Source organism: Petaurus breviceps, unplaced genomic scaffold (genome assembly GCF_028583685.1).
Source record: "Petaurus breviceps papuanus isolate PSGF00001 unplaced genomic scaffold, PetGlider_PUasm1.0 523, whole genome shotgun sequence".
NCBI lineage: Eukaryota > Metazoa > Chordata > Mammalia > Diprotodontia > Petauridae > Petaurus > Petaurus breviceps.
The window spans coordinates 4,057,847-4,129,935 of record NW_027186356.1 but is presented as its reverse complement, the minus strand read 5'-3'; the positions used below and the strand labels follow the sequence as shown (position 1 = coordinate 4,129,935).

Below are 72,089 nucleotides of genomic sequence, written 5' to 3'. Positions count from 1 at the left end.
ATACAGCTATAAAATTGTGGTGGCTACAAATGACATTGAACTGCTTCCCATCTTTATCTAGGCCAGGTGTAGTTTTGAGTGTCCTTCCATTCTGATAGCCCTGAGAAATTCATGTTTTCTAAAGCCAGTTCTTTAGTCAATGGAAAAGTGAGCTAAACAACGATGCAAAGTGGCAGAGATAGTCAGTAAACAAATATTCACTTGGGGCCTACTGCCTCTAAGGGTCTATATGTAGCCGCTGTCAGGGAAAAAGAAAAGCATAACTCAGTTGCTACTGTCGAGGAGTCAGCAGTCTACTAGACAATAGTAATAACAAACCACCAGCGAGAGGTGCAGAGGAAGGAGAGATGTCTTGGAACTGTAGTAGGCAGGAAAAGGCTTTCCTGGAGGAAGAGGAGGAGAAGGTGAAATTTCATTAGGCCTTCCTCAAATGATGGAATTTGAATAGAAGTAGGGAGAACCAGGGTTGGAGAGTGAATGGCATGGATGAAGGCACAGATGTAGAAAATAAATGCAACTGATTATCTACCATTTAAGACATTCTGTTTGATGTCGAAGATAAAAAATATTATAGTTCATGTTATGCACTTAATGAAGAGACCATTTTGGCAGAGCACGAAGTACCTTATAGAAAGTGTTAGGAGTTATGACCAAAGAGTTAGTTTGGACTCAAATTGTGGTGGAGCTTGAATGCCAGACCAGAGTTTGGACCTGTTCCTCTAAGGAGATTGGAGGTTGGAAAGAAATAGATTGGGGTTTTTGTTTGTTTGTTTGTTTTTTGAGGGTGAAGGTAGGGCAATTGGGGTTAAGTGACTTGCCCAAGGTCACACGGCTAGGGGGGGTGTGTGTTAAAGTATCTGAGGCCAAATTTGAACTCAGGTCCTCCTGACTCCAGGGCCAGTGCTCTATTCACTGTGCCAGCTAGCCGCCCCAGAAATAGATTGTAGAATGTAAATATACATGCCTAAACTATCACAAATTGTTTTGCATTCCCATAAGAATGTAAAAGACACTCCGAGGAAGAGCATAGTTAGTATTTACTTAACGGACCAGAAAGTCTTCAAATGGAATTTAGGTGATTTGTAACTTCCTGCTTATGCCGTATGGATAGTAACTCTTATTTCCTACTCTAGGCATTTTTCACTCTTGCAAGAGACATCAAAGCAAAAATGGACAAAAAATTGGTGAGTAATGATTTGTTCCAAATCATGGAAAGTATATTTGCAGTAAAATAATGACAGACCTCCCATTTATCCCCTGGGGACAAGTTCCCTCTTCAATGAAGTGTTAGTTATGACAGATGTTTCCTCACTACCTGTAAAGTTAACTGGGGCTTGCCAAGTCCATGTGGAAAGTTGAGCTGGGACTGTTTTTAATAGGGAAACCTGATTGTAATAACAGTATTGAATTCATATGCAGCTGTTGTAAGAAGTCAGGAGAAAAGGTTCCTATTTGACTTTTCAGTCTTATGTCATTGTCTTACTAAGTAAGTTTTCAGTAATGCAAAAAAACCAGCAAGGTTGTGGCCTTCTTACCCAGCACATAAAATATAGAATGACAGAGCTGGGGCACAAGATATCTGGGCCATAAAGTACTTCAAAGATCATCTGGCCCAAACCTTTTATTTCACAGATGAACAAAGTGAGGCAGAGAGAAAGGAAAAGGCTTATCCAAAGTCACCCAGGGGACCAGTAGCAGATTCAAGGCATTTAGTCTTGCTGGTTATCCTTTTTCCCCTGACTCTCCCTAGTTCGTTATTCTCTGCTACACCGCTCTGGCTTCCCCCAGCCTAGCTTGGACTCCTTTTTGGTGTGCACCCTAGAGGTTTCAAAGAGAGGAGGAAGGTTGAACTAGTCCAAGACGGGAGGTGGAAGCGAATCTTTTATGGGGACATGTGGGAAGCGTTGTTTGAGCATGGAGGGGTATGTTCTCATCTGTACTGACTCAAGTATCTTTTCCTCCAGCTCACCCTTTTTCACTGTGGAAAAAATCCTTTCTATTTTTCAGGAGGGTAATAGTCCACAAGGCAACAACCAGGGCGTCAAAATCACCCCCGACCAACAAAGGAAAAGCAGCTTTTTCCGATGTGTTCTTCTGTGAGGAACACTGCCTTAACCTGAGCCTGTGCTCAGCTGAACTGGACTGTGCCCATTCCGAGTGAGTTTTCCTATATCTGTGGACTTCCCACCTTCCAACACGCCCGCCCCATGGCTCCGTGGCCGCTGCGGGACCCCGGCTGCCGGAATGAAATTGAGAAATTGTTTATTTTAGTAACGGTCTGATTTTTCCAACTTTGGAGATGGAATAAGTTAAGAATTTACTATTTTTCCTGTAATGTTTGCCATATCGGCTCCAGCGTTGTATGACCAGTGAAGAAAAACAGTTGAAAACTGACCAACAATAGCACCTTTCTAACAGGATTCAGTCTCTGGGGGTGGTTTGGTGTTTTGGTGTGTTTTGTCTCTTTATTTTTTTTTTAATATCTGGAACACGTCTAAACTCCAGCGAGAAAACCAGTCTGGTCTGAAGAGTCCTCATAAGGGCACTTAAATGCCAATAGTGATTAAAGGTGTTTGTATACATGATCCCCATGCACCCACTGTACAGAGTCATGGACTCAGGCATTTATCTTACAAGCATTTCTGTCTCAGGACCCGCTACAAAAGTCACTCATTTAAGCAGCAGAGAGCTGACTATTGAAAGTGGGGAATATATTAGCCTCAACCTGGGCCTTTCCAAATTACCCTTTACTATTCGGTCACAAGGCTACATTCATAGTTCTGGACAATCTACCAAATCAAATCCATTTTTTAAATGTTTTGTAAAAATAAACCAAAGTGAAGCATGAGTTTATTGAATTCTTTGGAGAGTGTTTCAAGGGGGAAATACTGGTTTTTCTCCTCTTCGGTGCCTGGGTTTCGGTCTCTTGTCCATAATCCATTGAAGTTTCTTGTTATCTGCAGGCCCCTCAGTGGCATCTGTGATCTCTGACCTTTCACTGTCTAAAGTAATGCCTTTCCAGCTGTGGTTTAAGTAGCTCCTGATGGGTGATCTTCATATGTCTTAGGAAACAAGGATCACCCCAGGGACCTCTACCCACTTCCTTCTTTGCCTATGATTTGGGGGAAGGGGTTGCCTCTCTAACTTTTAAAAACCACAACGGCCGGTGTTCCTCCCCCACCTCCAGTCGGGGACAGCAGATGGCCAAAACATACTCTTCCTCATGTATACAAACACAAACAGCCCCATGCTAGGCAATAGGTCACCCTTATCTCCAAATGGGATGTTCTTTTTAGCAGAGATTTATTTTTTAAATTCTTAGTGCCATGAAGTGATTCAGTCTTCGATTTCCAAGAACAGGTACAGACGATTGGGGAGTCTGTGCTATTCCAAATGGCCGTGGTAGGAAGAGAAGAGTCCTCTCCACAGGCCCTATTCCTACCCCCATGTGTGGCAGTGACACACAACACATTCCAATGTGAAATACTAACAGTAAAACAGTTTGGGGTTGGGGTTTTTGTTTTGTTTTTTAATTATCATCATTAGGTTCTCTTTGACAGCTAGTGGCTTTCAGCTTAGAGCCTGTACAATTGAAAGTAGTTTACTAGATTGGAGGTAATGTCAACAACTAAGTTGTTTAGAAGCTGCTGTCTCAATCAAGTCATTGGCATAGTTCCATAGTTTCCGAATTAAAACAAACATATCAACAGTATCCTGCTATTCACTGGAATCTCTAACATGCTCTGTTTACATTGATAAATGCACTTAAGGTAAAGAAATTAAAGCTCATTTTAAAGTTAATGGACTTTATTTCCCGTTGTCTCCTTTTAAGAACAATTATAACAGATTTTTAACATAACTTTTGTTCATTTCATTTGAGCCCAATAACACCCCTAGAAAGCAGGTAGGATGGTTTTGTTTTTTTGGAGGGGGAAGGTAAGGCAATTTGGGGTTAAGTGACTTGCCCAAGGTCACATAGCTGGTGTGTCATGTGTCTGAGGCTAGATTTGTACTCAGGTCCCCCGACTCCAGGGCTGGTGCTCTACTGCGCCACCTAGCTGCTCCAGATGGTATCTTTTTAGGTGAGTAAACAGGTCTAGAGATGTCCAGTGACTCACCCACCACCCAGGTCTTCTGACTCCCAGTCACATAGCCACTCCATCACACTAAATTCTTTTTCTGAATAGGTATCAATGTTTCAGTGAATGTTTGTTGATTAATTCATTGATTGTGATTCTAGTCCCTTGATTGTTGAAGGTCAAAGTTTGGGCTGGTGGTTTGATTTAAATGTATGTCAGTTATCTTCCTCTTGAGTCTCTCCATTTACCAGAGAAGCCCATCACCCTGTACTCAGGTGGTTTATATGTACTTGGTCCTTGGAGGCCAGAGGTACAACTAGGCAGTGGTGGCAGCTACAGGTGGGGTGCCAGGCAGTGGCATGTGATCCCTGATCCTGGCAAATCAAGCAGTCAGGGAAAAGTCCAGAGTTTCTAATCCTTTCAAGGTTCCCCATTGGAAGTTTGTGGGTCATTTATAATATGGATAGGGTTCGGGGGAAAAAAAAAAAAAACAAGGCTTGCCTATGGAGGGGACAACTGCCATAGGGCATGTACCTTAGTGAGGACAGCCCCTCCTAGCATATATTCTTAATGTGAGCAAGACCAGCCACAGCTTCAATCACCCATCTCATGTCCAGTATATCGCAATGACCCTTTGAACATAAAAGGTTAAAGCTGGAAGGGACTGATAGCTAAGAACAAAATTAAATAGAGAATTTATTTCATCCTATAAGCATTATTTTACAGATGAAATGGACTCCAAATGGCTCTCTAGCCCAGTGCCAAAGCTGGGCCTCAAACAGTGCTTTCTACCTCCCCTGCTAGATCTTATCTCCACTCCTCTCCTGACCAGATAGAATAAGGTTGAAGGTGTCCCCTGTTTTCTTTATAAGCTCTTGGTGGAACATAGGCTGAACTGTCCAGGGACTGGGCAGGGTCAAAAGGTAAGCAGGAAGTGGAGGGGGGGGGGTGCTGGTGAATGATTTACATCCTCCTCCTCTGCAGGGCTACACCCTTGGTCATTGGCTCTGAAGGGATAGATGGCCTTGTTCAGCAAGTTGAAAGTCATTAAAGGATTTGGGCTTTGGAGACCCCCTGTTAAAAATGGACCTAAATGCTTTGACATAAGTGAAATTGTTTTTAATCTCCTTAAAATCTGTCAGTACCTCTTCTTGGCCTATAGATTAAGGTTCAGATTCCTTTGCCTGTATGGTCTGATCCCCAACTATGCTTATGTAGCATACTCCAGCCAAACAGATCCTGTGCTCCTCATATATCATATTTCTTACCTTCACTTCTTTACGCAAGCTATTCCTTTAACATTAAATGGTTTTCTCTTCCTCTCCATACTTTGAGGTTCAGCTCTCAAGTTCAAACTTCTCCAGAAAGCTTCACCATGCCAATGCACAGTAATCTTTTCCCTTTAGAAGCACCTAGGTCTCACAATGCATAGAGCACTGGACCTGGAGTCAAATCCAGCCTCAGATACTAGCTTTGACTAAGTCACTTAACCTCTGCCTCAGTTTTTTCAGCTGTAAAATGGAGACATAATACCAGCACCCTTCCTCCCAAGGATATTGTGAGGATCAAATGAAAATATTGCCTGGAACATAGTAGGTACTATATAAGTACTTGTTTTCTTCCTTCTGAAATCTATTTCTACTTGCTGGGGGAATATACATGATTTTGGTTTTTTATTTAGTTTCCCACTTTTAAGTGACTCTTTTATCCAAATAAGACTTAGAACTCCACCTTCTGTTCCCTCCACAGTGCTCCCAGCATAGTGTTGGGCACAGAGAAAAAATATCAGTAAATACTTAGAATCATGAATTTAGAGATCAGATCCTGCCTCACACTCACTATACATACAACAGTACTAAGATCCAGAAAGCTTAAGAGACTTATTTGCCCGAGGTCACAGAGATCATACCTGGCAGAGCCAAATTTCAGACCTAGATCCTCTAATGCCAAATCTGTTGCTCTCCATGGTTCAGTGCTGTCACCGTTGTTGAAAAGTTTGATATGAGGTTATATTTCTAGGGTAGTGCATTCCAAGTATAACCTCTGAGGTGAAAGAATCTGTGAGTGTGATTATTTAGCCTGTTAGGAAGAAAAAAGGCATTAGACTTTTAAAAATCAGCTTATGTGAGGTATTTCAGGACTGGAGATGGGTAAGTGAGGTACCAATTTTCTAAAGGACAAAGAATTTCTTTTAAATGTATGCTAATAAATTTGTTATCCTTGTTTTTAAAAATAGAGTTATTAGGCTTCTGGGAAAATAGAAGAGCAAGAGATTGAAGGGGAGGACTTAGTATTACAGTAAGAAACATGAGGAAAGGAAGCAAATAAAAGGAATAACAAATCTTGAAAATGTTTAGAAATAAAAATACTCAAATGATTAAAAAAAAGAAGTTCCAGCACAATGGGAAGCAGCAGCAAAAACACCAGAAGAAAAAAGTATTCAAACAACACCAACAGAAGCACCAGAAATGAAACCAAATTCCATAGGACATGGATAAAAGATAAGCTAAGGAACAAAGAAAATTAGCAGAAGTATTAAGAGATGAAATAAGGTCCTGAAGGCAACTAAAAAATTTTAGCCAAGAAGATAATAAAACTCAACAATCTGTAAATATCAGTGGGAAATATACAGTAATTATAACGAAAAGCCATTTAGTCAAAGTACAAAATGTTAGAAACAAAATGACAAAAAGCAGGGAAAAATGAGGACAGGAAATTACATTTCTGGAACAAGATTTTGGATTCTATGATAACAAGTCAAACCTGATTACTATGGTTCAGAAGACCAAATAGAAAAATTTACAAGAAATTGAAAAAGAAGAACAAACAGCAAATTCATAAAATGCAGGAATGAATACCAAATTCAATTTTCCCAGGTATCACTGAAGTTTTAAGACTGTTTTCTTTTTGATTAAGATGGTGATGTGAAGGATTGTAGAGATGCCACATAAGCTCCAACAAATATTTGAATACAGCCCCAGAAATACCAATGCTAAAGGAAACAAAAATAAAGTTCCTCCATCCAGCTTACAGTTGCACAAAAAGATGATCAGAAGAGGGTGAAGGATCAAACTAGGTAAAGTAAATAAGGTAAGGTAAACAAGGAGGGGGCAGGACAGGAGAGGAAGGCACTGGGGAAATATAAGCAAATCCCAGCAATCTGGCTAGAACCTAGCAGAAGTGGAGAAGAAGGGAGTGGAGCCAGCAAACTCCCTCAAATAGACATGATAGCCTTTTAGAGATGCTGTAAGCCAGCACTAGCTCCAGCGATATCTCGAAGCCAGATGCCAACCTTGTCTTATCAGGGCACAAGTAGGAGATAAAAAACACCCCCATCATGTGCCCCAGGACCCAGGCAATACAATCACACTAGAAACAATGATGAGACCAGTTTGACACCTGAGTACCATTGTTGTGGAGAGCTATGCAAGAGGCCTAAGAAAATCTCCAACATACCATTCAGAATTGTTAAAGGATCCTTGGCAGAGGACAGAACCAACTCCTGATTAAGAATTGTGCAGAGAAAGAGATTTAACTCAAACCTGGTGCCACAGTGTGGGCCACAAGGATTGAGAAAGAGGTCAGGGTTTGAGACAGGGGGGACCCTAATACCAGCCACCTCATTGAGACTGGCAGCAGCTATACCATTCAGACTATAAAGGAGACAGGGCCAAACAAGGTATACCCGGCCATTCTAAGTGTTCCAGAGAGGACTGACCCAAACACAAAATCCTAAGCCAAAAATTGAGGCTGAAAACATGAGTAAACAGAAAAAACACCAAACACAATTAGCACTATTAATTTAGAGAAGTCCAATGTAAACCCAGAAGAGAATAATCCCACAACTACAAACAGATCTTCAGAGGGTTGTCTGTCTGTCTGTTGGTTTCAAATGACTTAGCAAAGACTATAAAAAAAGGTAGAAAAAATAAAGATTAAAAAATAAAATGAGAGATTTTGGGGAAAAAACTAAAGAATAAGTAAGACTGATGAAGATGGAAGAGTAGAAGGAAGCAGTAAAATTTAGTTGTCTCCCACAACTGTTTTGACAAAGATCAAAGAACACCAGGCCAAGTAATGATTGAGGAATCCAAAGAGAAATCAATGTGAGGAATTTTTCAGCCCAGATCAGCATGTATCCAGAAATAGCACAGGTCTTAGGTACTTGGGAATCTATCCATGAAGGACCATGCACCTTCAATGAGGATGAAAATGGCATCAAAGTCAGCTACTTCACTGATGGCAAATCATTTATTTATTTATTTATTTTGTCTTTATTAATTTGTTTGCTTTTAGTTTACAACATTCAGCTCCATAATTCCTTGAGTTTCAAATTTTATTCCTCTCCCTCTCATGCCCCTCACCCCACAATGGCAGCATGCAATCAAGTATAGGATTTGCAAATACTTTTACATTGGACATTAGTCAAGTTGTAAAGAAGGATTGTAACTGATGGAATGAACAATGGGAAAGAAGAAACAACCAAACAAGAAAGAGAGAGCAGATAGTTTGCTTCAATCTGCATTCAAACTCTGTTCTTTCTAGTAATTTCTAGTTCTTTGAATGTAGACATCTCTTTCCATCATGAGTCTCTTAGAGTTGTCTTATAACTTTGCATTGCTGAGAAGAGTCCAGTCTATCAAAGTTGGTCATCACACATACATTGTGTTTGTAATTGTGTACAAATTTCTCCTGGTCCTGCTCTTCTCACTCAGCACCAGTTTGTTTAAGTCTCTCCAGGTAAATATGAAATCTGTCTGCTCATTTCTTATAGCACAATAGTATTCCATTACATTCATATACCACAACTTGTTTAGCCATTCCCCAATTGATGGGCATCCCCTTAATTTCCAATTCTTTGCCACCACAAAAAGAGCTGCTATAAATATTTTTGTACATATGGGTCTTCCTCCCACTTCTATGATCTCTTTAGGATACAATCCTAGAAGAGGTATTACTGGGTCAAAGTGTATGCAATTATTTATAGCCCTTTGGGCATAGTTCCACATTGCTGTCCAGAATGGTTGAATTAAGTTCACAGCTCCACCAACAATGCATTAGTGTTCCAATTTTTCCACATCCTCTCCAGCATTTGTCATTTTCCTGTTTCGTCATCCTAGCCAATCTGACTGGTGAGATGTGGTACCTCAGAATTGTTTTGATTTACATTTATCTAATCAATGGTGATTTAGAGCATTTTTTTTCATATGCTTATAGATATCTTTAATTTCTTCCTCTGAAGACTGCCTGTTCATATCCTTTGACCATTTATCAATTGAGGAATGAGTTCTGTTCTTGTAGATTTGACTCAATTTTCTGTGTATTTTAGAAATGAGACTTTTATCAGAGACACTGATTGTAAAAATTCTTTCCCAATTTTCCACTTCCCTCTTAATCTTGGTTACATTGGCTTTGCTTGTACAGAAACATTTCAATTTAATGTAATCAAAATTATCCATTTTGCATTTTATAATGCTCTCTAATTCTTATTTGGTCATGAAGTAATCCCCCTCTCCATAAATCTGACAGGTAAACTATTCCTTGCTTTCCCACATTGCTTACAGTATCATCCTTTATACCTAGATCATGCACCCATTTAGACTTAATTTTGGTATCCGGTGTTAGATAATGGTCTATGCCCAGTTTCTGCCATATTATATTACAGTTTTCCCAGCAGTTTTTGTCAAATAGTGAGTTCTTATCCCAAAAACTGGGGTCTTTGGGTTTATCAAACAATAGATTACTATAGTCATTAACTGCTGAGTCTCATGTACCCAATCTATTCCTTTGATCCACTCTTCTATTCCTCAGTACCAAGTAGTTTTGATGACTGCTGCTTTATAATACAGATTAAAATCTGGTATGGCTAGGCCACCTTCCCTAGCATTTCTTTTCATTAATTCCCTTGATATTCTGGACCTTTTGTTCTTCCAAATGAATTTTGTTACTATTTTTTCTAGCTCTATAAAGTAATTTTTTGGTAGATTGATTGGTATGGCACTAAGTATGTAATTTAATTTAGGTAAAATTGTCATTTTTATTATATCAGCTTGACCCAGCCACAAGCAATTGATGTTTTTCCAGTTAGTTAAATCTGACTTTATTTGTGTGAAGAGTGTTTTGTAGGTGTGTTCATACAGGTCCTGGGTTTGTTTTGGCAGGTAGATTCTCAAATATTTTATAATGTCTACAGTAATTTTAAATGGGATTTCTCTTTCTATCTCTTGCTGTTGGATTTCGTTAGAAATATATAGGAATGCTGAGGATTTATGTGGATTTATTTTATATCCTGCAACTTTGCCAAATTTATTTATTGTCTTAAGTAGTTTTTTACTTGATTCTCTAGGATTCTCTAAGTATATCATCATATCATCTGCAAACAGTGATAGCTTAGTCTCTTCTTTGCCTAATTTGATTCCATTAAATTTCTTTTTCTTCTCTAATTGCTATTGCTAACATTTCTAGTACCAGATTGAATAAGAGGGGTGATAGAGGACATCCTTGTTTCACCCCTGATCTTATTGGAAATGCTTCTAGTTTATCCCCATTACATATAATACTTGCTGATGGCTCCATTTATTCCTATACTTTCTAGTGTTTTTAATAGGAATGGATGTTGTATTTTGTCAAGCCTTTTCTGCATCTGTTGAAATAATCATATGGTTTCTGCTAGTTTTATTGTTGATATGATCAATTATACTGATGGTTTTCCTAATATTGAACCATCCTTACATTCCTGGAATAAATCCTACCTGATCAAAGTGTATTAGTCTTGTGATAAATTGTTGTAGTCTTTTTGATAATATTTTATTTAAAATTTTTGCATCTGTATTCATGAGGAAAATTGGTCTATAATTTTCTTTCTCCATTTTGTCTCTTCCTGATTTAGGTATCAGTACCATATTTGTGTCATAAAAAGAATTTAGTAGGACTCCTTCTTCACCAATTTTTCCAAATAGTTTGTAGAGTATTGGAATCAATTCTTCTTTAAATGTTTGATAGAGTTCATTAGTAAATCCATCTGGCCCTGGAGATTTTTTCCTAGGGAGTTTGTTGATGGCTTGTTCGATTTCTTTTTCTGAGATGGGGTTATTTAACTAATTTACTTCTTCTTCAGTTATTCTGGACAACTTATATTTTTGTAAACATTCATCCATTTCACTAATATTGTCAAATTTATGTGCATACAATTGGGCAAAATCATTCCTAATTATTGTTTTAATTTCCTCTTCTTTGGAGGTAGATTCACCCTTTTCATTTTTGATACTCTTAATTTGGTTTTCTTTTTTTTATCATATTGACTGAAGGGCTATCAATTTTGTTGGTTTTTTCATAAAAAACCAACTTTTAGTTTTATTTATTAATTCAATAGTTTTCTTAATTTCTATTTTCTTAATTTCTCCTTTGGTTTTCATTATTTCTAATTAATATTTAATTGGGGATTTTCAATTTGTTCTGTTTCTAGCTTTTTCAATTGCATGCCCAGTTTATTGACCTCCATTTTCTCTAATTTATTCATGTATGCATTCAGGGATATAAAACTTCCCTTAAGAACTGCCTTTGCTGCATTCCACAAGTTTTGGTATGTTGTCTCGTTATTGTCATTCTCTTGAATGAAGTTACTGATTGTTTCTTTAATTTCTTGTTTGACCTTCAACACTCATTCTTTAGGATTAAATTATTTAGTTTCCAATTAGTTTTTAGTCTATCTTTCCATGGCCTTTTATTGCATATGATTTTTATTGTATCATAATCTGAGAATGATGCATTTAATATTTCTGCCTTTCTGCACTGAATTGTGAGGTTTTTATGCCCTAGTATATGGTCAGTCTTTGTGTATGTGCCATGTACCACTGAGAAGAAGGTATATTCCTTTTTATCCCCATTCAGTTTTCTCCAAAGATCTCTCATATCTAGATATGACATATCTAGATAGCCTCTCTAAAATTCTATTCGCCTCCTTAATTTCTTTCTTGTTTATTTTGAGGTTAGATTTATCAGGTTCAGAGAGGGGGAGGTTGAGGTCCCCCACTAGTATAGTTTTGCTGTCTATTTCTTCCTCTAATTCCCTTAACTGCTCCTCTAGGAATTTTGATGCTATGCTATTTGGTGCATTTATGTTAAGTAATGAAATTCCTTCATTCTCCATGGTGCCTTTTAGCAGGATATAGTTTCTTTCCTTACCTCTTTTAATTAGATCTGTTTTTGCTTTTGCTTTATCTGAGATAAGGATTGCTACCCCTGCTTTTTTTAACTTTAGCTGAAGCATAATATATTCTACTCCAGCCTTTTACCTTTACCCTGTGCATATACCCTTGTTTCAAATGCATTTCTTGTAGACAGTATATTGTAGGACTGTGGTTTTTAATCCATTCTGCTATCCACCTCCATTTTATGGGAGAGCTCATCCCATTCACATTCACAGTTATGATTGCTATCTGTGTCTTTCCCTCCATCCTATTCCCTCCCCTGGTTGTTTTTGTTTCTTCCTTCTCCCTTCCCCTCCTTAAGAGTTTTCCTTTTACCACTGCCTCCCTCAGTATTCCCTCCCTCTTTACCTACCCTTTCCCCTTACTACTATTTCCCTCCCTTCTAACCACCCTGCCCTTTTTACCCCCCTTACCCCTCCTACTACCTCTAGAACACATGCTTAAGGGAGTATGTTATTCCCTCCTTGAACCCAAACTAATGAGAGTAAATTTCATACAGTGCTCCTCTTCCTCCCTCCTTTCCCTCTGTTATAATGAGTATTTGTGTCTTTTCACATTAGAATCCTAAACTTAACTGATTATGTTGATCCCTATTTGAACCAGAACCAATGAGAATAAGGTTCATATGTTCATTTCCTTCCCTTCTTCTCTCTACTACAGTATGTTTTTATTCCTCTTTGTGTGGCATAATTTACCTTTTTCTGCCTCATCCTTTCCTTTTCTCCCATTATAGTCCCTTTGTACCCCCTAATAAGGTTTTTTTTATCATCAGATTAGTTCATTTATACCCACGCCCTCTATCTATGTATATCCCTTTTAAATGTTGCGATAATTATATAAATTTCAATATTGACAAGTATCAGCTTCTCATATAGGGATGTAAACAGTTTGCTCTTATTGAATCCCAGGTTATGTGTGTGCATGTGTGTGTGTGCATGTGTGTGTGTGAGTGTGTGTTTTCCTTGTTTACCTTTTTATGTCTTTCTTGAATTTTGTAACTGAAGATCAAGTTTTCCATTGAGCTCTGGCTTTTCCATCAGGAAAGTCTGGGACTCCCATATTTCATTAAATGACCATCTCCTTGCTTGAAAGATTATGCTCAGTTTTGCCAGGTAGTTGATCCTTGGTTGCAGTCCTAGCTCTTTTGCGTTACGAAATATCAAATTCCATTCCCTCCGATCTTTTAATGTAGAAGCTGCTAGGTCCTGTGTAATCCTGACTGTAGTTCCATGATATTTGAATTGTTTCTTTTTGGCTGTTTGCAGTATTTTCTCCTTGACCTTGTAATTCTGGGATTTGGCTACTATATTTCTTGGAGTTATCAATTTGTGATCTCTTTCAGGAAGAGTCCAGTGAATTCTTTCTATAATGATTTTACCCTCTGATTCTAGGACCTCAGGATGGTTTATCTTTGAGAATCTCTTGGAGGTTGTTGTCCAGGCTGCTTTTTTCATCATGGCTTTCTGGTTGATCTGTAATTCTTAGGTTATCCTTCCTGGATCTGTTCTCCAGGTCAGTTGTTTTTCCAGTGAGATATTTTACACTTTCTTCTAATTTTTCAATCTTTATGTTTTGTTTGGCTGACTCTTGATGCATCATAGAGTCCTTAGCTTCAATTTGACTGATTTTAATTTTTAGTGAATTATTTTCCTCGGTTAGTTTTTGAAGCTTCTTTTCCATATGTTCAGTTTTCATTTTTAGGGATGTATTTTCATTAGATTTTGAACCTCCTATCCCATCTCACAAATTTTACTTTTTAAGGATTTGTTTTCTTCAGTGAGATTTTTTTTTCCAATTTGGTCACTGTAGATTTAAATTTATCTTCTACCTCTTTAATTTGGCTTTTAAAATCTTTCTTGAGCTCCTCCAAGAATGCTTTTGGGGCTTGAGACCAATTCACATTTCCTTCTGTGGTCTCAGGTGTGAGTATAGAGTTCATGTTGTCCTCTGTATTTAGTTGTTCTTGTTCACTATGATAAGATTGGATCGTTTTTCTTGCTTTTGATTTCTCAGTTTCCTTCTTATCCATTAAGATTGCCTATTTCCTGACTGAGCTTCTCAAGCTGGGAGCTAAGGGCCTGGTTTTTCACTTTGTGTGTTGTACCCTCTGGGTGTGTAGAATGAGGCCAAGGCCAGGACTCTCAGTGTTTCCACTGAGTTACCCTGAGGCTCACAGAGTAACCTTTTGGGGAAGGGTGGTCTGGCCACTTCAGGTTTCTACCTCTGTGCTTTTGGGCTACAGCTCAAGCAGGCTCAGCAGCTGGCAGCCGGCAGTGCTGGTTTCTGCACATTCCCCTGGTGGTGCTAAGGCACACCTGGGCTTGTGTTATCGCTTGCTAGCACTGCCACCCTGGGCTTTGGGAGATCTTGCTGGTCAGCTGAGGTGGGGATATTGGGATGCCTCCTGTTCTTCACTTCAGATTCTGTACTGCTTCAGTTACACCCTTCCTCAATGACTTCCAACCCTGAGGCTGTTTCCACTATTTCAGGATTTTACTTTGGGTGGGACATTTATTTCTGGGTTTTCTGGGTCATGGAGGGAGAATCAGAGCAGCTAGGGTTTACTCTGCCATCTTGGCTCCTGGAAGTTCAGGTAGGTGATTTTTAAACATCCAGGCTGTGGTCTGATAGCCCCAAGAGAAGCTGCTGTCACTGCTGCAGGCCCTGTGCTTTCTCTTACCCAGCTCCAGATGATCCTCCATCCTTCAGTGAGATGACTGCGAATGGCCCTTGGGGTGGGTGAGTCTGATGGCTAGGGATCCTTCTCACACTGCTGCAGTCTGCTCTCAGGTCCACACTGGTGCAGCCCCTGTGTGCTCTGTGCTCCCCCAGCCTAGACCTACATGGGCACTTTCCTGGGCAGAGAGTCTGCCACAATCCATCTCCCAATGGATTCTGTCACTCTAAAATCTATTCAGATTCACTTTTTAAAGTTTAGTGATGGAACTCATGGAGGAGCTTAGAAAATTTCCTGCCTCTGTTCCACCATCTTGGCTCCACCCCAGTAGTAAATTATTTAATGTGAAAAGGCTACAAATTAAGACTAAAGTGGAGAGAGACTTGGTGCATGATTGTTAGTGGATGATTATGTACTCAATACAATCTCTGAGGTTGAGATACAGCATAGTATGGACTGATTCTCTGCTGCCTGTGCTAATTTTGGCCTGAAAATTAACACCAAGAAAACATAGGTTCTCCACCAGTCAGCACTACACCCTCTAAATGTGGAACCATCAGTTATAGCAAGTGGAGAAATGTTGAATACTGTGAATGTTCACTTACCTTTGACAACATATTTTCCAGGGATGTCCACATAGATGATGAGGTTGACACACACACATTGCCTGAGCTAGCTCAGTATTTGGGAGGCTCTGAAGGAAAGCATGGAAGAGAAGAGGTATTAGACTACCTACCAAACTGAAGGTCTACTGAACTATTGTGCTGACCTAATTGGTGTATGCCTATGAAACCTGGACAGTCTACCAACACCATTCCAAGAAACTGAATCACTTCCATTTGAATTGTCTTAGGAAGATTCTGAAAATCATCTGGCAAGATGAGGTATTAGACACGGAGGTCCTTTCTTGAGCTAAACTACCAAGCATTCAAACTCTCCTGCAGAGTGCAACTCTGATGACTGGTCACATTGTTAGAATACCAAATGTACATTTGCCTAAAAGACTATTTTATAGAAAACTCACACAAGGCAATCACTCACATGGAGACCAGAAGAAGTGATGCAAAGGCACTGTCAAGATCTCTTTAAAGAACTTTAGAATAAATTGCATGACATGGGAGACACTGACAAAGGACCACCCAGCTTTCATCAAAGAAGGTGCTATGCTTTATGAGCAAAGCAGGAATTGCAATAGCTCAAAAGAAATGTGAGACGTACAGATTTAGAGATCTCCACTTCAAATGTTCATGTGGAATATTTGTGCCCAGCCTGTAGTAGAGCATTCCAAGCTCATATTGGTCTGATCAGCCACAGCTAGATGTACTGTACCTTGACTCCAACATAGTGATGTCATCAAGAACAGAGGACAACAACCAACCAGTAGGGAGCCCTTTCTCTTCTGAGTTTAATGAAATAACCAATGAGTTCCCTTCCAACCCTCAAATTTTAAAATTATTTGAAAATATCTAGGAATTCATCTAACACCAGAGGTGAATGAGCAGTCCTAAAAAGGGCTCAGCAAGCACTTACACCAAAAGTACTATTTCATCAGCCCATATACCCCTTTTCCATGTGATAAGCTGATAAGAAACAAAGCCTACACACGTTCAAGTCCATATGGGGATTGAATCAGCAGAGCATACTCACTAGACATGGTCATAAAGATTAGTATAAGGGCAGCTAGGTGGTGAAGTCAATGGAGCACCAGCCCTGAAGTCAGGAGGACCTGAGTTCAAATCTAGCCTCAGGCACTTGACACTGAACTAGCTGTGTGACTTTGGGCATTTGTGTGACATTTAACCCCAATTGCCTTGCCTTCCCCCCTCCAGGAAAAATAAATAAATAAATATTAGTATCTCAACGACCAATCTCAGGAATCCCTGTGATAGAAGCATACCCAAAAAGTCACTAAATGGTGTATACCCCTTGACCCAGAAATATCACTATTAAGCATACACTCCCAAAGAATTAAAGAAAAAGGGAAAGGATCCCCCTGTGCAACAACATAGCAGCACTTTTTGTTGTAGTAAAGAACTAGAAACAAAGGGTGTGCCTATCACTTGAGTGACTAAACAAAATGTGGTATATAAATGAGAAGCAACATAATGCAGTGGAAAATGTGCTAGACTTGGAGTCAGAGAACCTGAGTTCAAATTACATCCACCATTTACTAGTCATGTGACCTTTGACAAGTTATTTGGGTCTGGGTCTGAGTTTCCTTACTTTTCTCCTTTATTTTTTGAAAGAAATTCTAGTATGTCCCCAATGCATATGATGCTTAGTTTTGATTTATAAAAATAAAAAAAAAATTATGATATTGAGAAAAAAGACCCTCTATACCTATATTTTGTAAGGTGTGGGGTTTTTTTTTTTTTAGCATAAACAAATGTTTCCTTCATTGACACAATTATTTGGTTTGGGATATTTGGTTGTTTTTTTTTTTTTAATATGATTAAGTATAATGATTGTTTTCCTAATTTGAATCATTCTTGAATCCCTGGCATAAATCCAACATGTTCATGATGAAGGGCTTCTTAGATAAATTGCCATAGTTTGACAGGATCTTATTTAAAATTTTTTAATCCATATTCATTAATGATATTAGCCCATAGTTTTCCTCCTTTGTTTTCTCCTTCCCTGGTTTAGGTATTAGAATTATATTTGTCTCATAAAAGAAATCTAGTAAGACACTTTTTTTCTTGATTTTTGAGAATACTTGTATAATATTGATCGTAACTACTCTTTTAAATTTTTATAGAATTCTCTGTTGAATCCATCAGGACAAGTTGTTTTTTCTTGGTAGTTTCTCTATAGCTAGTTCAATATCCTTTTCTGAGATTCAGTAATTTAAGATCTTTCTTTGATCTTCTGTCAATTTTATATTTTTAAAGTATTCCTCTATTTGTTTTCTCAGTTTTGTTAACATAAAACTATGAAAACTGGTCTAATTATTCTCCTTTTTCACCCCACTCATTTTTTATTTTATTGATTTGACTTTCTGCCCTCTTCTTTTTAATGATATTGGCTAAAGTTTGTCAATTTTAGTATTTTCTAAGAACTAGCTTTTAGCTTTATTTATCATTTTAATACTTTTTTGGGTTTCCAGTTAAATTCTCCTCTGCTCTTTTGTGTTTATTTTAGGTTTGTTTACTTGTTGGCTTTCATTTTTAACTGCATATTCAGTTCACTAATCCTCTTTCTCCCCATTTTGTTAATGTATGTTTGTAGGGATATGATTTTTCTCCTGAGGATAGCTTTAGCTGCATCCCAGAAATTTTGGTATGTTATTTCATCATTATCATTTTCCTTCATATAATTGTCAATAGTTTATATGATTTATCCTTTAACCTACTCATTCTTTTCCCCCTCTTTTTAAAAATATTGTTATTCATTTTAACATTCTTTTCTTTTTAAATTGAGTTCCAAATTCTTTCCTACTCCCACTCCTCCACCACCCACTGATAGGTCAAGTAAAATGATATCCATTACACATGTGAAATCATGTAAAATATATTTCCATATTAGCCAAATTTTTAAAAAGCAAAAAAAATTAAGAAGTGAGAAAATTATGCTTCAATTTGCACTCAGAGTTCATCAGTTTTCTCTCTGGAGCTGGATAGCATTTTTTCATCCTGAGCACTCTGGAATTGTCTTGTGTCACTGCATTGATCAGAATAGCCAAGATTTTCGCAGTTGATCATCATTACAACATTGCTGTTACTGTACACAATGATCTCCCAATTCTTCTCACTTCACTCTGCATCAGTGCACATGAGTTTTCCCAGGTTTTTCTGAAATCTGCCTGCTCATCATTTCTTATAGAACAATAGTATTCCATTACATTCATATACTACAACTTGTTCAGCCATTCCCCAATTTATGGGCATCCCCTTAATTTCCAATTTTTTGCCTCAACAAAAAGAGCTGCTGTAAATGTTTTTGTACAAATATGTCCTTTTCCTTTTTCTTCGATCTCTTTGGGGTACAGACCTAGCAGTGATATTATTGCTGGGCATAGGGCATGCACAATTTGATAAACCTTTGTGTGTAGTACCAAATTATTCTCCAGAAGAGTTGGACCAGTTCCCCACTCCACCAACAGTACATTAATTTACCTATTTTCCCTCATCCCTTCCAGCATTTGTCATTTCTGATAGGTGTGAGATGATGCCTCAGAGTTGTTTTAATTTGCATTCCTCTAATCAATAGTGATTTAGAACAGTTTTTTTCATGACTATCGATAGCTTTGATTTCTTCTTCTGAAAACTTCCTGCTTATATTTTTTGACCACTTTTCAATTGGGGACTGGCTCCTTATTTTTTTAACTTTTTTTTTTTTGATGGGGGAAAGGCAAGGCAATTGGGGTTAAGTGACTTGCCCAACATCACACAGTTAGTTAAGTGTCAAGTGTCTAAGACCAGATTTGAATTCAGGTCCTCCTGACTCAAGGGCCAGTGCTCTATTCACTGTGCCACCTAGCTGCCCCTCCCCTTTTATTTTATTTGACTCAGTTCCCTATATATTTGAGAAATGAGGCCTTTATCAGAGAAATTTTTTGTAAAAATTTTTTATATTATTTCATTGTTTATGACATCTTTAAGCAAAATGTAGTTTCCCTGATTATCTCTTTTAATTATGAATAGTAATATTAATTACACTATGTTCTGAGAAACTATACACCCAGAATTTTGTTCTTGTTGCTCAGTCATGTCCCCATTTGGGGTTTTCTTAGCAAAGATACTGAAGTGGTTTACCATTCCTTCTCCAGATCATTTTACAGATGAAGAACTGAGACAAACCGGTCTAAGTGACTTGCCCAGGGTCACACAGCTATGAAGTGTCTGAGGCCAGTTTTGAACTTACGAAAATGAGTCTTATTGACTCCAGGCCCAGTGTTCTTTCCGCTGGGCCATCTGACTGCCTTGTACACAAAATTAAGACTGCCCATTACAGTGGTGACATTATTATTATGTTTTTTGCTTTTATAAGCTGATTTTGGCCATATATACCTAAAAAGGTGGAAACTTGGGAAAATGGACCTGTCTGGCTGAATAGACACTGCCTAGACTTCCAAGCTCTGTCCTCCTTTATATATCACTGTGGGTTGTTGTTGTTAAGTCATTTTTAATCTGTCCGACTCTCTGTGACCCCATTTGGGGTTTTCTTTGCAAAGATACTAGAGCAGTTTGCCATTTCCTTCTTCAGCTCATTTTACAGATGAGGAATCTGAGGCAAACAGGGCTAAGTGACTTGCCCAGGGTCACACAGCTAGTAAGTGTCGGAGGTCAGATTTGAAGAAGATGAGTGTTCTTGACTGTAATCCAGCACTTCATCCACTGCTCTACAAGGCAAGCAGAATCAAGGAGTAAGCCATTGTATGCAAAAAAAAATTCATGCAAGACAAATGCAATATGGAATTGAGACCCTCTACTGACAGATTAACCCAGAGGGCTCCTGGAGGATCGCGACCATTCCTGTGTCCCAAGGAGAAGCCAGTGAGAAAAGTAGAGCAACCTTGGATTTTCAGCCTCAGAGAGGTGAGAACCTGTTGAAGGGTAGGGACTAATCCTCTGACCCCTTTCACTTCCTAGCAAAACCAATTGATCCCTTTCAGTTATCTAAGTAGCCATACAAACTTCTTTCTTCCTTGTCTCTTACTTTCAATTAATAATTAATCTACTTACCATAAAAAAAAATCTGTTGGCAAGCATAAATTAGAAGCTGGGCATCAAGTTTTATTTATTTATTTATTTATTTAGAATTGTTTTTATTTAATTTTTTCCCCAATTACATACAAAAAGTAATTTTAACACTCGTTTTTCAACTTTTTCATTTCCAAATTCTCACCCTCCACCCTCATTGAGAAGGCAAGCAACTTGATATAGGTTATATTCATGTTTTATTTAATATTAATATAACAGGTGCCTGGTGGGCACGTGCTAAGGCACATGGAAGAGTCTCGGAAGCCTGCTTCCACTTCACTGACCATGTGATGAGGAAGAACCTTTCTGATTGGTTGTGGACCCAGAAATGGCGTGCTAAAATGCACTAACCAGTCACAGCGATTCTCTTGGCAACTATTAAGGCACAAATGACAACCCTAGAAGAAGTAAAACTTCTGGCCCTCCCCATCTGAGACCAACATGTGACCTGAGAATTTAGGCCCCTGTTCTTCCCTTCTTTGTATTTGCTCTTTCTCAGATAAAGAAGTTCGGAAAACAGTTACAACCTAGTGAGCTTCAAAAAACCAGTCAGAATGGACCAGAGGTCCAAGAACCCTGGTCCATGCTCAGTTTTTCTGCCAGCCCACCCAGAAGTGAAGCCATGGCTATCTCAGTAGCCAAGACCTTGAAATAAGACCTGAATAATCCAGACCAGTGACAACTGAGACAAGGATGCATCCAGTGGCTCTGCCGTATTTGGAAGTGAACCTGGTGGGACAAATGCTATGTAAAAACTAGTTTAATTTTTTTGAGTCTACTCTCCCTAGGGACTAAGGTGGTATAGATGTCGGAGGGAAATGTTTGTAATTTGGGGCTTGCTATATCTTCACAATAAATATTCTTTTTAAAAATCTTGACATTAATTGGTTAAATGCAAATGTGATGCTAATTACTTGTAGCTAACTTTGGGGGAATATCCTGAAATAGGGGCTCAGACTAATAGCATTAGAGAAAAGCTGCCCATTTTCTAGAGCAAGCCTGACTACATTTGTCCCCTTAGGGGAACCCTTAGAAGCCTTAGGGGCCAGGTAGTCAGGCTTACTCTGGAAAAGGGATTCCGGGGTCTTGCAACAATTACAAATAGAAGATAGGGGAGAGAGGAGGGTGGAATCTCTTTTCCAGAGACAGCATCCCCTGTTTAAGATACAAAGCCAGACTTGGTGGTTGGAGCTCTTAGGGAAAAATTTGGGGCACCAGTAATAAAAATTAACAAATTTGGCTCAAGAATTCATTACTGAGAGTTTTTTAAATATGATATCTGACATAAGACAGGAGTGTGGTAAGGTGTTCATTTTTTTTTTTAAGTACTCTGTATTTGAAAAGATAGCCACATCTCCTGGAAGAAAAGGGGAGTGAGGATCTAGAGAAGCTCCATTCATGCAAAGAGAGAGGGGAGCACATTCCTGGAGTATGTTTAAACTGGTAATCTGGTTCAAGGGATGATTGACAGCTCAGCCTGCCTTGCTTGTCATTGCCACCTAGTGGTCATATTTGTATAAATTATAAATACTGAAATTTTGAAGTTTTTTTTATCAGCATTTGTTGTGTTTTTATTATATTTTTCATGTGTTGTTAAAAATTATAGTGCTTAGTATTATTATATTAATAAAATAAAAGCTGAGAAAGTACTTTGCATAGATAGTTTTATGAAAAGTGAGATGGGCTCGATTTTTTTTTTCCATAAAAAGAGAGCAATTGCTATATAAAATTTGAAAACCACAGGAGTTTAACTCTATGCCATAGGATTCACGGTTCAAGATGCCCCCACCCGATAGGAACTCTGGCCTTTTTTCTGTTTCTTCTGCATTTTAATTGAAATCAATCACAAAAGTAAACTGCATGTAGCTGTTAAATCATAACATTGAAAGGAATAAAACCAAATATATCAAGGCAAACAGCTCTGGCATTTCCTTGAAAATCAAGTAATTACCCTCCTTCGTCAAAAGGCAAAACCAATTCCAAGAACTCAGTTCTTCATTTTAGCCACTTTCATGGAGAGTTTTCAGAGATGTTCAGCCCCACTTACCGCAAAACCTTTTGAGGTAAGGGTTCCACCAGAAGAGCTGACTCAGGAATTCAGGTCAGCCAACTGGTTACAGTCCCTTCAGGTGGCTCTTGCTCGACTCTGCTGGAAGTCTGGATGAGGCTTCAATTCCTACCCCATCTTTCTCTTTGCTCTCAGCTCTGCTCTGCATGCATTCTCTACTTGTCCAAAGAGCACACAACCTTGCTGTTCACAGGAAACCAAGTGAAGAACAAGGGGCAAGCTGGTTCCATGCTCCCCTATTCACCTGCACCCAAGTCCATACTCCTTAAAGGCGGGGACTATTTCATTTTGTATCTCCAGCAGTATCACGCCTGGCATTTACCAGGAGCATAATAATTTTTAATTGATTGGTAGATTCCCCTTGGGGCATCTCCACCCAGCAAGTATCATATGAATTCCCTTTCTCCTTTTCCAAAGCCAAGATTTTTCCTCCCAAATGTATGCTCACAGGTTTGAGCCTAGATGGACCCAACCCATTTTTATAGAACAAGTACAAAATGAAGGAGCAGGAAAAAAAGAGATACTCCACATTGTTTTAGTCAGTGTGTTATGAAAACAAGAGACAGCACATTGTATTGGTATCCCACAAGAGAATATTGCAGCACGTTAGATGAACCCCTTTGAGAAGACATAGAAAAACTCTGAACTTATTCGTTCATTCATTTATTCAACAAATATTTATTAAGTTCTTATCGTTTACTAGATACAAAGGAATGCCAAGACAAAAAAGAAGCAGTGCCTTCCCTCAAGAAACATATAGTCCACCGGAAAGAAACAAGCACACAGAAAATTGATTTGGCCATCATTGGTGGGAATATCCATACCGATAAGAACATAGAGTCAGGGGAGTATTGGAGTTCATGGATATATTTATCATCTGGATCTTCTTTGTTCGTTCTGCATTGTTTTACATAAGCCTTCTCCCCTTTCCCAGAAGTCTTCATTTTTCATTCAACAATATTCCATTACATTTATGCGGCACACTTTATTAAGTCACTTCCCAATCATTGGACGTGGTTTGTTTCTTACCTTCGGCTACTTTTAATAATGCCACTATGAATAATTATATAGATAGAGCCTAGTATAATAAGCTTAGTGGGAATAACTTGGAATCAAAAGTTACATTGTAACAATACAGAGAAGAGTAGGTACAAACTTAAAGCACAATAGTAGTTAAGTACATGTGTATAGAAAGCACATGAACAAGCAGCTCACCCCTCTTGTACGTCAGGGATTCCATGTCCTTTCCTCTTAGGGCTCTCTCTACTCCCAACCCCTTACTCTTCTTTGGCAGTTCTTCTTTGAGTCCATAACTATCTCTCTTCTCTGCTGCCAAGGGTCCTATTCCATTACATTGCTTTCATCCTTGAGAACTGCCTCTCTGCTTCCAGTTTCTGTCTCTGCATGGCTGTTAGCTCTTGCCTGGACGTTCCTGAAGGGACAAATTCTCAATCTGCTAAACAAGGTGTCGATGATCATTCCTATGTAGATAATTCTCTTCTGGGCAAGTAGTTCCATGATTAAGTATCATGGTTGATGGAGCCAAAGCAATTCCCTTTCAGGGACTGGACTCTTTTCTTACTTCTGGCTCCTGCCAAAACTGTTTCCAGAGCTCGGCTATGCAAAGCCCTTAGGAACATGGCCAATTTTCAGTCTGGTTATTTGAGTTGTCCCTTCCAATTCATTTAGAGAGAGGTGCTTGTATTTCATAATCACTAAGTATTAAAACTATGTTAACACATCAACACTCCATGTCTGTCTGTGACTACCATAAACTGGGCTTTTGGAGAGGAGGTGAATCAGATCTCCCCTTTCCAAAGTAGTGAGAGCAAATGACGACTCCACCAGCAATGAATTAGTGAGCATATAACTCCTCTAAGACTGAATTTTTCCAGGTTCCCTATCTTTGCCAACTAGACAGCTATGAGACAATAAACCAGAGATGTTTTCATTTGAACTTCTTTGTACTAACAGTTTTGAACATATTGTGATAATTTTGTCTCTTCTTTCAAAAATCATCTGTTCACATACTTTGACCATGTCTAATATGTCTAAGAGTTGGAGAAGTGAGACTGGAGGTTAGGAGAGTTCAAGGCTGAAAAAATGGAGCAGAGAATTATCTACATAAGAATGGTCATCAAATCCATTCGATTTGATGAGATTACTAAGCCTAGAGGGAGAAGAGAAAAGGGTCCAGGATAGAACCTTGGGGGACTCCCATGGTAAGTAGGAGCCACAAGAAGGAAGACCCAACAAAGGAGGCTGAGAAGGAGCTGTCAGACAGGGCAAGAACTAGGAGAGGTGAATGTCATGAAAACCTACAGAGGAAAATATGGAGGAGAGGAGAGCTATCAGCAATGTCACAGATTGCAAAGAAGTCAAAAAGGGTGAGGAATGAGAAAAGGTCATTAGAGATTATTGGTAACTTTGGAGATATGTTTCTATTGAATGATGAGGTTGGAAGCCAGACTGAAAAAAGTTAAGAGAGTGAGAGGAAGGGAAATGGAGGCACCAAATATAGGAAGCCTTTTCAAGGGATTTAAACATGAAGGGGGTGGGGGGAAATATATAGGATGATAGTAAGCAGGGATGGATCAAGTGAAGATTTGGGGGGGGGCAATTGGGATTAAGTGACTTGCCCAAGGTCACACGGCTAGTTTTTGTGTTAAGTGTCTGAGGCCGGATTTGAGCTCAGGTCCTCCTGACTCCAGGTTTGGTGCTCTATTCACTGTGCCACCTAGCCACCCCAAAGATTTTTTTTGAGAATGGGCGAGATATGGGTATGCTTGTAGGCAATAGAGAAACAGCGGCAAACAGGAAGTGACTGAAGATTAGTGAAATAGCAGGGCCAAGGTGGCAGAGTGAAAGGAAGCAAGCAGTCTGGTGGGCTCTCCTCCCCAAACTCCTCCAAACAGATCTAGAAAATGCACCAACCCAAAACCTGATGGGAAAATCTAGAAAAAGTCACAGGGTGTCATTTATCCAGCCCAGTTCAACACAAAGAGACAGACAGGGAAGTCTGCAGACACTGGAGATGGCATCTAGCCAGGAGTACATGGCATGTGGAGCACTCAGCACCCAGGGAAAGGCTGTGCCCTAGGGCAAGAGGAGGTCCCAGGCCCATCTCATGACACTCCCAGACTCATATGAAAGCACTGTGATGGGCACAGGTGCCAACTAGTAGCTTTGTTGTCCACTACTCAATTTCTGGTCACAGAACAAGGGCAAACCAAGAAGAGGAGCTGTGCAGGGGGGTGGTATTGCTTTGCTGGATCTGGAAGCCCCAGGTGATATATGGAGAAAGGAGGAAGTTCAGAAGCCAGCAGCAGCTGCAGCAGCCATATAGCTTATCTTTTAAACTCAGAGCAGGGTCTGACTTTCAGCATCGAGACCAGCCTGTTGAGAAATAACCGGGGCAGGAATCCCACATCAAAGGGGAGCCTTCAATTCTGCCCCTCTGTACCAACAGAACTTTCTAGATCATTGATAGGAGCTGAGTCCGGCAACCATCTATTGTCATACAGACCCAAAGGCAGGACCCAAAGGCAGATCAGGAATTTTCAGAGCTCACAGAGATGGTGGAAAGGAAGGGGAGGGAAGAGGGTGGAGCAATCAGACTTTGCCCTGGATCAGATCACTTTGGGAGCACTGAAAGACTGGAAGGTCTGTAGCTAAGTCTGTCCCTAAGATCCTGGAATAATAACACAATATTTCAAGAAAGTAGTAACAGCCCTAGCCCAGCCCTTACTTCCAGAAGGGCTACTGAGCCCAGACCTAACATCAAACCAAGTCCAGAAGCAAACTAGAAGAATGAGGGGGAGGGAACCCCACCACTATAATGAGCTATTATGGTGGCAAGAACACTTAAGGTACAAGTACAGAAGAAGAGCAGGACTCCAAACCTTTAAAAGCAAAGTCTCACAGAAACACATAGCTTGGTCACAAACTCAACTAGAATTCCTGAAAGAGACAAAGTGAAAGTTTTGGGATGGGGAAGAAGGAAGAGTTTAAAATTTTTTTTTAAATAAATGTAATGAGAGTGTTTAAGGGGGGGAAACTGGAAAAGAAAAGAAAACTACGAAAGAAAGAATTGGAAAGGGAATTAACAGCTTGGCACAAGAGACATAAAATGCTATCCAAGGAACAAACTCCCTGAAGATTCAAATGAACCAAATAAAAGCCAATGTTTCCATGAGGCAACAAGAAATATTAAAACAAAGTAAAAAAGTTTTTTAAAAAAAATAGAAGAAAATGTAAAGTATCTCATAGCAAAAAACTACTGGTGTGAAAAACAGGAGGAGAAAAAAATTTAAGAATCATTGCACTATCTGAACACCATGACGAAAAAAATAACATTAGACACTGTATTTCCAGAAATCTTAAAAAAAAAGATCTCTTAGAACCAGAGAGTAAAAATCAAAATAGAAAGAATCCACTGGCATCTTCCTGAAAGAAACTCTAAAATAAAACCCCCCAGGAAAATCCTAGCCAAAATTCAGAGTGTCCAAGTCATCAAAAAAGTTCTACAAGCAGCCAGAAAGTAAGTCAGGATCACATATAATTTAGGAGCCACTAATATAAGAGAGCAGAGAATTTGGAATATGATATTCCAGAAAGCAAAAATTATGGGCTTTCAGACAAAAATAATTTACCCAGCAAAACTGAGTATAATTTTTTGTTGTTGTTCAGTTGTGTCTGACTCTGTGATCTTATTCTGGGTTTTTCTTAGCAAAAATACTGCAGTGGTTTGCCATTTCCTTCTCCAGCTCATTTTATAGATGAGAAACTGAGGCAAACAGAGTTAATTAATTTGTCCAGGGTCACAGAGTTAGTAAATGTCTGAGGCCAGACTTGAACTCAGGAAGATGAGTGTTCTGACTTCAGGTTCAGCTCTCTATCTGCCTAGCTGCCCTGATGCTACAGGGCAAAGAAGAAACAGGATTTCCAAGTATTGCTGATGAAAAAGACCAGTGCTGCAGAGAAACTTTGAAGTTCAAAAACAGTAATTAAGATAAGCATAAGAAGATAAACATTAATTAACAATAATAATGGACTAAAAAGGATAAATTGCTTACATTTAAATAGGGGAATAGATAGTATTCTCTTTGATCCCTGTCTTCATCTGGTTTCATAAAGATAGCCCAATTAGAAGAGGCCTGGGAGTGGTTCTGTGATGTCTTAATCATAGGAGAAGAATAGAAAGAAAGAGGAAGAGGAACATACTTTGGTGAGGGTGGAAGAGGAAGAAGGAAAAGAACGTTAGAGAGAAAATTATCTCCTGTGATCAATGTACACAAATAGACATTCATACAAAGAGGAGGAGGTAGAAGGGAGTGGCTAATGGTTCTGTGCAGGATTCTGCAGTGAATTCCATTCTGCATTGGTCAAAAGAAGGAAGAAAGAAGAGAAGGAGAGGGAGAGAGGGAAAGGGAGAGAGAGAGAGAGAGATGGGGAGAGAAATGCATTCACTCTACATGTTATAAGGAAGAAAGGGGGAGGAAAAAAATAGTTGGGTGCAGAAATACTTTTCACTATATAAGGAAAAGGAAGGAAAAGAGAGAAGGGAGGAGGATAGTTTAAGGAAGAGAATAGTCCTAAACAAAACAAATTTTAAGGATTTACAAAAAAAAAAATCTATACGTCTTTTTGAGGTGGCAAAGAATGGGAATCTAAGGGAATGCCCGTAAATTGGGGAGTAGATGAACAAGTTATAGTTTATAAGCATGATAGAATATTATTGAACTAAAATCTTATCAATGTAATGACCAAGCAAGATTCCAGAGGACTAATGAAGAATCATATTACCCACCTCCTGATAGAGAGGTAAAGAATCTAGGATATTTTTTAGGACATGGCCAGGGTGGAAATTTGTTTTGATGGACTATACATGTTTGTAATAGGCTTTGTTTTCCTTGTGTTCTCAGTGGGAGAAAGGGTTAGGGATGAGGAGAGTGAGAAGGTAGAGCTTGACTGATTAAAACAGATAGAGATACATACATACATACATATATGTATATATGAAAGATAACTTGGTAACTGATCAACACAATGACCAATCGCAATTCCTGAAGACTCATTGCCCACCTCCCAACAGAGAAGCAATGGATGCCGAGTGCGAATAGAGACATTTTTCGACATGGCCAAAGAAAAATTTTATTTTGCTTGTCTATACAGGCTTTTAACAAGGGGTTTGTTTTTCCTACTTTCTCAATGGGGTTGGGGGAAAGGAAATGAAAGGGGAAAAGGCTGATCTTTGAAAATAAAATTTAATTTAAAAAAAGATTAGTGAAAGGGGTCGATCTGCAGAAGAAGATGGAATGGAATGTGTTCACCTGGGCATATAAAGGGTGTGCTTGGCAAGAAGAATCATCTCTTCATGCTGAGACAGATTGAAGGAGACAATGAAGAAAGTTATCTGAGTGATGTGGTCTGAGAAGGGGATAAGAGAGTATTATGACCTTAATTTTCTTAATGAAATATGAAGCTGGGTATGCCCTGAGAAGCAAGGGGTGACCTTCAGGAATCCAGGGCAGCAGTAGCTGAGACAGGACTCTTCCGACAGAGAGGCTGCTTGTGGAAATGAACTTGGTGAGACCAATACTAAGTTTTGAGTCTACACTACCCCAGTGACAGATGTGGTAAAGGGGAGGACATGACCGCAAGGTATTGAGAAAATTTGTCTGTACTTTGTTCTTGTTATATCTTCAAAGCAAATAGCCCGTTGTAAAAGCTTATCAATATTAAGTGTGGTTAAATGAACCTGGGGTGCTAGTGACCCTCCTCTAACAGTGGAGGAAACACACCTATGGTGCTTGAGCCAGTAGAAGAGAAAAGTAACATCCTAACCCTTCAGGGTTATTCCCTTGAGACCCTCAGGGGCATATGTAGCACCCTGCTTCTGCAGCACCCTAGACCAGAGCAAGCCTCACTACATCTATTTTCTCATGTGTCTTTTTGGAGGGGGGAAGCTTGGGCAATTGGGGTTAAGTGACTTGCCCATGGTCACACAGCTAGTGTTAAGTGTCTGAGGTCGAATTTGAACTCAGGTCCTCCTTATTCTAGGGCCAGTGCTCCATTCACTGCACCACCTAGCTGCCCCAAACCTCACTATATCTAAAACTGAGGGTAGATTCTTACCTCAAAGGAACTTAGTGTTTGTAGTTGTTAGTCATTTTTCAGTCATGTCCAATTCTGTGACCCCATTTGGAGTTTTCTTGGCAAAGATACTGGAGTGGTTGGCTATTTTCTTCTCCAGCTCATTTTACAGATGAGGAAACTGAAGCAGAAGGGGTTAAGTGACTTGCCCAGGGTCACACAGCTATTAAGTATCTGAGGCCAGATTTGAACTCAGGAAGATGAGTCTTTCTGACCCTAGATCCAGCACTCTATCCCCTGCATGTGGTTAACTGGCAAAATATTACACATTTGGGAGAACTGACTCTAGCACCCCAGGCAATTATTTAAGACTATTATTATTGTTATTAAAGATGAATAGTTATCATTTATATAGTGCTTTAGAGTTTACAAATTCTATTCCATTCTATCCTGAAATAACCTTGTGAAGTAGTTGTTATTATTATCCCTATTTCATAGATGAGGAAACAGGCAGAGGAAGAATAAATGACTCACCTAGGGTCACACAGCTAGTAAGCATCTGAACTCTCACCCCAAACCATATTTAGCCACTCAATCAGGCTTCACCACCATCTTCCTGACATGCCACCTTTTGCTTACACTTTGAGAACACTTCTCAAATCAACATTACCATTGCTTCTGGGAAGGGCATGTAGATATGTCACCACCAGTCACTACATTTGGGACTTCCTAGACCAAAACACCCTGTATGGGGCCACCATTCCCCTATTAGAAAGTGAGCTCCATGAGGTCATGAACTCTTCTGTATTTGTATCTTCAGTACTTAAGAGAATGATAGGCACACAGTAAGCACTTAATAAATGCCTTTTTAAGGGGCAGCTAGATGATGCAGTGAATAGAGCACCAGCGCTGGCACCAGGAGGACCTGAGTTCAAATCCAGTCTCAGACACTTAACACTTACTAGACATGTGACCTTGGACAAGTCACTTAACCCCAATTGCCTTACCTTCCCCCCTCCAAAAAGCAAAAAGAAAAATCTAAAAAATAAAATGAAATAAATGCCTTTTTATTCATGCATGCATTGCTACCTATTGTGATAGTAATATGAATAAATGACATTCATATAGCACTTTAAATTTTGAAAAATACTTTACATATCTTTTACTTGGGCCTCACAACTACCCTGTGAGGTAAGTGGTACAGATATTATTATCCCCATTTTGCAGATGAGGAAATGAAATAGAAATTAAGTGATTTACCTGTGCTTGTACAGCTAGCAAATATCAGAGAAAGTACTTGAACACAGGTCTCCCAGACACCATGATGCCACGCTAGAAATAAAATAACAACAGCTCACATTTCCCTAATGTTCCCTAGCTTACAAATCACTGTTCTTAACCTGTGAGAGAGGGCAAAAGTCATTGTCCTAAATTTATTTGGCAGAGAAGACAGCTAGGTGACAGGGAACTAGACCTTGAGTTAGGAATCCTACCGCAGACATTTACTAGCTGTGTGCGACTCCGGACAGGTCATTGAATCTCTCTTAGCCTTGGTTTTCTCATGTGTAAAATGAGAATAATAGTAGCCCTTACTTCACAGTAGTTATTAAATGTTAAGTTAAATGAGGTAACATGAAAAGTACTTCATAAACACTAAAGTGATATATAAATGCCTGCTATTATTGTTATGGGCAGGTATGTGGCACAGCAGATAGCGGGCCTGAAGTTGGGAAGAGTCTCCCTGAGTTCAAATCTGGCCTCAGACACTTATTAGCTGTGTGACCTTGGGTAAGTCACTTAACCCTGTTTGCCTCAATGTCCTCGTTTGTAAAATGAGCAGGAGAAGGAAATGGCCAAACCCTCCAGTATCTTTGCCAAGAAAACCCCAAATGGGGTCACAGAGAGTTGGATATGACTGAACAAACAATAACAACAGCAACGTTATTGCTACAAATGAGAAAATTGTGCCTCGGAGAGGTTAAAGTTACACAGTTATACGGCCGGTCAGTGGCAAAGTTGGAGCCCACACCCAGGACTCTGAACCCCGATTTTTGTGGCTCTCTAAATCCAGTGCCTGTTTCACCATGGTAGGATGCACAAGCTGCAGGCAGGTCACTGGCCCTGGAACCTCAAACAGATGGTGTCCATGGAAGATTTTATCCCCTGCCTGACACCCTGAGTCCTGGTTTATGGCCCAAACCACTTTTTCCTGCAACTATGGGCAAGAGGTGTGGTCACAGCAACTTCCTGGACCACTTGTCTTAGAGCAAAAAGGGCCCGATTTCCTCTTACACACACACACACACACACACACACACATCACCACCGTTTCTGCCCAGCACACACAGAGTGACAGGAAGGTGATAGGTAAGGAGCTGTCTAGTTTCCTTATCTAGACTCCAAAATGCACACCGCCACCAAACCGTCATCTTGGGAGACCCAGTCCCTCCCTTCTGGTAATGAGCATCCAGAACAGAGAGACATCTACCCAACCAAGTCCAAAAGCAAGAACCAAGAAACTTCTCTGCCACAAGGAAGTTTCCACAACTTGGACCCTAGGGCCAGAGGATTAGCTCATGAGGAGAATGTGTGAGTCACACTCCCACTTGTGTCATGAGGAGTTCTCAGGCTCAGTTCTAAGAGTTGTATCAGAGGTATCTCTCCCCTTGTTTTTTATGCTGAGCTATGGGAAAGAGAGCTGATTAGAGAGTGGCACATTTAGGCTTGATGGAGGTGGGAGACACTGTGGGGGGCCAATCCTAACAGTCAAAGCCATCCACAAGTAGGATGTGTGACTGCCTTAGGAGATTGGGGCTTCCCGCACATTGGAGATCTTGAAGCAAAGGCTTGATAGTTGCTTGTCAGGAATGTTTGAGGGATTCATGGAAATGACAGGGCCCTTCCAACTCTGATTCTGAGTCTCAGATCTGGTTGGAGACCTAACCCTGGCATTTCTGTAATGTTTTCCCAAAAGCAGGTCACTTCACCCTCTGAGTCTGTTTTCTCATCTGTAAGATAGGAATAATAATAATTGCACTACATATGCCATGGGATTATTGTGGGGAAAGTAGTCTGAAAACCTTAAATTGGTTGAGAAAGGGAAGTTATTATTATTTACACAACAATAGGCTCTAGAGGTTCTAGTGGCTACAATAATTAAGATCCAGAGAGAATATAGAAGGTACCTTAGAAATCATCTATCCTGGCCCTCTCCATTTACAGATGAGGAAACTGAGACTCAGAGAAGTTAAATGACCTACCCAAGATCACACAGACGGAGCTACCAGTAGCCTACCCCAGGTACCCTAATTCTTAATTGAGTGTCCTTCCTGCCACACCACAGCCAATTTCCCAAGGGTTTCTACATACACTGCAGATATGGGCATTGCAGTTGGATGGTGTTGGGTCAGTTGGGGAGGGTGAGAGGGGAGTCTGGAAGGTTCAGGGTTTTCTGTGGGTTTCATAGCAGGCTTGTTTGGGGAATAGTAGGGGAAGAGAGATAAGGGCAGTTTAATGGAAATTACCTTTTGATGGCAAAACCAAAGAATTGGGAGGTGGGGAGGGAAACCATCTTGGTCCTGCAAAGAACACACAAATAGGGCTGTATCTCCTTGTATGCAACAGATGAACTTTTGAAAAGGCTCTGTACAGAGAAAATTTTTGCAATTGATTCATAATTTAAAAGCACTTTGGGGAGCCCTCTGATGAAGCCCCTTCCAAAACCCAGGAGTCACCCGTAAAGTGAAGAATCACATTATCCATCCTAAAGCATCTAAATGTAAGCTGTTTTATTATTTATTTTTGTTTATTTTATTTATTTACTTAATATTTATTTTGAATATCCATCTATATAATGTTTCCTTAAAAGGGGGGTCTGACTGTCAGGCAGACTTAGTATGCAGTTAGAATTTTCAGAGCTAGCTTATTTCATGTAATCAGAGTAACCATGTCTGCATTGCAACAGAGGCTATGTTATAAAAATCACTAGACTAGTAAGGTCCAGCCCTCCCATTTACTTCCTGGATGAATTTTGGCAGAACCACATGATCTTTATAGTTTCTTCCATCTCTAAAATCCTCTGATTTTTTTTTGATCAATCAACAAACATTTATTTGGTGCCTGTTATAATGCTGGACCCTGTGGGGTAGAAAGACAAAAATGAAACAATTGGGGCGGCTAGGTGGTGCAGTAAATAGAGCACCAGCCCTGGAGTCAGGAGGACTTGAGTTCAAATCTGACCTCAGACACTTAACATGTGACTTTGGGCAAGTCACTTAACCCCAATTGCCCTGCAAAAAGCAAAAAGAAAAAGAAGCAGTCCCTGTCTTCAAAGGGCTCCCATTCTGGAGCTGTCATTATATCATTGACCTCAGTTTCCCCATCTGTAAAATAAGAGACTGGACTCTAACATCTCTTCCAGTTTTGCCGTTGTGTGTTTTAAGTTTCCTCCCAGTTCTGACATCCTGTGATCTGAAGTCCTTTCCAGCTCTGTAATTCTGTATTCTAAGGCTCCCTTCAGCTCACACATTGTATGCTCTAAAGTTCCTTTTTTGTCTTGTGATCCTGCATCTACAGCCATATGTAACTTTCATGTTTGCTGTTCCACTTGCCCTGAATTATAACTGGTTTGTTTGTCTAATTTCCTGTTCACTTCCAGAACCTCAGAAAACCTGCTCTCCAGACAATCACCTTGTGATTCAGGGAAGGCAACACACCTGTTCCAGGTCCTGCCCATCTATGACGTGTAAACACTGAACTGAAACTCAACTAGCTGGACAAAAACTGAAATAAAATATTTAGGTGGCCAGAGATTAAACTTCATGTGTGTCTTCTAGGCCTTCTTGAGCTAACATCGACTTGGGCTTGGGAAGGCTCATACCACCCCTAAGTCTTCAATGTCAGCCTGTTGGCAAACACCTGGACAATCAGAGGTGGCATCTAGGAAGTTGATCACCCATTTGAAGAAGTGAAAATACTAAAAGAAGAAGGTGTATTTATTCAGACAATAGAAAGGTAAGCTTGACTTCCATTCTTAACAAAATTCTAGGATGTATAATTAAAGGATGGTTTGCAAACATTTAGAAAGGAAAATGAGGATCACAAAAAAACCATGTGGGTTCAAGGAGCGAGTCACATCGAACTAAATTTTCTTTTGACAGGATCACAAGACAAGAAGAACACTATAGAAATGATATTCCTGGATTTCAGGAAGGAATATCACCAAGTTCTCATGATACCCTTGTAGACAAGAGTATTTTCCTATCTCTCCACACCCTATTAGAATATGAGAGAACAATGATAGTTTTTTGTTTTGTCTTTATCCAAGTAGTACAGTTTCCTACATGTGGTAGGCATTTAATAAATGCTTCTTGGATTGTATTAAACTGGAAGACAGAAAGATTTAAGCTATCCCATAGTAATTTTTTTTTTTGGAGGGCAATTGGGGTTGTGACTCACGTGGCTAGTAAGTGTTAAGTGTCTGAAGTCAGATTTGAACTCAGGTGCTCCTGACTTCAGGGCCAGTGCTCTACTCACTGCACCACCTAGCCACCCCCCCATAGTAAATCTAAGTGAATTCAGAACTGATTAAATGATCAAATCCAAAGAATGATGGCCAGTGGATTGATAGGGGTATTGACTAGATAACCTCTTAGGTCCCTTCCTGTTCTAAATCTATGACACTATGATTAGTCTAAATAGGAGTCTCTCGTGGCATGTTCCTTGGTTCATGGTGGCATAGTACGTAAAATATTGACTTGGACTCCAGAACATGAGTTCAAATCCTGCCTCTGGCACTTACGAGCTATTCAACCCTGGCCACATCATTCTGTCTCCCTTAGTCTTAGTTTCCTTATCTGCAAAATGAGGATAACAGCACCTACCGGAGGTGCTGTGAGGAACAAGTGAGATAATATATGTAAAGTATCTGGCAAGTCTTAAAGTGCTATTTTAATGCTATCTAGGATCATATAAGATACTATTTGTAAAGTGCTTAGCACAGTACCTGGCATATAGTAGGCTTTTAATACATGCTTGTTTCCTTTCCTTTAGGTATCATTATTATATCTATCCTTAGCCTTCTTCTACTCAACATTTTTATCAATGACTTGGATGGAGATATAGAGTCATTCTTATCAAATCTGCAAAGCTTGGAGGGATAGCTATCATGTTAGATAACAGAATCAATATTCCAAGAGATCTCAACAGGCAAGAAAGTTATGTTAAACTTAACTCAGAGGAAATTTAATAATGAGAAATGTGAAGTACTATGGGAGGGGGAGAGAAATGAGCAGTGCAGTGCCATTACTGCTACTAGACTAGATTGAGTCAAAAGACCTGGGTTCAAATCCTAACTCTGATAATTGTTGCCCGTGGGACTCTTGGAAAGTCTTCTCACCTCCATGGGTGTAAAATTGTGGAGATGGGGTGGGGGAAGGGGGATGAACTTTAACTAGGTGACTTTTAAGTTCCCTTCTACCTCTAAATCTATGGTCCTATAAACAACAATAATAGCATTTATATAGCACTTTAAGGTTTGCAAAGAGTTTCATAAATATTTTCTCATTTGATCCTCACAACAACCCTATGAGTCAGATTATTATTGCCATTTTTACAGGTGAAGAAATTGAGGGACAGAGAAGTTAACTGTCTTATCCAGGATCTCATAGTCCCTGAGGTCGTATTTGAACTCAGGACTTCTGACTCCAAGTCCCGTGCTCTTTTTACTGCACCACCTAACAGCCTGACTTCCCATGCATAGGCTAAGGGTGATGGGATCAGACAACAAGAGGGCATTCACCCTCTGGCTTCCTGGTCTTTGGAGAGCAATCACTCCCACAAGTCCTGCTCTCCCTCCATCATCCCAGGACCCTGGAAAGCGAAGGGCACTGATCAGTTAGTTATTCCCCAGGATCCACTATGTTTACCTCATTTGCACCTTCTGATTCCTAAATTTTGTCATTCAGAGTCAACTGTGGGAGACAGGGAGGGAACCTTCCCTGCTCCCTCTCCCTATAATCTCATACTCACCCTCCCCAGTCCTTTTTACCTTACTCTCTCCTTCCACTGGGCTTTCTAGACCTCCTTCTTTACCCTTTATTCTTTTCCATTGTCTTGTGCTTATGGGAAACACTGCATGCCTGGCCACTATCTCTAACCCAGATAACTTCTCTCACACCTCCTAACACACTGGGTTAGAGGAAGTGTCAGCATCCTGCCCCCTCCCAGGTCCTCCCTTTGCCCCCTCCCAGGTCCTTCCTCTGCCCCCTCCCAGGTCTTCCTTCTGCCCCCTCCCAGGTCCTCCCTCTGCCACACCACTCAAGAAACACTCTTCCTTTGAGGTCCACTCAGAAATGAGGATTGGCATCTTTATCACCCAGAACAGATCTTTTTTGTTGTAATCTACTGGTCTTCGGGTCCTTTTTTCTTGAAGAGTGCAGTAGTTGACTTATAGTTTCCCCCTTTAGCTGAATCCTTGCCTTCATACTAGCCTTAACATACTAAGTGTGATATAGCAGGTGGAGCCTTGGTTTGAATCCTGCCTCAGGATGTGACTTTACCCCTCAGAGTCTTAGTTTTCTCAACTATAAAAAGGGAAGAATACTTGCATGACCTACCTCATAAAGTTAAAGGGAAGAAACCTCTTTATAAACTTTAAACTGCTAGGTAAATGTGAGTTATTATTATTGAAAGTCCTGAATATGCACAGTGATGTCCCTTTGAAAACTGTGAGCTCCCAGTTCATTAACTTCCTCAACTTCTGTAACTTAAATCTTCCTTCAAGTCAAGTTGAGTTAGGCAGCATCATGAAGTGCCTCCCTCCTCTGGGCCAGGTACTGTGCTAAGAACTAGAGATACATACATACACACACACACACACACACACACACACACACACACATATATATATATATATATATATATATGCACATTTTTTTAAAAGGCAAAAAACCAGGCCCTGCCCTCAGGGAGTTCACCATCTAATGGAGCTCCCAACACAAAAACAATTATGTAATTACACAGATGTATACAGACTTGATTGGAGATAATCTCAAAAGGAAGATCCAAGCATGGAGGTATGGGGGGCAGAGAAGAGAGACAGAGAAAGCTATTCTTCAATTACCCTGGGATGATTGTAACTTAATACTCGCTGTCACCCATAACTGTACCTTCTAAAACTGAACTTTTGAAATTCCCCTCTGATCATCTTTCTTTCTTTCCTTATTTCTTTCTTTTTCTTCCTTCCTTCCTTCCTTCCTTCCTTCCTTCCTTCCTTCCTTCCTTCCTTCCTTCCTTCCTTCCTTCCTTCCTTCCTTTCTTTCTTCCTCTCTTTCTTTCTTTCTTTGCTTTTTGAAAGGGGTAAAGTGACTTGCCCAAGGTCACATGGCTAGAAAGTGTTATGTTTCTGAGGCCAAATTTGAACTCAGATCCTCCTGACTCCAGGGCCGGTGCTCTGTTCACTGTGCCACCTAGCCACCCCTCTGATCATTTTCAAATCTTCCATTTCTCCCTTTGCTTCACTCCTTCTAAATCTTTCTCTTCACCACAACTTCCATTTCCTCCATCCTCCTTGGTCTCCCAATCCATCATCTCTACTTTAGACTCTCTCTTTCTCCTTGCAATCTTGTCCTTAAGGATAACTAATTTGTTGTCTTCTAACTCCTGTCCCCTTTGACCTTGTACTTCCTTCATTTACCCCTTGCCAGTCTTCTTCTCTGGATCACTTTCACCATCTACCTTCTCTGTTACTACTCCTATACAGCTGAGTGCCAAGAATGGAGAAAATTATAAAACCATGCCATTTGAATTCATTACAAACTCATTCTCTAAGCAAAATGAGTCCCTCACTGCTATACAATAACTCTCTTCTTCTTCCTTAATTTTTCTATATCTCACATGTGAGATTGTGGCTATTCCTAATCTGAAGTCCCCAGTACCACCTTGCCCTGACCCAGAAGATACTTTCACCTCCTACTATAATTATTATAACATTATATAGTATAATAATATCTTTGAAAATATTTAAACCATTTATCACTAGTTCCCTCTTCTCCCCTTCACACCTTGCCAATCCTTCTACATTGCTTTCCTTCTTCTTCTTCCTCCAATCCTCCTTCACTTGTTTTCTCTTCTTCTGTTCCAGCTCCTTAAGAGAAAAAAAAAACATCCTCCCCAACCACCATTGCCCATTGTCTCATCTCCTTTCTCCTCAACCCCATCCCTTCCACGTCCTATTCCAACTCTGGCTGTTGCTTCCATTGTGCCCTTTGGAATCCCTGTTCTATAACTAACAAACTTCTATTCATTTTCCTCTTTTTTCATGCTTCTAATATCACCTCACACCCACAGAAACCTAGTTTTCCCTGGATGACATTGCACCCTTAGCCATCTTCTCTACTTCTAGCTATGCCTTCACTCACACCTCTACACACCTCCCTTAACACTCATCCCAGAAGAGGTGTTGGAATATTCTTTTCTCCCTGCTGCCACTTCTATACTCTACCTTTACTACCATCACTCAGCATCTTTTCCTCTCACCCAGTCCATATCATGGTCGTTGCTGTCTACTAACTCCAAAGCATTCTCCTTTTCTCAAGGAATTCAGCACCTAACACGGTCTCTTTCTTGCCTCCTCGATTGATGCCCTTTTATTGGGAATTCAACATCCAGGTTGATACCTCCTCAAATTCCCCAAACTTTAGTTCTTCGATCTCCCTCAGTCCCATGATCTGGTCTTCTACTTCACCTCAGCTAGAGTGAGTTCTCTGATCCCTTGGAGGTCTTCAAGTAGAAGTTAGATGACCCCTTTGTAGATCTGACCAAGGTCTTTGATACTGTTAGTCATGAGGGCTTATGGAAAATTACATCAAAATTTGGCTGCCTGGAGAAGTGTATCAGCATTGTACATCAGTTACATGACAGCATGCTTGCCCAGGTTCTAGGTAAGGGACAATGCTCTTGTGCCTTCCCAATCACCAATGGAGTGACACAAGGCTGTGTGCTTTCTCCCATGCTTTTTAGCATGATGTTTTCAGCCATGTTGTCAAACACTTTCAATGAGGATGAACACGGCATCAAGGTCAGCTACAACAATGAGGGTAAATTCTTCAATTTGAAAAGGCTACAAGCCAAGACCAAAGTGGAGGGAGTGTTGGTGCATGACTTTCTGTTTGCAGATGATTGTGCACTCAGTGCAGCTTCTGAAACTGAGATGCAACAAAGTATGGACCAGTTCTCTGCTGCTTGTGCTAATTTTGGCCTAACAATTAACACCAAGAAAACACAGGTGCTCCATCAGCCACCACCATACCATCCATGTGGAACCATCGGTTACAGCAAATGAAAAAGTTTTGAATGCTGTGGATAAGTTCACATACCTTGGTACATCCCCTTCCCAGGGATGTACACGTTGATAATGAGGCTGAAGCATGAATTGCCAGAACTAGCTCAGTGTTTGGGAGCCTCTGAAGGAGAGTATGGGAGAGAAGAGGTATTAGACTGACTGCCAAACTGAAGGTCTACAGGGTCATGGTGCTGACCTCATTGTTGTATGAGGTAAAACCTGGACAGCCTACCAGCGCCATGCCAAGAAACTGAATAGCTTCCACTTGAATTGTCTTAGGAAGATTCTGATGATCATCTGGCAGGATAAGGTACCAGACACTGAGGTCCTTACTCAAATTAAACTGCCAATCATTCAAATTACTTCAGAGAGTACAGCTCTGATGGGATGGTCATATGCAAAACTTAGACTTGTCAAAAAGACTATTTTATGGAGAACTCACACAGGGCAAGCATTCACATGGTGGTCAGAAGAAGCACTACAAGGACACTCTCAAGGTCTCTCTCAAGAATTTTGGGATTGATTGTGTGATATGGCACTGCCCAGCATGGTGTGCCCACATCAGAGAAGGTGCTGTACTCTATGAGCAAAGCAGAATTGAAACAACTCAAAGGAAATGCAGGATGCACAGATCTGGAGATTCTACCCCAAATGTTCACACGAACTATTTGTGAGCGACCTGTGGTAGAGCATTCCGAGCTCATATTGGTCTGATCAGCCACAGTTGGACACACTGAAACTTGACTTTAGTGTGGTGATGTCATTTTTGGTCCTTTTCAAGAATGAAGGACAGCAACCAACCAGATGACCCCTTAACAACAATTATAGATGAAATTCCTCTTCCTCTACAAATTGGGCTGAATGATCTCTGAGTCCCCTTTCCTTTCAGTTGTGATGTTCTATGCTTCTATGAAGCTCCCTTAGATGATACCCTATTCTGAACAGAAGCATTGCTGCCCAGGTCAGTGTCCTCTCTCCACTCCAGCCCAGGAAGGTGTCCTGCAGAAGGACACTGAAAAACAACTTGTGGATCTCACCTCTTCACATTTCAATGCAACTCAATTCAATAAATATTCATTAAGTACATACTGTACATAAGAAATAGAGAATCCCAGAGTTTTCATATCTGGAATTTTGATGAAATAAATCTTTATTCTATGTAGATCATTCTTGTCAACCTAGATTTTGGTCTGGTCTAGAACCTCAACCACCTCCTCCCGAAGTACAAGAGGCATCGGGGTTTTTTTTTTCTATCCCCTTTATCACTTCAAGCCAAGTCAGGGTCCTTGCTAGTGAAATACCTATTGTTTGTCTAGTTGAGGAGGGATGGGAGGAATGGATGGAGTATAAAAAGACCCTGTTGACCTTAAAGAGTTCTCTGTTTAGTTGGAAAGACAAGACTGCTGTACTGCCTGCCTCAGTGCCTCAGTTCCAACATCCCTCGGCCCAGAATGCCCTTCTTCCCCATCTGTACCTGTGAACATTCTTTGTGTCCTCAAGGACTAGCTCAAATTCTATATCTTCCATGAAGCTTTCCTTGATTACCCCATCTAGAAGGGATCTCCCTCTTCCTCTGATCTCATGTGTATTCCTTTTATGGACTTTTTATCTTCTAAATTGTGTAGAGTGTAAACCCAGCAAGAAACCAAGATTATTTCCATGTTAATCTGTTTTACAGGGTTAAAAGGGAAAGCCTTCATCCTGATATTGATGCTGTCTCCTTTGATATAGGGTATAAACAAATCTATTAACACCACATTTGAGGATAATTTATTGAATCATGACTAGTCATATACATGAGCTATACCCTTAGATTTGACTTTTAAAAGGGAGATCTGAAAATACAAACCAAAACAATTCTGAGGTTCAACTTCGCACCTAGCAAAGAGGACAAAAACAGAAAATAATTTTCAAAGGGCCTTTGGAGAAAGGGGCACAACTGATGCAGTGATGGTGGAATTATGAATTGATCCCCCCATTCTGGAAAGCAGTTTGGAATTTTATCCCCAAAGTCACCAGACTGTGCATGCCGTTTGATCCAGTGATACCAATACTAGGCCTATACCCAGGGAAATCATAGAAATGTCCATATGTACAAAAATATTAATATCAACTTTTTGTTATGTCAAAGACTTATAATTGAGGAGGTGTCCATCAATTATGGAATGACTGAACAAATTGTGGTATATGAATATAATGGAATATTATTGTGCCATAAGAAATGACAAAAAGAATATAGATTCAAAGATAGATATCTGGGACATCTATGAACTGATGCTAAGTGAAGTGAGCAGAACCAGGAGAACAATTAATAATGATTATAATAATGTAAAGGAAAATGTGAAAGACCTGAATGAATGAATGAGCATTTCTTAAGCTCTTTACTATATGCAAATCATTGGGGATACAAATAGAAAAGCAAGACTGTTCCTGCTCTCAAGGAGCTCGTGGGCAATACATATAGGTTTCAGCTGCAAATCAGATGGAAAGACCCCCTAGTCTTTAGGGCACATCAGCAGCAAAGTGGATGGGAATGAGTTCTCTTTAATGTTACTTCTACAAATAAAACCATAATCATTTCTGATATTCAACTATTTGACAGTGTCAAAAATCATGTTTGAGAACTTTCTTTCTAGGTCTTCAGTAGCTGTGGGGGTAAGAAGGCTCTAACAGCTGTTTCCCTAGATGATAATGGCCACAAGGGGCTAGACTCAGGGTTCTGGGCTGTTTCCATCAGGGTGTGAAGGGAGGTGATGATTTGACCTGATTGGCATATACTGTTTCCTATCTCTCCCACAGACTTGTTGCTTCCTACCATGTGGGTTACAGTTGTTCAGCAATAATGATAGGACTGGTTTTCCCCTTCTCCAAAGGGGAAATCTGGAAATAGGACTGCTGATCTTGGGGGTGCTAGGCTCTTGAGCTTTTCCTGACCATCAGTAGCAGTTGGGCAGTGGTTGGTGTAGATTGTATTGAAGATAGTGCATTCTGTGCAGGGTTTTGTTTTTCTTACTGTTGGCTGGGGCAGGGCAGGGGGGGGAGAGAGCATGTTGGAAGCAGAGCAAATACTTTGGAAGGTTCAGCTATTCCTGGGACTTTTGGATTCAAGGTCCTCAGCCATCTCCATGAATGTGTAAGGGGAGATGGAAGCAGTGGCTTACTTGGCACATATCACTTCCTGTCTCTCTCCTATGGTACCTTGCTTGTTCTGCTTATATGGAGAACTTGGTTTGTGATGTCTGATATATACAATAATCGAACAGAATTTCAGAAAACTAATGAGGAAGCAAGTTTCTTGCCACTTGGGAGATGGGTGATGTACTAGAAGTACAAAAAGAAGCTAATTTTTAGACATGACCATTGTATGGATCGGTTTTGCTTAATTGTAATCATTTAACTGTACTCTACTCTATTCCCCATTGTACTTCATGCTACACACAGCTGCCAAAATCCTTTTCCTTCAATGTTGATATCAACATGTGACTCCCCTACTTAACCAAGTCTAGTGGTTTCCTATTGCCCCCATTTCCCACCAACTACACTGCTTTTGGACTGCATCATGTCTTCCTTCCTCAGGAAATTCATCATTGGGAGATCCATTATTCTTTTGTCCATCATCCATGCAGTGCAAACAGTAAGCTGAATCAATGGTCACACGAAAAATGTTCTAAATAACTGCTAATAAGAGAAATGTAAACTAAAACAACTCTAAGGTACTATATCGCACCTATCAAATTGACTGATATGGCAGAAAAATGAAAACGACAAATGTTGGCAGAGTTATGGGAAAACAGGGACACTAATGTGTCATTGGTGGAGTTGTGAACTGATCCAGCCATTCTGGACAGCAATTTAGATCTATGCCCAAAGAACTATAAAACTGTGCTTGCCCTTTAACCCAGCAACACCACTGCTAGGTCTGTATCTCAAAGAGATCAAAGAAAAGGGAAAAGGATCTATTTGTACAAACATATTTATAGTAATTCTTTTGTGATGGCAAAGAATTGGAAACTGAGGGAATGCCCATCACTTGGGAAATTGGTGAACAAGTGATGGAACTGGGATGGAATACTATTGTGCTATAAAAAAAATGATGAGGGAGATGGTTTCAGAAAAAACTGGGAAGATGTATGTGAGTTAATGCAGAATGAAGTGAGCAGAACCAGAAGATCATGGTACACAGTAGCAGCAATATGTAATAATGATCATCTATGAAAGATTTAGCTACTCTGATAAAGACAATGATCCAAGATATTTTCACAGGACACTATGATGAAAAATGCTCTCCACTTCCAGAGAGAAAACTGATAAAATCTAAATGCAGATTGAAGCATACTTTTTAACTTTATTTTTCTTGGGGTTTTTTTCTATGTTTTTTTTTCCTTTGCAACATGGCTAATATGAAAATGTTTTGCATGATTTCACATGTATAATTGAGGCAAACAACTTGCTTGCCTTCTCAAAGAGGGGGGAGGGGTAGGAAGGAGAAGGAGAATTTGGAACTCAAAAATTTTTTTAAATGAATGCTAAACAATGCAATGATCCAAGACAATCCCAAAGGACTAATGATGAAGCAAACTATGTGCCTCCAGAGAAAAAAATGCTATTGATTGAATACAAACTGAAACCTGCTATTTTCCGCTTTCTTTCTTTCTTTTTTTTCTTTTATTGGAGTCTTCTTGCACAAAATGACCAATATGGAAAGTTTTACATAATTGCACATATATAACCTTTATCTGATTACTTACTGTCTCAAGGGGAGGGAGGGAAGGATAGAATTTGGAACTTAAAACTTTAAATTAAAATGTTTAAAAAAAGAAATGTTAAAAAATTTTACATGCAATTGGGAAATATTTAATGAAATAAATAAAAATATATTAGGTAAAAAAAGTTTTTAAAAAGAGTGAGTTGAGCAGGAAATGAAATGGGAGCATGGCTGGGGAATTAAGATATTTATTCCCCACCCATTTTAGGGTGGGGAATGTTTGGTATTTGAAGGCTTTCATCTTTTATCCACTACAGTTTACACTTGAATACTTTGCACACATTGGTATGTATTTACTTTATGCTTTCTGTATTTTTATATAAACTTATCATTTCCTTCATTAGAATGTAAGCTCCTTATGAATAGGGATCATTTCACTCTCTTTGCTCTCTCTCAGTGCCTGGCACATAGTAGGTACTTTAATGGATTGGTTTGTTATAAGCAAGGACTTTCGTTTCATTTTTCTTTTTTGGTTGAGGGAGAATCATGGGCGGGGGGGGAGGGGCGGAGAGAGAGAGAGAGAAGAGACAGAGAGAGACAGAGAAACTAAAAATAAAATGCACAAAAGAGCAAAAAGAAGTTTAGAAGAAGACACAGTCAAGCATAGCAGTGTTGGAACCACCATGGAAAATTTAATGTAAACTTTATCTTTTTTTTAACATAAGCTTTAAAAAATGATCTGTGTGTAACAGTATCACGTAGAATCCTCTTTTTCTGTTCTGTATATAAGGAAACACCCATCTTAGTGGATGATGGTGGGGGCAGTAGTAGTGATGGTGGTGATTTTAAAAGAGAAAGGTAGGAAACAAGAGAAAAGGAGAGAACCAGAGCAGAGAGATGGTGATAAAGAGGAGACTTCACAAGGACAGTTGGCCATGGTTCCCTGGGCTCCTCCAGGGAAACACATGTTTCTAAGAAAGAAGGGATCCATGTGTCCCCAGTGAAGACAGTGGCTCATTGCACCAGTGAAACAGAATTCTTGGGCTAGGCCCAAAGCCATAGGCATGTGAGTTGGCCAGAGTGAATTGTCCAACACTATGTGCTTGGACCAAGCCACCTGGAGGGAAGGGGAAGAGTCTCTGGGCAATGCCCAATTCCTGCATCCAATGTCCTAAAGAGAAGTAGTTCATGGATAATGGTAAGCTCTTGGACCAATTAGAAGAGTTTGGGACCAAAAAGGACCCAGAACCAAAGAGCCACAAAGAGACAAAAGAGAAACTGGATCTTACCTTCCACTTGTTAAGTGATTGCATATTTGAGAGAAAGGGTACGAATCTTTGGCAAGCCCAAGCCTGAACAGGTCACATGTGACTATCTAGCAATATTTAGTATTTTCCCTATAAGTCTTGAGGACTATATACTTCCCTGGGGAAAGGCAAAACCCAGTAGAGAAGAAAAGAAGTGGTTTTGATGTATGGACTTACGGCATAAGTCCTTTCTGTTTTGTGTTTCTGTTGAATTAAATCAAGTCTGTCCTCTATTCAATGTTTTGTTAACCTGAGTGCTTTCATGGGAGTTGAAGACCCTTTTACTTTTTTGCAGAGACCTGGACGACACAAGCTAGCTTCTGATGTCCCCAAAGTCAGTCTATCAGTAAGCATTTACTAAGCGCCCACTTTGTGTCAGGCACTGTCCTCATTGAGAACCCAAACCAAACAATATTTTGGGAGAAGCTGATCTGTGGAGCTTCAGTTCTGGGCCAAATGACTCTACAGTATTTACTTGTTTCTTCTTCTTTGTCAAACAGGAAACCCACTTAAGAACCCTTAACACCCTATAACTTAACAAAATGTGATCTCCATGACTACAGGGATCATGATTCATTTAGCTTTGTTTCTCCCAGTGTCACGAATATGCTAGGCCCTTCACAAAATGTTGTTGATTGAATGCGTGAACAAAAAACAGTTTGTAATTTTGTATTCCCAGATACCTAAAGTCAGTATTTGTATATTCACCAGTGGCTCCAAAAGACTCATTGTCAAAAGGGAGCATGATCTGAGGCGGGAAAGGAGCATGGAGCTGAGCTGATCAGACTTCAACTTTCACTCCCCTTATAATAGGTGGCCCATAGAGAGAGAACACAGAAGACAAAATGCAGGCGCCATCACTTTCCTCTCATCCGGACTGGTGTGGAGAGACGGAGGCCAGCTGGCAGAGGCAACATGAGATCCCCACATGGTACCATGGATCCATTTCCAGACAGTGAGTTTACCTCCCCTTGTGTCAGCAGAGTGGGGCAAGCAAAGGATCCTCTCCATCTTGCCCAGAGTCAGAGAGGCAGGCAGCTGGGAATTCTGGGTAGCCATAACCAAGATGTTAGAGAGAAGACCTCATACCGTCTGTGCAGTGACAAAGCAATACATCTCCTAGCCCCAGCAATGAATGATACCAACATGTGTGAAGAAAGGTAGGAGGAACAGATGGTCACCTGTTGGCTATTTTACTCCCGGTTCCAGGTCTCTGCTGGTTTGAACTTCTCCCTTTCCATGCATGGAACAGAGGAAGAATTATTAATAATGATAATACTAAGTATTTCTATAACACTTTAAGGTTTACAAAGTGCTTACTTATATAAATGAATGTAGGACTTGGAGTCAGGAAGCCCTGAATTCAAATCCTGCCTCAGATACTTACTAATTTTGTGGCCTGAAGAAAGTCACTTAACTTCTCCGTGTCTCAGTTTCCCCATCTATAAAATAGGGATTCAAATGAGTTAAAATGTGCTTTCTTAGTGTCACAGTATTATTGTTATTATTATTTGATCCTCACAACAACCCTGTGAGGTAAGCACTATCATCCCCATTTTGCAGATGAGGAGACTGAGGCACAGAGAAGCTAATTGACTTGCCGAAGGTTCACAGGGCTAGTAAGCAACTGAAGCAGGATTTAAACTCGGTCTTTTTGGCTCCAAGCCTAATGTTCTCTCCATTGTGAAACTGAGCTATTTAAATCTCCATAAACTGAATCACTGAACTTTAGCCAGTGGGAGTCACCTGGGAGTTAAATCCTCTAGGGGAGTGTATGGGGTGTTCAGGGAGGACCAGCACCTGTGGTGTGAGGATTTGCCAAGTCCTTTTTAGGACCACTCATTTGCCTTTGGTGTCCACTTGCCACCCACCCATCACCTATGGCTCCAAGAGGTTGCAGAATGTGCAGTGGCCATACCCCAGGAAACCGTGCCAAAAGACCAGCTAAACCAGGTTGAGGATGCTCAAAGGGTCTCAACCTGGTGAGGTAGGGGGATGTATACCCCAAACACATGAAGACTTCCCCTGGTGGAATAGGTAGATGAGAACAATTTGTTCCAATGGCCATGAAGGCTGCTGAAGCAGGCAGAATGGAACGCTTAGAGCTTGGTCAGGCATAAAGACACCAAGGTCATCCACTGCATCTAAACCATTGCCAGTTGTCCTGACTTTTGTCTTGCCACTGGACTTTGATAATTCCAGAAGAGAGAGTGAGTCTGATGACTTTGTGCAACTCTGCTTCACCTCACTCCAATTCACTCAAAAGTCAAGACATCACCCTTGATGTCATTGGTCCCCTTTGAAAAGAAGGACAAACAAATCCTCTAGGGTTAGCTGAAGTAGGCATTATATATCACCATGGCACATGGTGCAATTGTCAGATAATTCTCTGTAAGCCTCTTTCAGCATCACTTCTCCCTTGTCATCTCTACTCAGACATTCTTTCCTGAGCAAACTTCCACAACTGGACCTTCCCTGTCACTCCCATCAATACTTAGGACCTTAGAAGTCTAGCCTAATAAATTAACACCATACTCAGTGTCCCACTCTCAGAGGCCACAGGTATTTTACCAATGGTATGGAATGCTATAACCAGAAGCACTAATAATGGAATTCCTGGTACTGTGATAGCCCAGTGATAAGAGATACTTTTAAACAGCAGACCTTTCAAAATGCCTCCCCTTTACATCATTTAGGCATCCTCCTGCACATCCACATGTACCAAGAGTAGTCCAACCCTGTCCTGTCATATTCCAAAATGCGTACTGAAAAGTTAGTCTTAAGAGGTCCCTCCTGAGTCTTAGGACCATCAAACCAGCAGCTGTTATAGGTAGAATGTTATATACATAGAGCCTCAAAACTGGAAGGGGGGGGTGGCAGCTAGGTGGCGCATTGAATAGAGCACCGGCCCTGAAGTCAGGAGGATCTGAGTTCAAATACAGCCTCAGACACAACACAAAAAACTAGCCCTGTGACCTTGCAGTCACTTAACCCCAATTGCCCCCCCCCCAAAAAAAGGCAAAGAAAAAAAGAAATATCAGTTCCTGGATTCCCGTCAGGTCATTACCCAGCCTAAAGCAATGGGGGCATGCTTAGCCTAAAGAAGAGGAAACAAATTAATCAACTGCCCCCAAATTAGACTGTTTCTGTGAGCATACACATAAGGGAAGTTGAAGATTGACAAATGTCTGATCAAAGAACTTCCTAACAATTAAAACTTCCCAGCAATTCAATAAAGTAGTGAATTCTCTGTTATCAGAGTTCTTCCAAAAGGACACTTGATCAGTTTTTTTGCGTGATGAGTAGGAGATTTCAGCATTGGCAGGGATTTGTGAGGGACAGCTTGCAGTGAAGTTTCCCCATTCTGAACATCCTATACACATTCTTATTTCTTCCTTATACTTTGTACCTAAGTTCGGTATCATTTCCCTATATATATATATATATGTCACTGTGTATTTCAAGGTAATGTAAGAGCTATTGGGTATTAATACAATTGACTGCATTAACTGTTGAGACCAAATTAGAGGTATTTTTAGTTTGGGGAAAGGAATGATAGTGTGAGAGGTAGCAAAGGGTTAAGTTTCTACAGAACAGCAAGAATTGTTGAAACAAGACTTACTAAGAAAAAGTACCAGGCCTTGGGAAGAGTTGAGGCAGTAGCCTTGGGAGGAAGTTGGGTTCCCAGTTCCCAGAGAACTCCTAGGTAATGCTAAAAATGAAATAATGTAGAATAAAAGGAGCTGGCAGCAGCAGGTGGATTTGATCAATCAGAAAGCAGACAGCAGCCTTGGGACACTCAGGCCCAGATAAGGGCTCATCTAGGTTGGACTGAAGGGGGTTCAGTATTCTGGGGTTGTTACTGCACTTGCTTAGAGGACCTCATGTATTATGTATGTTATTTAACAAAATTAGAGCCTCATTAGTAATAATTATGGTAATGAATTGAGATTGCTTTGTGCCGATTGGTTGGCATTAACGAGAAGATTGTGAGTTTGCCTTATCAACCAATGGTAAGGTGGGATAGTTGAGAGGGTGCGGAATTCCCATGTTAGGGCTTTATAATCATGCTTTTGCCTTCTGTACGAGGCTTCTCCCTTCTGGCCCTTTGTCGGATTGAGGATGCCTTTTCTCATGAGATCATAATAAATTCTTTTCTGCTTTCTGCCTTAAGAAGCTTCTGAGTCTAATTTGGGCAAGGGTCTTTACTGTCCCACACAGGTTGGACTAGATGGCCTCTGAAGACCCTTCACCTTTGTAATTTAGAGATTAGAGAGCCTTGAAGTGGGGGCAGGAAGGGAGGTTTGGAGAAAACAAAAGTTTACAAGATTTTTTTTAATGGGGGAGGGAAGGGAGGAGGGTGCTGTCCTTGGTGGAGAATTGTTTGGAAACTTTCCCAGGTTTGTTGGGTGGGAGGTGGTCTCTCTAAATAAGTAGACAAAGTTTGATTGAGTCCTGGCATCATTTCAGGCTTGTTTTTTATTGTTCTAGAGCCGCAGAAAATTTGCTCCAGAAGAAACTTCTGGGATGTTTCCTAGTACGTGAAAGTCTGAACCATGTGGGCTACACACTGTCCTACAGGTAAGTAGACAGAACAGGAAGGAACAGATCCCTCCCTTCCAGACCCAGTGTGGTATATAATAAGCCAATAGTATCTAGCTGGAATCTGAAGACCTAAATTCAAATGCCAGTTCTTTCATTTTTAATCTATATGATGGTGGCAAAGCCATTTAATACCCATGGGCCTCAATTTCCTTGTTTGTAAAATGGGGGGTTGGACTAAGTGACTTCTGAGACCCTTTCCAGCTTTATTATGATCTCTGATCCTGTGATATTTTCAGTCTTTTTCAATCGTGTACCACTCTTCACTACCCCATTTGGGTTTCCTTGACAAAGATACTGGAGTGGTTTGGCATTTCTGTCTCCAGCTTATTTTACAGATGAGGAATTGAGGCAAACAGGGGTAAGTGACTTGCTCAGGGTCACACAGCTAGGAACTATGAGGCCAGATTTGACCTCATGAAGATGAAGTCTTCCTGACTCCAGACCAGGTGCTATATCCAAGTGTGCCACTTAGCGGTCCTTACTAATTCATTCATATACTAATTCGTAATACAAGAAAGACTGAGTTTAACATATTCTATTGGGGGAGAGGGGGAGAAGGTGGGGCAGGAATAAATTCCTTCTAATTCCTCATATTTGCATATAAGAGAGCCAAGTCTGAATTAGTTGTCAATTTACAACTTTAAATAAGTTGTGTAAACTTCTGGACCTGTTTAAGTGAAGAAAGTCACATCAAAGTTCATGTAGTCCACTTTTTAAACAATGAAGAAATTATGCTTTTTTTGTATTCCCAGCACTTAGCACAGTGCCTAGCACATAGTGGGAGCTTAATAAGTGTGTACTAATTGATTAATTGAAATTAACATTCTTCCCTGAGGGTCCATGCCTGCAGAGATTACACTCATGTCCAAATACGTGGTTTCACAATTTAACAGACAGACATACTATCTTTCTCATAGGTTTCTGCCTGTCTTAGTGCTTGCAAAGGTCTTAAACATAAAGACAACAAAGCAAAGAAAAATCAAGTGTTCCTTCTCAGAGGGAAAGTCTACTCTCAACAGGGTCTCGGGATTTGTAATTGCTTAGAGGTCATCTTCTATATTAAGGATCAAATGAAATCATATTGCTAGAGTGCTTAGACCAGTGCCTGGAACATAGTAGGAATTTAATAAATGGTTGTTCTCCTCTTCATGTGAGAAACCAAACTGTACTGAATGAAAATTCTTTGGAGTCCCTGCCATGTAAAGGGCATGGGAAATTTCTCCAGGGAATTCTGTAACACACAAGGAATTCCAGTTAAAGATCTGGACAAAACTTTCAATGAATGAATAAGGATTTAAACAATTATTGCATGCCAAGCTCTGTGCTGTGCCAAAGATACAAATACAAATGCAAAAACAATCCCTTCCCTCCAGGAGCTTACATGCTTTGTTTATTTTGGTTTGGGATGGGGGGGGGGGACATTAAACTTCATTTTATTCTTTGTAACTATTTTCTTTTCCCCTCCCATTTAAAAACAAAAACAAAAGCCTTGTAACAAATATACAAAGTCAAGCAAAAGAAATTGTTGTGTTGGCTATGTCCAAAAAATATTCCCCCCATTCTGCACCCCCATGCTGTGCCCCCATTCTGCACCACCCCATGCTGCACTCCATTCTATACCCCCTATGCTTCACCCCCATTCTGTACCCCCTATGCTGCACCCCCATTCTGCATCCCCCAATGCTGTGCCCCCATTCTGCACTCCCCCATCTATCACATCCCTGTCAGGATGTAGGTAAGCTTACAGTCTAATAACAGCGTGACAACATCTATAGGAGATTGGTAGTGAGGGAGGGAGATCTTGGTTTATTAAGTTCCAGGGATAGCTAATGGAGCCATTTTCTGTTCCATTATTTCAGTTGTGTCCAACTCTGTGATCCCATCTGAGGTTTTCTTGGCAGAGATACTGAGTGGTTTGCCATTCCTTCTCCAGGGATCTGCTTTAGTGAATAGTAAGAACACATATTTTAAACCTTAATTATTTATATGCAAGTACTTGACAGTCTTGTTTTCCCTGGGGTTTATGCTGATAATTATTTCAGAAAAGTCTTTCTCCATGGGAATGATGCCCAGTCCCAGTTCTGTAGGAATTACTTAAAAATAAATAAATAAAGAGTTGGGTTCTGATTCAGAGAGCTATCACTGATTTTGATTACTTAATAAAACAGACTTTTTCATTAGGAAATCTGCCTTCCCAAACCTTTCTCCTTCTTTCCTCACTTTTCCCTGGATACTCTCCTTCCTGACTTTGTCTTTTCCCTCTTCCCCCACTAGGAGTGATGCCTTGCCTGTGGTTAAGAACTGAGGCCTGATGACTTTGTTACATTCTCTCAGAGAAAGAGGACCAGTCCTCTCCCATCTGTCAGATTTGGATTTAGGAGAGACTAGTTTCCATTCTTATCCCCAGCCCTGAGCTCTGATATAGCTCTGCTCACCCCAATCACCCTCCACACATAGAAACTTTACCTGAATCGTGGTCTCTTCTCCTCAGAGCCCAGGACTGCTGCCGCCACTTCATGATCACTCTTTTGGCTAATGGCTGCTTGATGATCCCTGGAGAAGAGAGAGTCCACTCAACATTAGTGGATCTGGTGAACTACCACCAGGAAAATCCCCTAAAGCCCTACAAGGAGCTGCTAACTCAGCCATGTAGCCAGGTAAGGAGGGGAGGGCTCTGGGTAGAGGGTCTTTGCAGGGACTCTCTGCCACCTGACTGGCAGACAAAACTGGCCAAGGCTCTCCCTTCCCAGAAGCCAGAAGCATGAGCAATAACTTGCAGGCAGAATGAGATTGATAGTAGAATTACTCCATTTCCTGGCAAAATATCTGAAGATACCACCAGAAAGTATTCCTTACAGATCTGACCATGTATTCCAATTCTGCTGGTTACCACCAAACATATGTAGGAGAAGCAGCCATACACAGGGATTAATCTAGCTGACTAATGACTAGCATAATAATAGCTCACATTTACATAGTGCATTAATGTTTACAAAGCACTCAACATACGGTATGTCATTTTATACCCACAACAATCCTTGGAGGTAGGGGCTAGTACTGTTCTTATTGTACAGATGAGAAAAATAAGGCTGAGAAAGGTTGAATGACTTGCCCAGGGTCACACAGCAAGTAAATGGCTGCGAGCTTGGGTGACTGAAGGGATGGCAGGATTTGATCTCAGACCTTCCTGATTCCAAGTCCAATACACCATCCTCTGCCCCACTTAACTACCTCTATAATTCTAGAGTTCAGTAATTCTAGGGTTTTGTGATCGTAGGGTGGAATAATTCTTCTTGTTGTGGCAATTAAAAAGGCTTGAGAGACATAATTTCTGGGTAATTTAATCATTTTATTAATAATGCCAACATTTTAGTAAAAGGATGGTCATTTGGTCATCTCTCTCTTAGACCAAAGATCATCATGGTGTCAGGTTGATGGTTTATATGTCCTTTTGAAAGAGGAGTGTTCAAAAGGATAGCAATTAACTCTGATTAGCTAACAAATAATGAGAGAATGAATATTACAATGAGAGACTGGACCTGAACTTTGATTATGTCATCCCACTTCTAACTCCCGGCCCTTGGGCAATGTATTCAAAGAATTTATGCCTTCTCAAAGTTCAGCAGAGCACAATGGCTGCCCCCATCTGAGTGAGGTCTGAAGAAGAGAGCCCAATCTCATGATCAGCAATGTCCTTCAAGAGAATGAACTTTTAAAATCAGGACTTTAGAAAAAGGGTGAAACTCCCCAAATCATTGGTTAGTATATAATCATTTCTCTCGTTGTTATTAAAATGGTTTGCCATTTCCTTTTACTGCTCATTTTACAGGTGAGGGAGCTGAGGCAAACAGTTACCTGATTTGCCCAGTGTCATGGCTAGTAAGTGTCTGAGGTCAGATTTGAACTCATGAAGATGAGTCTTGCTGATTCCTAGCCCAGTGCTGTATCCACTTGAACATCTCAAATTGGATATCTTGTAAGCATCTCAAACTTCATGTGTCCAAAACAGAACTCATCGTTTTCCTTCCCAAGCCTCCATTCTTCTGAAGTTTTCTTTTACTATTGAGAGTACCACCTTCCCTTCAATGACCCAGGCTCATAACCTCACTGCCATTCTCAATTCCTCACTTTACTCACCCCATTCTTCCAATCTATTGCCAAATCTCATTGCTTCTACCTTCACCACATCTCTTGTATACATCTCCTTTCCACTCATTCTGGTTCATGCCCTCTTCATCTCACCCCTGGACAACTACAATAGCTTTGTGGTTGGTCTCTCTGCCTCAAGTCTTTCCCCACTCCGATCCATCCTCCTATCACGTGCCAAAATGATTTTCCCAGAGTGTAGGTCTGACCATATGCCATCTCCAAGTCAGTAAACACTAGTGATTCCCTATTACCTCCAGAATCAAGTATAAAGTCCTCAATGTGGCATTCAACGACCTTCATAATCTGGCCCTTCCTACCTTTCCAGTCTTCTTACACTCTTCTCCCTTCCATACATTCCACAATTTAGCTGCACTAGCCTTCTTGCTATTCCTTGAACTCAATACTGCACCTCCCATCTCTATCCTTTTGCATAAAGGCATGCTATCTCTGTGCCTGAAATACCCTCCCTCCTCACTTCTACGTCCTAGATTCCCTGACTTTCTTCGAGACTTAGCTCAAAGTTCACCTTCTACAGGATGCCTTCCTTTATTCTCTAAGCTGCCTGTCCCTTCCCCTCTGACGTTATTCTCCATCTATACTATACAACTTGTATGTAACTAGTTATTTATATATTTTCCTCCTCCATTAGAAAGTGAGTTCCTTGAGATCAGGGACTATCTTTTTCCTTTTTTGTACCCTCAGTGCTTAGCACATTTCCTGGCACATAGGAAGTTCTCAGTAAAGGATAATTGACTGACTGACTGACTTGTGAAGTTTATTCCTTGAACCAAGTATAAAGCTTTATATTTATCCCTATTAAATTACACCTCAATGAGATTCAGCCTAATTTTGTAGCCTGCCAAGAGCCCTTTAAATGCTAATTCTACCATACAAAGCCATAGCTTTCCTTCCCAGCTTTGAGTCAGCTTCAAATTTGATAAATTTTTATTTCTTCCAAATTATTGAGTAAACTGGTCAACAGCAAAGAACCAAGTGCAGATCCCTGAGCCACTCAACTGGAGTCCTTCCAAGTTGGTATGAAATCATTAATTTCTTTGTTAGTCTCTTTGAATCTAGCCCAGGGTTGGGGAACCTGTGACCTTCTGCAGAACAAATCCTTTTATTAAGGGGGTTTGTTCTGTGGAGTTTGTATTCGGTCACAGGGCTGCACTTGAGGTCCTAGAGGTCCGCATGTGGCTTCAAGGCTGCAGGTTCCCCAACCCTTGAACCGGCTCTGAATCCCTCTAACTTTACCATAGTCTAGCTCCCTTCTCTCCACCTTGTTCCCAAGGATAACATGAGATACTTCATCAAACAATTTGATAAAATACAGGTAAAAACTACATCTAGACCAAAAGTTCTCTATTGCATTCTCTTGAAGAATGAGTTTAGTGGCTCTATCCAAGAAGGACATAAGGTTAGGTAGCATTGACCTATCGTTTATTTTTTAAGATGCCCTTTTGGTTTAATTTTCTTCAATTAAAAAAAACTCTATTTTCCTTCCTGGGGCAGCTAGGTGCCACAGTGGATAGAATGCTGGGCTAGAGTCAGGAGGACTCATCCTCCCAAGTTCAAATCTGTCCTCAGACACTTACTTGCTATGTGACCCTGGGCAAGTCACTTAACCCTGTTTACCTCAGGCTCCTCCTCTGTAAAAATGAGTTAGAGAAGGAAATGGCAAATCACTCCAGTAAATTTGCCAAGAAAATTCCAAATGGGGTCATGAAGAGTCAGACACAACTGAAAATGACTGAACAAATTTTTTTCTCTCCCTTCCCCCCAACCCATTGAGAAAAAATAACGACAACAATAAACGACCTTGTAACAAATATGCACAAAGAAAATATATTCCTGCACTGGTTGTGTGCAAAAAAGAAAAAAGTCTAATTCTTCCCCATGAATCCATCATCTCTATCAAGATGTGGATTGCTCTCCTGGTTCTGTTCACTTCCCTCGGCATCAGTTCATATTAGAATTCCCACATTTCTCTGAGGTTGTACCTTTGCACCAGTTTTAATGGCCCAATAATATTCCTTTACATTCATATAGCAGAATTTGTTTAGCCAATCAATGAGCATCTCCTCCCTTGGTGTCATCATGACCTGCTCTTGATGAAGCCATACTTTTTCTAAATTTAAGATCACTGCTTTATTTTTTAGATATTCATTAGCCATCTGTTTAATAACATCCTAGAATTTTACTAGGATTTGAAGGCAAGCTCACTGGCATGTAGTTTGCAAAGTCCAGTCTCTTCCCATTGAATAGATGTTTTGGAAGTTATTTTTCTCTCTTGTAGTTCTCTCAATGCAGTCAAGTTTTTCCCTAGACAATTCCACCCCTTCTAGCAGCTCATTATATCTAATCTGCTGTTTCCCTCTCTCTCAAGTCCAGTAATGTGGCTCCCTGTCATTGAGCATCCCAGAGCTTACTGGGGATAGTTTGATAGCACTAACCTCTTCTGACCTCGTTGTTCCTTTGATTATTAATCTCTGGACAATCCATGTGCATGCAGGACTAACTGGGAGGGTTTCTTTTCTTCATGATGAAATCTGTCATCACTCTGGACTCTGTCCTGTTGAACACTTCTCTACTCTTTGCAAAAACTCCAAAATTGTGATATCAAGGTTCTATGATTTGGGACAATATATGAGATCAAATGCAGGTCACTTAAGCCTTTCCATTGATCTCTATTGTTTCTCTCCATCAGTCACCAGCCACTGCCTGAATATTTCCAATGTGTGTCCTTCAGTTCAGGGCTCCAAGAGTTTCTCTCCAGACAGGTGTGGTAGCTCTCCTGAAGAACATCCTAACTTACTGTTCTGAAGTCCTTGCACTGACTCATATGCAACCTTCTCTCAGTTTCCAGATGTCAACTTCCCTGCAGACCCTGATTCATGGCAACTTCAGAAAATCCCTCCCATCAAAGGAGAGCCTTGAGTTCTTCTTCTACCTCTTCTTTCTTGAGGGGTGAAGGGAGTATTCTCTCCTTGGATACTGGAATATACCACTGTTTCAATTTACTTATTTTCAATTCGCTTATTCATTTGCCTCCTTGTACAGGCAAATCATGCACGAGTCTGTCGAGGAATGGCAGCCCACTCACTATCCTCAGCCCCAATTCTAGGAGGCATACTAATATGAAAAGCCTCTTAGAAGGATTCAATGCCAAGCTTCAAATCAACATTTTAAAGATTTAATAGCCATTCTCCTTATTTTAGCTAAAATCATAGTCATATCTTACACAGAAGTCCTTAAACCTATAACCTTGCCTTCTAATTGGTCCCCCAGACTCATGTCTCTCCCTATTCCAACCCATCCTTCAGGCTATGAGGGATTTAAATGCTACAATACCTTATATTATGGGGCAGCTAGGTGGTACAGTGGATAGGACATTGGGCCTGGAGTCAGGAAGACCTGAATTCAAATCTGGCCTAAGACATTTACTATCTGTATGACCCTAGGCAAGTCACTTAACCCTATTTACCTCAGTTTCCTCACCTGTTTAAAAAAGAGCTGGAAAAGGAAATGGCAAACCTCTTCAGAATCTTTGCTAAGAAAACCCCAAACAGGGTCACAGAGTCAGACACCACTGAAAACGAATGAACAACAAATACATATCTTTTCTCATTTAATCCTCATAACAACCCTGGAAGCTGTTACTTTACTTCATGGTTTCAGTTGAGAAAATTGAGGCAAAGAGAAATTAAAGGACATACCCAGATCACACAGCTACTAAGTGTCTGAGGCAGGATACAAACTCAGGTCTTCCGTCAGGAAGTATAATATTTGATCCACTATACCACTTGGCTGCCTGCAAAACATATGTGGACAGACTGAGATGATGGTCTAAAGCCAGTAAGATAAAACCTTCAGAGAAAGGCCTTCAGAGTCATTTCCAAGCCACATGAAAAAAATCCATCTCATCATTCCACAGTCATAACTGGTGCACTTGACCCCAAATACTACAACCTCTCTAATCTGTGACCCCCTCGCTTCTCAATGATTTTGACCTCATTCTATAAAAACTAAATCCACTCTCAAAAGCTCAGATAGTCCCCACCACTGAGGACTTTCGGAATAACATGTTGCAGACTCTGAAGGTCACACCACCAAGGAGTCCAAAATTAGTTTAAACCACATCCTGATATTGCAGTACTTAGAAGTCAAGTTAAGAAGTCACAAGCATTTATTAAATGCCCACTCCATACCAGGAATTGTGCCAACCTCTAGATTTATAATAACAAGTAGCAACAACTAATGTATATGATCTATATGACGTCTTAGGATATGTTAATTTAAGTGATACACACACATAGCTATGTCTATCTTATCTATCTATCTATCTCATGCTTGTCACCATTGAAATTAAATCTGAGAAAATCCATTTATTAGCAAGGCTAGCAACTGCCAATCAATGGGGTCGAAGACCTCCTCAGTAGGTTCAAGGACAGCATTTGGCAGTTTACAGAACATTCTTATAGTCAATAATGAGGAACTGACCGATTTCCATAGTCTTGAGTAACATGGGCATTCTCTCTTCTGATTGTTCAGAACTTTACAAATCCTGTGGTTATTCCATGGATATATATCCTGGAACATTCTGTGGTTATTATAAGAACATACCACAAAATGTATGGAACATTTTGTGCTTAGCACCCATTAGCTCAATTTCTCAGAACGGTCTCAACATCTTAATTCCCCATAATCATATGATTTATATCAAAGCAAAATGGAGGACAATCACAAAATGGAAAGGACCAAACAAAATTCGGATTTCACATTATATAGACATTTTATCATTTGGTTGTTTCAAACTCTTCATGATTCCATTTGGGGTTTTCTTGGCAAAGATCCTAGAATGGTTTTCCATTTCTTTCTCTATCTCATTTTACATATAAGGAAACTGAGGTAAACAAGGTTAAGTGACTTGCCCAGGGTCACACAGCTAGTAAGTGTCTGAGGTCACATTTGAACTCAGGAAGAGGAGTCTTTCTAACTCAAGGCCAGCTCTCTATGCTCTATGGCGCCACCTAGCTGTGCTTATATTAACAGACTTAGACACAGACACAGACATAGACATAGACACAAGAGCCTCACAACAAGCCTTTGATGTGAGTGCTACAGTTATTATTTATTACCATTTCCCAGATGAGGAGACTGAGGCTTGTGGAGTTTGTAAATCATGAATTTGTAAACTCTTTTTGTGTCATGGACCCCTGCAACTGTCTAGTGAAACCTATCAAACTTTTCTCAGAATAGTGTTTTTAAGTGCAGGAAATAAATTATATTGAAATAGAGTTAGCAACAAAAAATTTTTTTAAACAAATTCATGGTTTCCAGGTGAAGAACCCATTCTAAGTGACTTGTCCAAGATCACATAGGTAGTAAAGGACAGATGCAGGGGTGCGGGGAGGGGAAGAAGGGTTGAGGAACTAGTCTGAGTTCATTTCATCTGGACCCTTCACAATCTTTTGGTTTAGACCAGGCTCCCCTCTGCCTTGCCCATTCTATATAAGAATACTAGTCTATATTCTTTTTTTTTTACATTTTTGGAGAGGAGAAGACAGGACAATTGGAGTTAAGTGACTTCCCCAAGGTCACATGTCTAGTAAGTGTTAAGTGTCTGAGGTCACATTTGAACTCAGGTCCTCTTGCTTCCAGGGCCAGTTCTCTATTCATTTGCCACCTAGCTGACCCTCTAGTCTATACTCTTGCTCTTGACCACATTAAAACTCACTTCCCACTTTTCATGTCCCTCCTTCCACCTCATTACTTTGACTTAAATCGTCAAGTCTTTGAGGTGCCTTTATTAAAATGTATTATTTGGTCATTAGAGTCCTTTAAAATATATCAGAGACAGCTGGATGGTGCAAAGGATAGTGTGCTGGTCCTGAAGTCAGAAGGACCTGAGTTCAAATCCAGCCTCAGGCACCTACTAGCTGTGTGACCCTGGGCAAGTCACTTAATTTTGATTGCCTCCAAAAAAAACTGTCTTGGGGAATTCTTTTGTCAGACTGAACTATAAAATTTTGAGACCTAGAAAGGAACTCAGAACATAGACCATAGAATGTCAGAGTTGGAAGGAAACTTAGAACCTAAAACTTAAAATGTCAGAGCTTTGAGGAGGTGTTAAAGAAAATTTACTCTGACCTCCTGTTTTTATAGTTGAGAAAACAGGTGCAGAGGAGAGGAAATGACTTACTCAAAATCCCAAAGCTAGTTAATGGGAAAACTGGATCTAAAGCTTAGGTTTCCTGATTCCTAGATCTGTGGGGTTATTTTGTTTTGTTTTGTTTTGGGTTGGTTGTTTTTTTATCCAGTTTATATAGTATTGGGGTTCATTGTTCTTTAAATGTTTGGTAGCATTTACTTGTAAAGCCATCTGGCCCTAGAGATTTTTTCTTGGGGATTTTATGGCTCATTCAATTTATTTTTCTATGACAAGGTTATTTAAATATTCTATCTCCTCTTCTGCTAATATGAATAGTTTATATTTTTATAAGTATTAATTCATTTCACTTGACTTGTCAGTTTTACTGGCATATAGCTGGGCAAAACAAGACTTAATTGCTTTAATTTCGTCTTCATTGGTGATGCAGTCAACATTTTCATTTTGATGCAGGTCATTTGGTTTTCTTGTTTCTTTTTTTCATAATAAAACTAGCCACTAGTTTATTTATTTTATTGGTTTTATACATTTTCCCCAGTGTATTGCTTTGGCTGCATCTCAGAAATTTGGGAATATAGTCTCATGGTTGTCATTCTCTTTAGTGAAAGTATTGATTGTTTCTATTTCTTCTTTGACTCACTCATTCTTTAGCCTTAGATTATTTAGAAAGGAAGACGGTACCTTGACAGTACAGCTAGGTCTCCGTTAAGGTACAAATTCACACTATTCTGTGTTTTGTGTACTTTTGCTGTTTCACAGCTCAGTCTGGGGGTCTGGGAGAGGTCTGTTCATTGCAAATTCCTGCCCCAATTTGCATCTGTTGGCTTGTATGTGTGTGGCTGATTTTTCATAGACTCGGGCACAGTTAGCCCTGTAGCTCAAGGGGAGGGGGCAAGGGGTTCTATAGGTACAAAGCAACTAAACTGCTGGCTTCCCCCATGGCTTTGGTCTCTTTCCCTGATTTATTACTTGCAGGCTTGTGTGTGAGGCTAAAGGTCAGAAATGAGTCCCCACCCTGTTCTTGGGCTCAGAGCCACACACAGTTCTGAAATTTGTTCCTTGCTCCTTACCTCTGGTAGGGCCTCTGCTCCCTCAAAACAATGACTACTCCTCCCCACCCTGAACTGTGACCTGGCACTGGGTGAGGAGTGACAGATCTGCCAGATGGCACCTGTTCCTGTTCTTAGTGCTAGTACAGGGTCCCCTGTGATCATGCTTGGGCTTTGGACTGCTCCTTGCTGCTGCTGCTGCCTCCACAGGCCACTGCTGCTTCCAGCTTGTGGCACCACTGTTGCTGCGGCACTGTGCTCTTGGCCAAACCTGACCCCAGTGTCTGTAGACCTCTCCATCTTTCTTCCTAAGCTGCTCTAGTCTGGCAAAATGACTCACTGTAACTTTTTCTTGGCTTTCTTGATCAGAATTCAGTATGGAGCTCTTTATCAGTCTTAGGGGACAGATACAATCTTGAAGGGCTGGGGAAAGGTGGAATCTTGGCTAACATAAGGAGAGGATGTGAGGGAGCTAAGGCAAAACTACTAGATCTCACTGTACCATCTTGACTCCGCCTCCCATTGGTAACTTTAGAAAGAGTCGTTTCAGCTGAATGATTAGGTCCCAAGTTAAATTGCAGGGTTAAAAAGAGAGTGAGAGAAAAGGAAGTGGAAACATCCATTGTAGATCGTCTTCTCAAGTTGAGTTCTATGGTCACACAGCTAGGATAAGGCAGAGGTGGGATTTGAACCCATGCTTCTTCAGACTCCAAGCCATTATTCTCTCCATTATACCATCCTGCCACTTTCCTTTACTCCAGATGAATGAAAGAACCAGTGAGGAGGCAGAAGAAGACAGACAGACCTCAAAGGAGGCAACTCTTGTTTTATTTTAAGGGAAGGTCCAGGGAGGTCATCTCAGTAGGGTGCCCTAATGAAGACTGCTGGGCCACACCAAGATCCTGTGTCAAGGGAGGATGCTTAAAGGGGGAGGAAGGGGTGGAATATTCCAATATTTCCAAGGTCTAGCCCAGAGTGATGTCACTGCTCACACTGAGTTCTGTTTACAGGTATCCCTAAGACCTCAAAGAATGACAAAGACCAAATCTGGCCGACCAAACTCCTCATCCCAGCCGTGGGTAAAACCTTTAGAGCAATCACCAGCCCCAGGACATTCCCAGGAGTCAGGGAAGGCTTTGCTGAATGATGCGCCACAAAAGATATGGAAGAATCTTAAGAATCTACCTCAGACTGGGAAGAAGATAACAGAGCAAATAAAAGGCCATCTCTCTGATGTGAAACTCTTCCCTTCCTCAGCAGTACCTGGGAACCATGTAGAGAGCCAAATCAGGGGGGGCCCAAGCCTTGTGGGAGATGAATCTGCCATCCAGGGGGAAGATAGTCATCCAGAGAAGGAATCACAGAACCCTCCCAGCAATATATATACCGATCCTTTTGAACAAGCTCCACTTGCAAAACACGCCTCTCACCCCAAGAGTCAAGATCTCTGCCTGCCTTCTAGGAAAATGGTTGAGACATCAACCACCCCTATTTCAACTTCTGAGGAAGCCATCTTCCCTGGCCCTAGAAGGGGGGTGATCTTAGGAACTACATGCCAGGACAGTCCCAGACCAGAAGGTGCTAAGCTGGGCTCATTCCCTGAAGAGTACTATCCACCACCACCCTTTGCTCCAGGGTACTAAGAGCCTTGGAGGAAACAGAGGGTCACTCACAAGGGTAAGTGATCCATACTCCAGATGTGGTCTAGGGTGACAGATAGCTCCTACATCTAGAGTATGGTGTTCAATTCTGGGCACCCTATCCCAGGACAGACATTAACAAGCTCAACAGCATCTAGAAGGGAATAACTAGCTGGTAAGGAAACCAGAAATCCCTCAATACAAGAATCAGTTGAAGGACCTAAGGAATTTTAGCCTGGAAAAGAGACTTAGTGGGGATATCAAATTTCTGTCTTCAAATATCTGTAAGATCATCATGGCAAAGAGGCAATAATCATTTTGCTTGGCCCCTGAAAGCAGAACTTTGACCAGTAAGAGAAAGGAATAGAAAGGCAGATCTGGGATCCTTGTAAAAAAAGACCTGAGTTCAAGTCCAGAATTATTCAAGCCACATACTAGCTATGTGACCTAGCAAATCATAACCTCTCAATGTTCTATGCATTAAAACTGTCAGTGGCAGAAAAGGTGCAAACCTGTATGAGTAGCAGAAGTTCCCTCACCTGGGAGTATCCATCTCTACTCCCATGAAAGAAGATGCTTCTAACATTAGAGTTATCCAGCCATGGAATAGGCTGCTCTGGGTGGGTAATGACTTGCCCATTGCTGACTGTCTTCAAATAGAGGCTGGATAACCACATTGCTGGGGATGTTGGATTTACTTATCTATCTACATGTTATATGCCCCCCTACTGGAATGTAAATTCCTGGAGGGCAGGAGCTATTTCCTTTCTAGGTGCTGTAGTAGACTGAGCTCTGGACCTGAAGTCAGGAAGAGCTAAGTTCACTTACTAGTTGTGTGACTCTGAGCAAGTAGAATAGGGCTGCCTCAGTTTACTCTATTGTAAATTGAGGATGATAATAGTACCTACCTCACAGGGTTGTTGTGAGTAACAAAGGAGATGATGTTTGTAAAGTTTGCAAAGTGCTGACTAAGCACAGTGCCTTATACATAATTGATTCTTAATATTTCCTTCCTTCCTTTCTATCTTTGTATCCCCAGCACAGTGTCTTATATATTACAAGAATTTAATAAATATTTTTAAAGTTGAATTGTAAAGTGAATTAATGCATGGGGTGGGAGTTTAAATCACATAATCTCCAAAGTCCTTTCCAGCTATTAGAGCCTGTGATTTCATAGTCTTGGGGGTAGGAGAAGTATGGAAAAGTAGAACCTTGAGTGTACTGATTCTCTGCCGGTTCCCAGCTAAAGCTACGTAAGGACTAGAAAGAATTCAAATAAAGAATACAAAAATTCAGCTTACATTCTATATTTCCACTCACTCAGGTATGATGATATTTTTGTTTGGGGGGCATTTGTTTTTCCCCTATAGCTACAAACCAATCTCTTTACTCTGCTTAACCAGAATTCATTCATCATACCCCTCAATTAACTGGAACTACTTTAGCACTCTTCTGTTAGAAGAAGGGAACATGTGACAGGCCTGGGATGTCAGCAGAGGCAGGTGATCAATGTTGCCTACCCCACTGAAGCAGAGGAGACAGGGGTCATGCCTGTACTTCTCAACAGACAGGGCTGTAATTCTCAAGAAAGAATGACAAAATGGTGCTAATGTATCATGGGTTGGGCTTGTGCCAAATGAGCACAGGGAAAGGTCGGAGAAGCTGGCACACATCCCATCAAGCAAAATGATCCTTTCCCATCTCAGTAAATAATTGGTGAAGTGGAAAGTAGGATGGATCTGGAATCAGAGAAAGGAGGTTGAAATCTTGGTTCCCATGTGATCTTGGGTGTTATCTCATGTTTCTAGTCCTTAGTTTCCTCAATCTATAAAATGGTAAGAGGAAGGTAGAACAGCTGGTTTTTAATTTATCCATAAATTTTATGATCCTATCATTATGAACTGAGGGTTAATCCCCAGATCAGGGATTGAAGTATCTATTAAAAAGACCCCAATCAGTTTTTTAAGTATTTTGGATGTTGGAATGGAAGACTATGGTGACTTTTCAGGGAAGGATTGAGTAGTGAAGAGTACCCTTATGTTATCCAGAGAAGGGTACCCAGGGGACCAGGATGGAGACAGAAGACCATACCATATAAGGACTAGTTCATGCAACCAAGGATATTTTGCCTAGAGAAGACTTCAAGGAAGGGTTCTTAATCTGATGAGTTTACTTTATTTTATTTTATTTTTTAAAGCAATCGGGGTTAAGTAACTTGCTCAAGGTTACACAGCCAGTTATTTTTGTATGGGTGCCAAGTATCTGAGGCCAGAACCAATCCCAGGTCTCCCAACGCTGGGGCCAGCACTCTTACTCACTGCACCACCTGGCCACCCCTAAGCAACTGGGGTTAAGTAACTTGCTCAAGGTTACATGGCCAGTTATTTTGTGTGGGTGTTAAGTATCTGAGCCTGGAACCGATCCCAGGTCTCCTGACTCTGGGGCTGGTGCTCTTACTCACTGCAGCACCTGGCCACCCCTGATAAATTTACTTTAAAAGTTTTTTTGATCATTTTATTTCAATACACTTGGTGTTCTTTGTAATCCAATGTATTTTATTTCTCCATTTAAAATCATCTTCTGAGAAAGGAACACAGGTTTCACCAGACTGACAGTCACAGGGGTCCATGATACAAACAAGAACCCCTACTGTCTCTAGATGAATATGATGTCTGTCCTTAAATGTCTATCATAGGGCAGAGGGGTTACACTGGTTCTTCTTGGTTCCAAGGGGCAGAACAAGTAACAGTGGTTAGAAGATGTAGAGGGGAAGACTGAAGTTCAGTGTGAATGTAGACCCTTTTCCTCCCTACCTACCCCAACACATTGCCATGGAGACTTGGTAAACCTAGAAGATAACTGCACAGTTGGGCACATGCATTTTTCTAGAGGTCCCTAAGTTTCTGGGGGCATTTGACTTTGGATGTAATTTTTCCTCTAAGAAGCCGTGTGACCAAGACATAGAGAAGTCATATAAAAAGATACAAGAGGAGGCCTGTGGGCCTCAATGGCATGGACTTCCATGCTTCTCTTGGCAAGGTGGCAGACAGTGGAGGAATTTGTCATTGTCTCCATGGCAGAAAGAAAAGCTGAGATTTATGATATGGCAGAGCATGATGGAAAGCAGGGAGAGAAGAATGCAATCAGGCTGGTTAGAGCCAACAAACTAGAGCAGAGAACAGACTATGGTTGATTAGACTATGGAATTCCAGTATAGCTCATTCTTCCCCTCTGCTTCCCTAGAGCTGGAGAAACCCCAGAGATGTAGGAGCTGATTAAAGAATTTCTTCTACATTAGTAATCTCTGAGATATTCATAACACAAACTGCTTTGAATGCAGAGAGTGATTTAATAAGGAAATGAGTCAGTAACAGCAAGAGATGGAAGTTGGTGTGTTTGTTTAGGTAATGACCTATAGGACCAAGCACTGAGACAAGTCCTCCCTGACTTCATGAAGAGAAAACTTTTTAACCATTGGAGCTGTCCATAAAAAGAATGGGCTGTCTCAGAAAGTAGTAGATTTCACCAGACATTGAGTGAAGATTGTGTGCTGGGTATGTGTAATGGCAAGCAAAGTAGTACTTTGCTGCTTGTTTCAGCTTTTCAAGTGCCTTTGAGCCTCACCTTTGATTGTGTCAAGTCTTTGTTGGAAACAGTATTATACACTGTGTTGCCCTTAATAGGCCTAATGGAGTTTGGAGACCTTCCCTGCCCTTAATAGGCCTAACATCATCACATGGAGCCGATGGTGGGAGAAGCTTGCAGAAAGAGCTGAACAGGAAGGGCAGAAGGAAGGAAAAGAGCAGATAAAAGATCGAGCACAGTTGGGACCAAGCAGAACTGAGAGACAGAATGTTTGTGATGTCGGCACTCTGTCTGTGTTGATTTCTCAGACAGAAGTCCTATCTGTTCTTCTGTATTGGTTTCCCAGACAGAAAGTGAATTGAGATGATAGCGCCAGTAATGTGTGTAAATATTGTTGTAGCCTTGTTGAGCTTTGTTTTCCTAGAAACAGAATCTGTGGAAAAACTTGGAATGGAGCAGTCCCTGTGAGCCACTAATATAGAACAGGAACAGAGAACTGCCTATGTGTGAAGAGTTGGGAGTGGTCAGCCTTGGAGAAGGAGCCGTGGGGTTTGGAAGTCAGCCTTGAGTGAAGAGGAAAGACTTTACTTGGGTACTCCATGCTGACTGATGATATTGTAACTTACTGTGACCTCGGGGTGTATGGTGTTTGTACTTTCTGCTACACCTTGAGGATGACTGACTTAAGGATGATTATCCCTTAAGGATGATTGGAAGTGAGCCTGGAATCAAGATGAAAGAAGACTTGACTTGGGTACTCTATATTGATTGAGGAGATTGTGACTTACTGAATGATATATTTTGTATAAGATGACATAGCCACCTTAATAATAAGTTGTTATGTTATATTGTTGTGAAAGTTCTGCTTTAGTTTCTTGAATGTTTTTGTTTTAATTTATTGCTGAATAGAGAGTTCACTATACAATGTGATTAGATCCTTAAAGTTATTCATAACAGCAGTCCTCAGGAGAGCTGCTTGTGATTGGCTTTACAGTACGTTGAAAAAGAGATTCCTATACAAATGTGGTTTGAGCTAGATGACCTCTGAAGTCCCCTTCCAATTTTGTGAGATTATGAATAAGAATAGCTTTGGTGTTCATCACCTCCCTAACTACTGCCCAAGTAATACCCAGGTTCATGGTAATATTGTGGTTATTATTGTTGAATCATGTCTGATTCTTCATAACCCCATGGATCATAGCATGCCAGTACTCTGCATAAGGTTTTCTTAACAAAGATAGTGGAGTAGTTTGCCATTTCCTTCTCCAGTGGATTAAGGCACATAGAAGTTAAGTGATTTAGCCAGGGTCACACGGCTATTGAATGTCTGAGGCTGGATTTGAACTCAGGTCTTCCTGATTCTGGACCCAATACTCTATCCACTGAGCCACCTAGCTGCTTCTTCTTAGTATTACTACTAGTACTGTGCTACTGGGTGTTTAAATTCACCACTCTTAGCCCTTACCAATATACATCTTTATTACAGAGCAAATCTGAAGACAGATTAATTAAAAGCAAAGACATTTAATTATGCAACCCATGACTCAGGGTTTCCCAAGATTCTAGGCTTACATGAATTGGGCTTAGTCCTGGGGACTGACTTTAAGGGGTCATTATTTTTCATGGGCTCATTGCTTCCAACTGGAAATGTTCCACAAAATCTCAAAATATGTTTATAGACTAGTTTGTCTCTAGGTTCCCTGGACTGTAGGTAAAAGGGGTTCTTAGCTCCTACACAAGGACTCAAAATACTAAATGTATATCAGATACTGACAAGTCTGTTGTATCCCACAGAAAATTCACAAAAGGTGAAGAATTCCCAGGAGCCCAGAAGCAAATATGGAAACATATAAAATGCTCAAAAACTCAACTCCCCTCAGAAGGGAGCTAAACTTTAGGGTGGAGATTGCTATTAGAGAGACATTTTGGTGAGTTCCTCCTTCCCAGAGAGTCCTACACAGTCTACGCAGGAATTGTAGTGCCACCCTCTGGTTTAGATTCCCTCCAGAAGGCAAATATACTTTGGAGGCTGTTAAACAATTCCCCCTTCCATCAGACCTGTATCGTCCCAGTAACTGTAGTTTTCCTCTCCAAGGACACTGTGCAGGAATTTGAAGATGATCTCTTCTTTCTCCAAGGAGCATACTACATCAGAAAATTTCTTCTTGCTCAGAGTTCTCATTCCCAAACTCACAAAACTGGGGTTACCAATTAGCAATTTCCAAAGTTGGTGCTAACCAGGAAATCTCCCTTCTCTGGTTAGAGGGCTAGATTCTAGCATCAAGCTGCCCAGAGAACTAAAAACCACCTTTCCTCTGTACAGGAGTCGTGAGTTCACAAACATTGTCCACAAGCTCTGCTCTCAGGAACATACCTAGGGGCAGCTAGGTGTCACAGTGAGTAGAGAACCAGCCATGGAGTCAGGAGGACCTGAGTTCAAATCCGGCTTCAGAAACTTAACACTTACTAGCCGTGTGACCTGAGGCAAGTCGCTTAACCCCAATTGTACAACCACACTTCCTCCCTCCAAAAAACAAAAAACAAAAAAAAACATAAACAAAACAAACAAAAAGAACATACCTACCATTAACATATATTTCTATTGCCATTTGCCATCCACTGCCCCTGAGATAAAGGAACTGTGGATGGGAACAGGTTCTCTCTCCACATCACTTCAGCCCCTAAACACAAGTCTGCTCTGCTTTATACTGATCTGCCCTCTCAGAGTTCAAGAGAGCACAAAAGGGAACGAGTTGGCCTTGAAATTTTCTTTTCTAGAATCAAGATGACTGATCCGATTATCTTGAAGACAACCCTGGTATCAAAAACCTGAAAATTAAGGTGTCAGTGTTCATGCCTACCTGTCCATTGGAAAGAGTCCCTCAAATGGCTCCAAACAAAGGTTCAAACTTTATAATTTCATCTAGTTGGGTGACAAACTCTTCAAATTGTTCAGGGACTCCCCTAATCAACCCCTCTTTGTAATTAAAACAGAAAGATGATATAATAACAAGGGATTGAATCAGGTTTTATGCACTCTTGGCACCCAATCCCAAAGGATTACTCCCCAGGCATGTCTCCTGGGAGGGCTTTTTGGCCCCCTTGACTCCCTCAATAAAGCAGGAGAGGGACACATCAATTTACTTGGAGAAAAGTGATAAGGCAGGTTTGGGGGTTCTGGGTTCTCAAATGACAAGATGACAGCATTGTAGAAATTGTGATTTATTTCTCTTAATGCAATAGCAACAGCATTGTGTGTGCTGACCTCTCAGAACTACAACCACTTTTGCTAGCCATGCTAACCCCAGGAAAGAGAAAAGGGGTCTAGACATGACTGCCATTTTTCCTTGCCTCTCATCTTCATTTAGCCTCATTGTTTCATAAGACTTCCCAACCTTTTAAACTATGCACACTGTAAGTATATTTACCCAAGTCAAGTCTGTGTTAGGTGATATCACCAAGTTGTGGAGCCCACATATAAGCTTCTGGGTTATGTATTCCAAAGAGAATTTCCTTCAATGAACAAGACTGACTCAGCTCCCAACACCGTGGGAATATGGGCCCCATACATATACCCAGCACCTTACATAAGGAAAAATGTCAAAAAAACAATTGGAGCTTTTCAGAAATAGAACCAGTTTCTTTGAAGTGTAATGAGTTCCCCGGCACTGATGATACTCAAGTTGAGTCCGGATGACCACTTATCTTAAATTGTTAAGAAGACTTTAGTTATTTAGATGCAGGTAGGACTGGACAACTTCTGAAGCCCCTTCCAATTTTACAATTCTATCATTCTATGCAAATTTTGAGAGTGGGGATTGTTTCATTCTTTTGTAGTTGTATCCCCAGTGCCTAGCACAGAGCCTGACACATAATTCTCATTCAGTTGTGCCCAATTCTCCATGATCCACTGGACCATTCTGTCCATGGGGTTTTCATGGCAAAAATACTATGGTGGTTTGCCATTTTCTTCTCCAGGGAATTAAGGCAAACAGAGGTTAAGTGACTTGTGCAGGGTCACAAACCTAGTAAATGTCTGAGCCCAAGTTTGAACTCAGGTCTTCCTAACTAACTCTAGACCCAGCACTCTCTATCCACTGAGCTACACAGCTGACATATGGTAGACACTTAATAAATACTTGTTGAATGATTGATTATTTGCCTGAAATCAAGGGGCCATTGTATGGCACAGTTGGTACACTGAACCTGGAATCATGGAGACCTCAGTTCAAATCCAGCCTCACACACTGACTAGCTGTATGATCTTGGGCAAATCACTGTAACTCTTTGCCTCAGTTTCCTCATCTGTAAAATGTAGATAATAATAGCACCTACCTCCCAGGATTGTTGTGAGGCTGAAATGAGATAACATTTGTAAAGCACTTTACACAGAGCCTGGTATATAGTAGGTGTTAGCTAACATGTAAATGTTAGCTATTACTATCATTATCATTGATATGTATATTGTGAAGTCAGAATTTCTTGAGCCCTGTGTACAAGGAGTGGTCTTAGAAAGTGCTGCAAGACTGAGCCCGGGGCAGTAAATAATCAAGAACCATCTAGTTCCTCATCAGTGCCTCCAGTCTCCTAGCCTTGGTGTAACAAAGTAGTCCAGTCGAAGGGACAGTGTGTACCTACCATTGGGTAGAGCTACACAGATGAACCTGAAGGTGACTCCACCCCAGGAAGCGGAGCTGCTTGTTGCCT

At 40.5% G+C, this 72,089-nt stretch overlaps 2 protein-coding genes across 2 annotated transcripts in view; both read left to right on the top strand.

Annotated features, from left to right (window-relative positions):
* The window catches only part of RAB8A (RAB8A, member RAS oncogene family), a 30,767-nt gene extending 26,966 nt beyond the window's left edge, over window positions 1-3,801 (top strand). Inside the window, 2 exon segments of the mRNA XM_069102125.1 lie at window positions 1,134-1,184; window positions 2,008-3,801. Coding sequence (XP_068958226.1) covers window positions 1,134-1,184; window positions 2,008-2,100 — 144 coding nt within the window. The 3' untranslated portion in view covers window positions 2,101-3,801.
* Window positions 3,802-34,574: 30,773 nt separating this feature from the next.
* HSH2D (hematopoietic SH2 domain containing) lies at window positions 34,575-64,886 on the top strand. The gene is made up of 5 exons (XM_069102124.1): window positions 34,575-34,844; window positions 46,999-47,140; window positions 50,677-50,766; window positions 53,282-53,447; window positions 63,168-64,886. The coding sequence occupies exons 2-5, from the start codon at window positions 47,031-47,033 to the stop codon at window positions 63,798-63,800; spliced, it is 999 nt and encodes a 332-aa protein (XP_068958225.1). The 5' UTR covers window positions 34,575-34,844; window positions 46,999-47,030; the 3' UTR covers window positions 63,801-64,886.
* Window positions 64,887-72,089: the final 7,203 nt, after the last annotated feature.

What these genes read in the sequence shown, in the direction of transcription:
- HSH2D (XM_069102124.1), top strand. Translation starts at nt 47,031, where the DNA reads ATGCAGGCGCCATCACTTTCCTCTCATCCGGACTGGTGTGGAGAGACG. An exon ending in GGCTACACACTGTCCTACAG is followed by an intron (nt 50,767 to 53,281) that starts GTAAGTAGACAG and finishes TCTTCTCCTCAG; the next exon opens with AGCCCAGGACTGCTGCCGCC. An exon ending in TAACTCAGCCATGTAGCCAG is followed by an intron (nt 53,448 to 63,167) that starts GTAAGGAGGGGA and finishes TTCTGTTTACAG; the next exon opens with GTATCCCTAAGACCTCAAAG.